The sequence below is a fragment of the Trichoplax adhaerens genome, genomic scaffold (genome assembly GCF_000150275.1).
Source record: "Trichoplax adhaerens TRIADscaffold_4 genomic scaffold, whole genome shotgun sequence".
NCBI lineage: Eukaryota > Metazoa > Placozoa > Uniplacotomia > Trichoplacea > Trichoplacidae > Trichoplax > Trichoplax adhaerens.
In genome coordinates this window covers 7,778,596-7,842,440 of record NW_002060946.1, presented here as the reverse complement: position 1 = coordinate 7,842,440, position 63,845 = coordinate 7,778,596, and the positions used below count along the sequence as shown (strand labels likewise).

At 31.3% G+C, this 63,845-nt stretch overlaps 3 protein-coding genes across 3 annotated transcripts; 1 reads left to right on the top strand and 2 right to left on the bottom strand.

The window, feature by feature from the left end:
* Positions 1–6,927: 6,927 nt before the first annotated feature.
* Positions 6,928–8,001, bottom strand: TRIADDRAFT_23455 (uncharacterized protein; the record flags this gene model as incomplete). Its single annotated transcript, XM_002111688.1, has 2 exons — positions 6,928–7,541; positions 7,626–8,001. 2 exons carry the CDS (start codon positions 7,999–8,001, stop codon positions 6,928–6,930), a joined length of 990 nt encoding a protein of 329 aa, XP_002111724.1.
* Positions 8,002–19,233: 11,232 nt separating this feature from the next.
* Positions 19,234–20,719, top strand: TRIADDRAFT_23790 (uncharacterized protein; the record flags this gene model as incomplete). Its single annotated transcript, XM_002112201.1, has 7 exons — positions 19,234–19,392; positions 19,496–19,585; positions 19,654–19,794; positions 19,931–20,024; positions 20,135–20,281; positions 20,390–20,496; positions 20,621–20,719. Coding segments are annotated over 7 exons (837 nt in total), but the record flags the coding sequence as incomplete, so codon positions are not given.
* A 1,877-nt stretch (positions 20,720–22,596) lies between these two features.
* Positions 22,597–25,626, bottom strand: TRIADDRAFT_23787 (uncharacterized protein; the record flags this gene model as incomplete). The annotated part of the gene is made up of 12 exons (XM_002111687.1): positions 22,597–22,737; positions 22,873–23,003; positions 23,115–23,167; positions 23,309–23,363; positions 23,457–23,520; positions 23,686–23,727; positions 24,038–24,065; positions 24,158–24,268; positions 24,471–24,565; positions 24,697–24,777; positions 24,865–24,924; positions 25,333–25,626. 12 exons carry the CDS (start codon positions 25,624–25,626, stop codon positions 22,597–22,599), a joined length of 1,155 nt encoding a protein of 384 aa, XP_002111723.1.
* Between the last annotated feature and the right edge of the window lie 38,219 nt (positions 25,627–63,845).

Here is a 63,845-nt window from a genome sequence, read left to right as displayed (position 1 = left end):
AGTATTATTTTACTATACAAAATACCTAGAAAGTGATAGTGTCTTTAAGTTTTACCCTGCCAAATCATCATGTCGCCATCTTTTCTTCTTCATTATTTTACAAGGTATTATATAGATTACTATAGAAGTAGCCCTATAGAGCAAATGCCTAATCTAAAGAAAGGGCGTTTGATCGTCTATTCAAATTGTAAAGAAATTTGACTTAGTAGCAAAACCCTATCCTTAGAGAAAGGGGATTTATAACATGACGATAAAGTACTGTAATGTAGTCTATACTCGTACAGTTACAGTACAATCTGACGCTAAAACATCAACTGTCAATACTCGCGAATACTAAGCGATACTAATGTCAGAAAAGTAGTCGTAGTAGTCATATAAATTTTTTTGATAAGCGATTACTGTGATCTTCATAAAAAGCGAATTTTTCCGGATTTGTGTCCGATATAGTTTTCGGATTCTGGGACCGGTCGGGTTTGTGTCCGATATAATTTTCCTGTTTTGGAACCGGTCGGGTTTATTTTATGTCTGAATTATAATTTTTCTGTTTTAATTTTTGGATTTTTGTTCATGTAAAATATCGTAAGAGTTGATTTTGAGATTTGGACTTTTTGTTATGAATTTGAAACTTTGGAATTTTATGACGTGACTTGAAGTCACATTAGGAGATTTAGTGAGGAAAATAGAAAATAAGATGGAAATTGGTAGAGGTTGTGTTGATTGTTAGGTAGTTAGAATGTTGTTTTTATGACTAAATCTTGATGTTTAAAGGTTGATTTTTAGACTTTTATAGTGTATTAATGATAGAAATTATGTTAGAAATGAAGTAAGTTTGATGTATTTTTATAGTTAGCTTGTTACTTTTATAGTGTTTTGTAAGGGAATCGTAGGGTAAATTGTGTCTGAACTTTGAATGATTTTTGTTTTCTTAAATGGTGCAAAGTAGTTTTCTAAAACGGATCTTAAGAGCGATTGGTTAGCAAATGTTTAGTTTTAAATACCTCTGACGGCTCTACGAAGCCTATAAATGATGGTGCAATTAGAAAATTTAGGGAGAGAGTAGAAGAAGATTTTATTTGAAGAACTTGTTGAATTTAAAAGGCCTTCGGGGTCGAATTGTCGTAAGTTAAAACGTTCTTCTTTTTGAAAGGTTGTTTGGTCGTTGACAGTTTTTAAGTCTGTCATTTATTTTAATAATACTTAAAGTTAAGTATTTGTAAGGTTATTCGGTTTATACTTCTCTCCATTTTTGTTTTGAAATAAATTGTTGTTCGGTTATTTCCCCAAATTTTATTTGGTGTCAAAGTATTAGCGTTAAGTCGACCGGAGTGCAACGAAAGTAGAATCAAAGTTTGTTAAAGTTTCGTAGCTTGATCTCTACATATTTCATTTCATTACACCAACATTAAAAAAATATACTTTATAAGGAACTTTCATCAGATCGTATAACAATACCATAAAATTCAATATCAATATGAGAAATTTCAAGTGTTATTGAGTTAACTATCATTCTAAGCTTAGCATGCTAGAATATAAACGATACTTGTTCAATTTTCTAAACGGCTTATTCATATCTTATTAAAGAAGTTCATATAATGTTTGAGCATATTATGAGCCACTGAGTGAAAGTAAATAAGAAATTATGATTATTTTCAACACGAATAGAATATTAAGTTTTCTATTCTAATTTCTAGATTTAATTCGCTCATACTCTATGATGCGAGTAGAAATTAAGGTCAAAATCACCAATATTGTCACGTAATTGGTAAACGCAAATTTAGTCTGGCTCCTATGTGTTTACAATGCCAGCGTTATGTAAATATAATAGGTCCATACTGATTTTCATAAATTCTTAGAAATTACTCTGCTGGTCTGTTCGATTCACATGTTGGCCATAGAGAGATATACTTTACGTTACGATTACTTACTAATTACATAATTATGTATTAATTTCATTCCTAAAGCTTCAAAAGCTGTATATCGAAGGGCAGCATGATTGTCACAAAACAGCTTTGCAACAAGATAACGCAATATACGATCAATAAGTCAATTCCTTGAACCACGTATTAAGGAACGATATCTGCTCTATCAAAAACATTTTTGCTCTACTAGCAGACTACACTAAGACTTAGGCGCCTCGTATTTTACGTTAAACACCAAGTTTGAGAATTCTCTTTATTACACGATTTACTACATTTATATACTATTCCTCAAGAGTTCATGAGTCATAGTTAGTACGATTAACTTTGGAATCATTTACTGAATTAGATATTAATTATAGGTACTGCTCCCTTAATGCAGACAACAGTATTTACGAACATAGACATCTGGTGGCTAATACAGAATAGTCAGATTACGATATGTCCTATTACGGGACATTTCCACAATAATTTACAATCTACCATAAGTAAATTACAATCACAATGATTCGAAGTGTAAGTAGATGATTTGCATTCCCTATTATAACTATTAATTTCAGTATGTGTATAAGTGTTACTGTCATAAAAAGTCAGTGCTATATTAAAACACAGTATATCCAAATTAGAAGTTAGCTAAATAAGGATAGGCTAACAGAATTATCCTAACATAGCTATTTCTACTCTTATACAGTATATAACACTGCCACAATGATGTATTTTATTAAAATAATTACTATATAAGCAAATCTGCTGATTTATTCATGTTGTAAATCGGCAGCATTCGTTTTCGTATTTATTAAAAAGGCTAGCAGAGTTAATACTATGGGGCAGAGCAAGCTCAAAATAGTTTAAGTGAAATTATACAACCGTGTGAGAAAGGTCAATTTGTACGATAAATTTAACGATTATGATAATGTATTTTACTTGACATTAAAACTAAACTATGAAATGATGTCACTAAAAGTAAATCTGGGCCAACTTTTTATGTATCACAGATTTTTTTTAGGCCATTAGTCTGTTAGATTGAAGGTAGTTTACAATAAAATAAGGCCCCAATTAAAAATTCTAAATTATTTTTCGCAAACAGTTACAAATTAATTAGAGTGTGATCGTGTAAATTATATAGTAATTTATTGTCTAAAATGCTTTCATGGCTCTAGTGTATGGTTTTTACAGTAAATAGCATCATGAAAATTAAGCTTTAGTCAATTAGATTCACCGTGGAAATATCTAACACAATTAATTATCAGCAAAAGACAGTTAGGTTTGCTGCATTGTCTACCTAAATGGTTAAAATTATGGCTCGTTATTTATGAATTATCATTTTATTCATACGCTATCTGATGCCAGGTGTAAAGAATATTTAATAAACGATTAGATTGCCACGAAGACCGAGTGATTTTAATTTTGAATTTTATAGAATTAAGTATCGGACAAAGTCTGTAATAACCGTATGCAATGATATATTTGCCAATTAGAAATTACACAGAACAAGCGATAAATAGAAACGGTAGCTATTCAATACTAAAATTACTGCGGAAAAAAAGAGCTATTAATCGCCGTATATGACAGATAAATAATGTAAACATATAGAATAAAGAAAGGATCAGAAATAAAATCTTGTAGAGCATTATATATGATAAAGTCAATCAAGAATCAAATTTTACTTTATTTGATAAATTTAAGCACAGCTTATATAGATTGTCATTTATGTTATAAATAACGTAAATCGCTGTAATTTATATAACGTGCAGAACAGTTGTATTTACCAAAGCTAAATCCTAAAGTACAAATTAGATGGTATTTTGGCAACATAGACTAAAAGACTATGCTATTCCAACAATGTAGAGCAGATAATCTACAAGGTATCGGTTAAGCTATCATATTTATTATGAAACCATAAGGGACAATTATATTAATGTAAGGTACCTGATCTATTGGTCTTCTTTAGGTAGCATTAATTATAACTATCACTATGTCGCAGAAATTTATTCTGTAATGTAACAGGCATTAAATTTACTAAATTATGTCGTAATCTTGAAACTACGTGATAAATATAGTATTAGAGTCTGAAAAGATTAAATTCCATGGTGCAAGTAGAAGAAATTATTTCAGATAATGATTGCTACTCATTTATTGGTAGTACAGTTTAATAGATCTTTATGAAGATTCGTTTGTTGATCAAACTAATTAATTATTATATTAGTACTGAGGTGATACATAGTACTTATTTAGTTTTTTGTCCATATTTGCTATTTGTGTAGTTTAGTCTAATCTAAAACTACGGCAATTGACCATGTTGTGCGCGCAGCTACTTTCATCTCACCTAAAATTGATTCCGCCAGGCAAAAACGTACACTTTAAGGTTCACTAACTTTGGCAACTTTAGATTTTACTGTCCACTTATCCTGTTAGCTCAGCATATGAGCATTTACGCGTATAATTCATAAATATTAGAGATGTCAGAAATTTTCATTCATTGTGATGCTATTAGCAGGAAATAAAGGTACAATAAGATTTAATTTCGAGGAAGCTGTCCATCGCTAGGGTTATTATACTTAAATTAATTATCTGACCAATTCGATGTTTTTGACTTTACTAAATACTATTGTTAATACCGGTAATAGATATTATTATCTTGATTATGTCGGTTCAAAGATTTGATTTTATTTGCAGCAGAAGGTAATTGTAATTATGCGTAAATTTCATTTGCCTTATTCTCATCGGCTTTTGAATAACAAATTTTCAAATGTCAATAACAGTTTCCGACTATTATACTTCCTAAGAATTGCTTTTAGATATTAATTACTTACTAGTCTGTGAAATTAAGGCCTCATTGCTCTAAAACTTGGCATGTATTAGAAAAATAAAACTCTAAATAAGTAAAAATATAAGCTTATTTTTGTGGAAATGACTGAAATGACAGCTATTAAAATAGAGATTTTGTTCCTCTAACTATTTCTCTATATAAGGTTAATAGATTATCGCATCAAAATATTGTGCCTTTGTATATTTTGTTTTTATCGATACTACTGATACTAGCTAAATTTTCTATACTTTCGCCGACAGAGATAATACAGTCACAGGCAGCTACATAATGCAAGATTCAGCAATATCACGCAAAGTTTAGCGAAGCGGTAAATTATGACATCCGGGTATTAGAACTATAATGACGGTATTTGACTTTATTTTTACCAGATAGAATCGTTCTTTACATATATCCATTGATAGTACAATTGTGCGCTTATTTATTAATAGATCATAACATTTCCCATCATGACAGATTAATTAAGTATTGTATAGTATGTAATAGAAATAGAGTTAAAATCTATGTCTTATGTGTTCCGATTTTTAATTAAAAGTCAACTTCAATCTTTTAATTTACTGTACCTTTCTACATTGGGACATACATTTGTGTATCTTAAAAGTGTGAGGATCATTATAGAATATGACTTGCAGATGCAAATTTTAATATTCGGCAAATATTTTGCATTAACAACGATATAAATTTGTTTTTAAGAAAATACGTCGATTTTGGGAATAAAACTCAGCACTTTTATATGCTTTCAGTTTGTTTTTATACTACATTTTATTAAACCATTTTTCTTCTTAATATAATAGAGCAAGGCAGAATAGAAAATGATTAAAATAGTAAATTGAAGACTTAATTTTCGTACATGTGCAAATACCAATAAAAAATTTTTACTTTTGTTGATACGAACTAGACTGTAACATTATAAATCATAGCAATTTAAACTACAGCTCTTAATTATATTTACAGTGAGGAACCTTGTTATCTATCAGAAGATTATTGTAATCCACGGAATAAGCGATAGTTAAAAACTGAATTTATTGGGGAATTAATTGGAAATAATAGTAAAAGTACACAGTAAATTTATGTTTAAAAAATTCATGCCAAATTAAGCTAGAAGCAATAAATTAATAGCAACTCATTTCTGAAAATGTTGTATATATTTCCTAAGTTATGCTTGATCGCCGTTATGGATGGTAATGATCATAATTGAGAATAATTCCTATTAAATTAAAAAGATCGTTGTATTGATATAATAGATAGTAAATTTATTAATAGATAAACTTTGAAATTTCTAGTCCTATCAATTCACTGAAAACATTTTGTAGTTGAAGTTACCTCCTATAGGTAATAAGTGCCATCAGTATCTGTGCATTAATATGTCATTTTCGACTTGCGTAAATTAACTATAGCAAATTTCTTTTAATAAGAAAGAAAATTATAAGCATATATGCAATTGTACATTTTCATTATAGAAACCAAAATAGTTGGATCATATGGCGCATACATATATATATATTTACATATATATTGGCTAGATAAACTATTGAAGGGTTAACGCCTTTTGAGTTAAAGGAGGCCATTAAATAACAGCTAGCATGAATATTGAAAGGCTACCATCTAGTTATTACCAAAATTTATTAGCCTTACATTTAGTCATTCAATACTGGAATTCTAGTGTAGCTAGCATTAATAGAAAGATGCTTTGTCATTTCTATGTAATCCAAACATTCTATTCTACTTTAAATTCCTAGCAATTTTATAACCGAATTCTGTGTAAAGTTATATAAGCACATAACTACATAATCGATTTCTAATCAGAAAAAGTACAAGTTTTTCAACAAAAATAACGGTATAATAGAACTGTAGGATAAATTTATATCACCAATCAGCATTAAATATGCGTACAGCATTTAAAATAGGAGATTGAACTAAATGATAAACAAATTGTTTGCATTATTCCATAAAATAGCATCGAAATAACAGTATTTACATCATACCCAGCCATATAGGTTCCAGTAAATGTTGGAATTCGATTGACGTTGCGTTGATAATGTGGTTAGAGATGTCATATTTCATTGATATGCATCAGTAATAGATGATTTTGTATCAGTAATGTCAAAGTCGGAATTTAACTTTTGCTTGTTACTGAGATAAGGAATAAGAAAAATATAAACTAATAGGTAGGTTATCATCGGCTTAAAGTTGCCGGTGCTCTGATTTTTGTCTTTTACTAACTGATAATCGCATGACCTTCGTTTCTCGTGACTGCAAACCACAGCGGTGCTCTGAGATTTCTTTTACTATCTGAAGTGAGAACACATACCATAAAGATTTTCGAAATCTTGAGGTAAATCCAGCGTATATTAACGGATTAGCTGCACTGTTGCAATAACTTACTAAATGGCTTACAGCATAAATAAAGAAGAAAGTTATACGAGTTTGGTTGGTTACTGCTCCGTACGCAATAATAAAGAAGCAAATAAATAATGGTATCCAACACATTATAAATGTGACCGATACTAGTAACATCATTTTAATGGTTTTGCGATTAGCTTTACCATAGGCTCGATTATAGTGAAGATTAGCTTTATTGTTACGTCGGTGTATCTCATATAAAATTAATGAGTATATGCAGACAACAATAAGTAAGGGAGTGATAAAAAGGATGACAAATATCGCAATCGTATAGATTCGTAAAGACTCCATTTGCTGATTTGGATCAGTTGAAAATTCGATACCACATTGGGGGTAACCTGGCACTGATGTATCATATTGAGTGTAAATAATAGAAGGCAAAGCAAACGAAAATGCTATAATGAAAATGATCAAAGTCACTAAACCTTTCTTGCCTTGCTTTGGGTTAGGATTAGCTGCTTGTAGTACAACAAAATAACGATCGATAGCTATAGCTACCATAGTTGTAATTGAGCCTGCTGCAAATAAAAATGGTAGGCCAAGCGTAATACGGCATAAAACTGGACCAAAAACCCAATAGAATGCCAAATCTTGGACGATAGTCATCGGTAACGAAATAATCATGACTAATATGTCGTAGACTGCTAAATTACAGATCAAGTAGTACATTAAGGTGTTCATACCTTTTCTTTTATTTTTAATAATGGTGACGAGAATGGTTAGATTACCAAAAAATCCAAGTATAAAAACTATACATGCAGCAGTACCGATGCCAACGCGAAGACCAAGCCATGGGTCTACTTGCGGAGCAACTGCAGCAGGTGTAGATGTTACGTTACCAGAAACATTGGCCATGTCGAAAAAATTTGTTGCCGGCCACTAAATTCACATTAAAGTCTAATTTAATAACGATAGCAAAAATTGTTTAAGTGTACAAATTGGATTAGTAACAAAATAGTGGTTAAAGGTCTTCGTATCAATAGGTATATACCAATCTTTCTTTCTACTAAGACCAATAAGAAAGAATTCTTATGAATGAATTATATATCGTTTAAGATTCTTTTATAGACGCTTTCACGATGCTTTACGAGCCTAACCGCAAACAAAGACTAGTGACTTTCTATTATAGAGTCAAGTGAACCAAGGTATAGAATTGGCTTTAGTAAAAATATTTTAAATTATATTTTATGAGAACAAATCACGCTAGTCCACTTTTGATAGATGACCTTTAAGCTGTTAGCAGAAAATGTAATTGTCGGGTTTTTATAGTTGTTAGCACGTTGAAAATGAAGATTTTACTTCCGTTGAACGTTACTATTCGATAGGTAATCAAAGTTTCCTGTATATTTTTTCGCTAATTTCAGTCTTGCATTAATCTTTCTATTTTTTCTTCATTAAGCTTTTATTTCTTACTTTAACACTACAACTTCCTCTACCGTATTGACAGGCCAACGATAGTCTCTTTCCCCTTCAATGAAACAAAAGATGTCGTACTATTTCAGGATTGATCGACTTAAAGTTAATCTTGATTCGGATTTGATTAAATAATATCAAATGATTAACAATCTCTATTAGCTGACTTGTTATTCACTGCCTTTGGTCAATGCAATAATGTGCGCTATCATGGCTTGCTTTTAACAATGCTTTTATACCATCATAACATAATTTACTTGACTACCAATTCGACAATCACTTGTTACTGTAAGTAATCATATTAGATAGACACTAGAAATAGCTGGATGACATAAGTATCAGTGACCTCATTAATTTATTAAAAGAAAGAAGAAGAAATTTGATTGATGGAGAAGGTTTAATTATTTATTAACTAGCCCAAGCCTAGTATTGTCATGTAAATGAAGTCGGAAATCAAAATATAAAGTGATCATTCAATAGAGACGCTATATAATTAAAGAATAGCTTTGTAAAATATTAGAGAAAAACAACCTGTTTGTTTAAGATGATATATTATCGTAAGTACAATATTAAATGATGATTGGCGAAAGGCCACCCACCTATTTAAATGAGGAAAGCTTAAACTATCCTCTTGATATTTAGATCGTGTAGAAATCCAACTGTGATACAACTTTGTACTAGTAAATAAAAGCACTAAGTTACATTTCATTAGGTAAAAATATTCTGTTTTGTGAGTGGTTTTGTAAAGATTTATAATTTCTCTATTTAAAATCTATTGCTAGTGGATTAAATTCAAGAAAACCTATAAATATCTATGAAAGATACTTATCTAATTATGCGGTATTATGACGACGTCTGGTCGTTACAAGTAAATAAATACTTAGTTTGAGGCTATGATTGATAAGCAAAAATGGAAAATATTAAAGTGAACTCGATAAGTTTTAATTGATGTTATAAACGTCACAGCTTAAGGTGTGAGTTAAAAAATAGTGACAGTAAAATTAGTAGCATTTCATAGTATATTATCTGATATTTGATTCGATGGCCTAGTTCATGATAGCGTTTATAAGTTCCTTCAACGAATCTAGTTTTGCACTATTTTGATTTATTCGAGGAAGGTTACAACATTGCTACGCAACCCTATGAAAATAAGTGAGCAAGATGTAAATATTTTTGGTTATTGCTAACAAACAATTTCTTAAAATAAATGCTACTGTTTGAATTTGTTTGCAATAAAGTGTTGCATAATCAAAAAGGATTCGTTTTTTTGGCATTAATATTCAAGTTTATATAATTGCTGAATCGACTTATGGCCAACCCATGATATATTACTGGGCGACGCTTATAAGATATAATGCTGGATAATGAAATGATTTGTAAATAAAAAATAAAGTCACATTGTTTTCGAATGATGCCTGCGGGTAAGTGATGTTTATCAAGCGTCGAATTGAAGTAAATGCCATGGGAGTATTGGTATTATTTAAATAGCATAAATTAATAATCAGTAATCTATTGCATTAGATTCACTATAGAAAGCTTGAATAGTATCCACAAGTAATAGTGTGCTATGTTAATAGTAATATATAGAGTAATCACCTGACTTGCATTATGGAGCGATTACTGGTAAGTAACGCCAATGTGTACGGTATATTTAGTTGACGTAAGGTATAATTACATTAATTATTAATTAATAGAATATGGGTTGTCAATAATGGTATTAGATAGGCTAAGTAGAACGTAGTATGTACTTTGTAATAAGTTTGAAATATTTTTATAGAAATGAATTGTAATGCAAATGCCACATATTTATGGTCTGCTTAGTATGCATAGATAAATTGCTCTAAAGTACTACTGTCACAAACTTATGTTGCAAACTACTACACTAAACTAATAGATTACTTATGCCTTGCTCCACCACACCTGGAGATCTACTGTATGGTAGTTCTTTACTACTTTCGGTCACACAAATATGATCCATTAGCTAAATACTAACAAAATCTATTTAATTAGCAAGTACGGTGCTTTGCTCCGTAGCAACTACCTATACAAATAGTCCTAACTGCGCAAGAAATTTAGACACTAAATGGATAATGATACATGCTTAGATGATAGAACAATCTGTGAGTTTGATCGATAAAGAAATTGTAAATAATAATGTGAGCGATCATTTAAAAAAGATAGACCATTGAATAAGTATCTAGAATAAAAAAATTAAATTGGCTAAATTTGCTAGATTATTACTGTCTAGTAAGTTAAAGCCAGTAATGTAGCAACTATAATTCTTAGGGATTCTAAAAGCTCAACGTAACAAAATTAATTATTAATCAACCAGTCCATAGATCGCTAATTTTCTTTCTCTCCTATTTAGCTTCTTTAACAGTTGCAGCGATTCATGCGATATCTTAAACATCAAGTTCAATTAAATTAGAGATATATTAAGAAAGCAATTATTACACGAAATGAATTCAACTTTAATGTGATAAACTTAAAGCGATTTATCCTAGCAGACAATATGCGATATTATTACATTACGCAGATGATAGTGCTACCGTTCAGTATTTTTAACATATTTGTGATATATACCGATCACGAAATTCCAAATTTTAGAAAAATAAGGGCTTTATTGAATCTTATATAAAGATTAACTACACACAGCTCTACTCTAGCCGAATATTACTAATAAAGATTTCTAGAACGAACTAACAGAATAATCTAAAGTTGCATGGTTTTATACTTATTGTAGCATTCGCAGCTACAATCCGCATGACAACCTTTTACCTTATTTTACACATAGTTAAATTATTCTTAGTAACACTATTCTACTGCGGACCATCATTAATCCAATATGGATACGACTACAGTATTTACGTCGACATTATTCACACCGGTCAAAGTACAATAAATTGACCATATCCCAATATACGATTTACAGTTCTATTTTTACCTATAGCCTTATTAGTAACTCAAGACCTTACTGTATATAGTCATCTGTACTCTAGTATAGAGTCTATACCACTGCAATCTATAGTTATGGCTACCAAATATCTCTTAGGATAAATATTTACCGTACGTTATACTAAACATGGCTAACAGTCTACAATCACAATACTAAGTTACATTACAGTATAGTATGAGAACTATTTCATCCGCAGATGCGGGAAATTCTCGAGGTACTCCGACTAATGTACTAATTGGACAACTTCTACACAAACAATCAATACTTGACCGATATCTGCTAGTCCTAGGTTGCTCTTTATTTGAGACCAACCAGGGAAATGGCAACTACTAACAGCAACCCAGATGAGTTTGACTGACTAGAATCGAGTGTATATTAGGTTTGATAGTTAATCATTTCGACATATGTCATAGCAATGGTAGTGGCTGATATTACAATCAGTATAAGCAATTTTAGTTTATTGGTACGGTAAATTAGTCTCTGAATAATTCTTGTGTATAATAAATGTCCAAAAAATAATTATAATTATCTTAATTAAATTTGTTTAAATTCATTTCTAAACTCTAAACCGTTACTAAACCATGGTTATATTTCATACTTAATTGCCATTTCATGAATTTAAACGAAAATTATTTATAGTTTAACGATATTAAGACTATTCTTTATTGTATTTGTAAGCTTCCAAATGGTATAAAGTTTCGATATCTCTTTAAGGAAATATGTAGGAGTGACAGTTTATTGAAGTGCTTTCCAAGTAAGTTTGACTTTCGAAATTTAAAGTGAACAAAACTCCAACGCAATTTACCAAAGTGTTCCAAGTCATACAGAAAATTTAATATAATATCAGGATTGCAACCGTTGCATTTTATATCTTTTATAAGATTTTCATTACGGTTTACTTTATTATACTTGTTGGCAAATTCGTTTCGTAGCTGGAAATTAAAATTAAAATTAATACGTTATTAATTCACGGTAACTTTGGCAATTTTGGTCGTATTGAATTTACTATGTGTCATAAACATTTGATCATTATTCTCATTTGTCTTGTAGCTAAAAAAGCTTCAAAAGCTATACCATATTGTAATGTAGACTTAAATGCTTTAGTAACTAAGCTTCACCTTCTATTATAATAGAAAAGTGAAATGTCCATTAGTATTTTAGTAACAGTGAATACTACTGGTATTCACGCTATCATTTATTTTATTTTAGTATAAAAACTATATAGATTATTGCTGAAACTGTATCGTATTTTGATAGTTGTAGTTTTTTATTATTATTGTACGTGGGTTGATGACTAATACTTGCATTTTATAGTTACATTGTTAAAAAATAGAATAAACAAGAGTCATAATGTTAATTCGAAATATTATAATCTGTTATAATAAATAAAGTAATTTAGTTGGGGCTTATGGTATAATTGCTTGGCATGCTACATAAAAAGTAGATTGCATAACGCTATGAATATTTATTGCCATGTAATGAGGTATATCATTAAATTTCAGAAGTAAATAAGAAAAACTATAGAGAAAGTCGTTGATTGATGTAATGAGTACTACTATATCTAAAGCGATGCGATATGCTGTTTCTTAAATACTTTACGAGCATATTTATAAGCATGATGATAGCATACGATCTGATTTGTGAAATTATTAGTAGAAAAAGACTCTGTGTAACAATCTATAACAAACTAAGACCAATAATGTCTACTTTATATCTGATCTTTCATGGAGCAAAAGAATGAATTAACTTTAACATTTAGTTGCTAATTGTCAATTTTATTTTATGTAAAGGATAGTTAGAGTAAAAATGTCAATAAGAAACGATAACTTTAAATATGGTATGTATAAATCTGACAGTGTTTCATTTCGGAATATGGGACATCCAAATCTGAATTAATATTCTTCCACTAGCCGCGCCAGCGAAGATTTGCAGCCGACTCTATCTTTATTATGAATTTAAATTTAAATTCAAAATATCCAATTACAGAGAATTACTTGGTATCTGGCTAATACTTGAAAGTGATATACGTGTATTCAGTTAATATAAATGCGGAATGGATTTGAAACAAGTATAATTTGAATTGTGCTTATTGATAATTCTATGCTTATAAACATCAAAATCAATCTATGATTTCTAATCAACGAAGTTACGATTATGAGTTTATAAGAAGGTCATTGAAGTGAAGTTATAATATTAAGTAATTAAATTTTAAAGCTACTCATCAAAACAAACCTTCATGTAATAAACTTCACGTCAGAGTTAAGAACTGGATTCAATATATATTATCTTAGTTATGAATAGTCGTAGCTTCTGTAATGTACACTATGTATGCTCATGGAGCGTATATATTAACTCTTTATAATTGAAATCATATATTATAAATTATGTTAGTGCACTTGATTTCTTATAGCTTGACTGTTGAAATGAGAGATAACCTCAATGAAAATTTTAGGACGCTTGTTTTTGTTGCTATATCATCGTGTTGTTAGCCAATTTTCATGAAATAAGGTTTATGATAAATTTAAATATAACATTGTATCCGATTTTATTTTAAAGCAGTATAATACTGGATAAATGCATATTAAGATAAACATCTGAGAAATATACCGTGAGAGTATATTTATAATTTAAAGATAATATTAGTAGGTATATAGTGGAATATTGAAAGAATGAGCCACAAATGGTGAATAAAAATAATAATTAAGTAGACTGTATCATACGTTATTATTTTAGTATCATAATATTCCTTTATGCCAAATACCGTAATTTGTATAATGATCGCAGATAGACCGTTGTATTAGCCACGTTAATTATTAGTTATTTTGACGATATTACTATCAGCTAACAATAGTAGAATTACAATAAATGATTTAGATGCATATCATTATTGATTTTGTTAATTGATGACATTACTAGCCGTTCAATAATTATCGTTTGTTATTCAATGTCTAATGGATTAACTGCATTATTACTTGATTTTATGTTCAATCTGATCATGAAGTAACGCCTTAAGTGAATCATTAATAAGTAGAGATGTAGCAATGGTTGCCGAAAGTCATGCATAAAGCCAGCATATATTATAGGATTTATAGCACTATGGCAGAAAGTGATGGTGTTTGCAGCTGTCAGTATGATATAATAGTTTAAATAAAGAGTTAATGGCAAATTTTTGTAGTAAAGTGAAGTGAGGAGGCACGTATACCATGGTATCCAGCACATTATAAACATCATATTGACCAGTATAGCCATTTTGATGGTTTTTCTTGTAGCCTTAATGTAGGTTTGAGATATTCTTTCATCGCTATTCCTAGATCGTCGCCGCAGAATAATGAGTAAGCGATAATATATCACACTGACTATAAATAGAGGGGCTACAAAAAGCATTCCAAAAGTAATTGCAGAGAAAACCTGTAATTTCTTGACGTCAGATGCCAAATTGGATGAAAAGGTTAAAGTACATTGCGGTAATGCCGGTAGAGAGGTATCGTAAGCGGTATATATCATAAATGGAATAGTACCTACGAAGGAAATGGCAAAAATGATTACCGTTACAACCTTTTTCGGTATTTGTCGACGAACTGGACTTGCAGCGTATAGTACAACCCAGTAGCGATCCATGGCGATAGCTACCATCGTTGCAATTGAGCCGATCGTTAATAAAACGGCTAAGTTATTTAGTAAATAGCATAAAAGTGAGCCGAAGGGCCAAAAAAATTTTAAATTTCGAACCGTAAATGTTGGCAATATAATTAAAATGACTAAAATGTCATATATGCCTAAATTTAGAATTAAGTAGTACATCAATGAATTATATTTATTTCTTCTAATCCTTGTTAGTGTTGCTATGACACATAAGTTTCCTAGCAAACCAACTGTAAAAATTACTGCAGTCGCTAGACTAAGGCCAATACGAAATATTTTTACTTGATAGAAAAATCCTTGACTGATAATGGAGCCGCTTATATTACTTGTCATGATTTTAATTTGCTATTGCCCACGCATGAAAAAAAAAAATATATTCTAGTAAATACGGGTATCGCATACGCGTATGTAGGCCAGTTGTTGTAGTTCTGCTATCGTTATAATAACTTTAATGGATCATTTCTAACATCGTATGGCAATTGTTGGCACATTTGTAACTGTAGCTGAAGATAGATTCCATTGCACACTAACAATATTTCCTAGATGAGCATCAATTTTGCTTGTTCACTGACTGAATAGGTAGCACTCTTTGTTGGCCTTATGCATATACCTAGAAAATGGAGATAAGCTATTGCTTCTATTATGACAAACTATTAAATCGATGAGCAAAATCGCTCTCCATCAGTAATACGCATACTCGCTAATAGGGTTCGAGAAAATACCTAAAAGTTTTTGTGTCTACGAACACTTAACTTAAGTGTCGTAATAGTAAAGGCATACTTGTACGCCTAATATTAACGGCTGCTTTAGAACAGATATGGATTGCTTTCACTTGATGCCCTGTTTACAGTCGATAGTAATAATTATTAATAAGTAATATTAAATTATTTATTTGAGTGATGATGATGTCGTTTAGGTATTTTATTGTGAAATAACTGTTTCTCTCCTTATATCAAATATCCCTTAACACCTTCACGGGGGTCATGAGTTGAACAAATTAATAATTCCTAGTCCTGACCATGGACATGAAGGATTCGTTTCGCGGTTTCTTTTATTATTCTTATGGTGAAAGACGATAGCGAAACTGCTAACCGTTAGTATGTTTGGTGATCCACGTCCTAATTGAAACTAACAACTATATTCTTTGTGATGCTATGCTCTAGTATCATTCTACGAATACTCCATCATGATGAGCCCCTATTTCCTGTTATGGCCTTGATCAAGAATTCAAGGTTATTCTCTTGGGTGTTGCTGTTATTGGCTAACGCCGGAAATTAGGTCAAATTTGGACGGACAGACATTAAGCTAAATTTGATCACCAAATTGTGCCCAACACTTCATTATGACAGTACTTTAGTGTGTAGACAGTCGATTCTGAATTGATTGATTTTTCTAAATAAAGTCATATTAAATTGTATTGTATTTGGTGTTAGTAAGCTCTGCTTTGAAGTAGTCACTTTAGATCATCAATGTTGGTCCAATTAATGAGAATGATTTGGAAAACGGACACGGAAGAGCCATACTGAGTAATTATTTTTCGATATTTTCGCCTGGCTCTGGTATGCAAAGTCCGTCCATCCGAGGAAAGGGTGCAGTACTGTACTTCTAGCAGTTCCTAACAGCACAGGATACAGGATACTGTATACAGTATAAAGTATATTTTCTCTTCCAGTTTGTACTGTACACTGTACACTGTACAGTACAGTGTGTACAGTACAGTCACGCACTCTTTCAGTCCAAGGAAAGTCAGTCCAGGGTCAGTCCATGTATTGCTAGCAGTTCCTAACAGTACAGGATACAGTATACTGTACAGTACCATACAAAGCGTACTGTACTTTACCATTCAAAGCGTTGTTTCTCTTCTCTTCTAGTTTGTACTGTAATTATAGACGACAGTACTGTAGAATACTGTACTGTACACTGTACTGTACAGTACAGTACAGTACAGTACTGTAGATTCAGTGATTCACTGTACTGTACTGTACAGTACACTGTACAGTACACTGAGTACAGTACAGTCAGGCACTCTTTCAGTCCAAGGAACAGTAATTCATGACCGGGAAGACAGACAGACTTTTCTGATCAAATAAATATCGAAAAAGACGATGCTACTTAGGATACAGTATGTCGATCTTTCGTGTCTCTTTTCTAAAGTGCTGGTACTCACTGAAATACCATTTACGACTAATTTGCACTAATTTAAATACCATTTATGATCGTATACAACTGTTCCCAAGAAGAACTCAGTACCTGTTTTAGGGGAAAATCAGTCAATTTAAAATTGACTTTTTGGATACGTAAGTACTATCATAACCAAGGGTTTGACACCTCGAATATCTTGACGAAAGGATGGAGAATATGTCTGTCCAGCAGTCCATACCACAGTAATCGTGGTACAGTACTGTGTACTGTAGTCCAGAGTCTACAGATTCCAACATTGCCAGAAGTACTGTAGTCATTCGGTAATACAGAATTAGCAAATTGTTTTCTTGCAAAACATTCAAATTTTACTCTTGCTCATTGCAATTTTGAACACATTTTCGACGTACAGTCCATGCTAAATACCTCATATTGGAGCCATGACGAAACGCAAGGTGAATACGGTAATGCTACAGCTAATAGAAATTGAACGTTGTATTTTTTCTGGATGTTGAACTTCTTTCGCGCCAATATTAGTTCCAATCGTGTTGAATGAAAACAGGCAGCGGAGTTGAAGTAGGCTCTAGTCTGTCTGCATATCTGTCTTTTTGCAGATGATAATCTGAGAGATACAGGATTGCAATACTGCCTGTATTGATTATGAAATGCCGAAGATCGATTAAATTGAATGTTGTCCTGTATTTTTCAATTCCTATTTACTCATTAAAAGTGAAATTTTAACTTGGCTAAGTGATCCCATTTTGACTTTGTTAATGTTAATAATCTTTTTTTCGTTATATTGATCTACAGAAACCTTGTACTAGAAGTACCAAGAGAAGAGCCAGTAATATTCGTGAAAAGATTGCTACGAGATCAGGTGAGTATTTGCATAATCATGCTTTATATGTCAAGTTCTGATACGTAAAGTATTTATCTAAATCTTATACCATCGTATTGGTACACTACTTTTTGGTATCTTTCTCGTAGGCTGATACAATTCTGTTATTGATACTTCCATGACATACTGTATTCGTAGTATAGGACCATGAAATTATTATTTAATCATGAATATCTTGTATAATAATAATAATAATAATAATAGTAGTAATAGTATATCGTAATCTATTTACCATAGACTTTGCTGGTATGATTTTAAGTTACAAACCAATTCACTTGAATCTACTGATGATAAATAAATCGTTACGTTTGATTAGCTGACACAAAATGTTCGATCGAAAGCGACAGGACAAGCTGTAATCCGGACCTTGAAATACCTTCTCATTCTCAAGAATATGAAGGCAATCATTCTAAAGCAGTTAATTCCTTTAAAATATCTTCAAATAAGAGGCAAAAACTGAAAAAAACAAATGATATTCCTGCAAACAATGAAGAGGTGATTGCTTTATCTATAGCTCTATCGTTTAGGGCCGTAATTCAATCCATAGCATGTTTCTCGTATTAGTAATTTACACAGGAAATGCTAGTTGTCTTTCGCTACATGACCTATAGGATATAGTAATTTTTACACTATCACTGTTGTTGCTGACAAACGCGTATGGACACATGTCTACTTGTAGATTTCTATTCTTTCGCTACATGACCTATAGGATATAGTAATTTTTACACTATCACTGTTGTTGCTGACAAACGCGTATGGACACATGTCTACTTGTAGATTTCTATTAGTGAAAACGTTAGCCATGAATCATCTCCAAAGACAAAGCTAAAGTCCGATATGAAACTCGCATCGATACCCACTTTAGATGGATTACCTCCAAGCTTTGACGTCGAATTATTTACTAAAGCTATTGCTAATAGCCAGCTCATGATTGTAAATATTATTATATATTTCTTTTTTTGGAATTAATCAGATTTATACTTTCAAAAATTGATTTAAATATCAACAATATTTCTAGGAAAGGAGCTCAGATAATTTTGGAACATCTAGAATTAAGTGTATCCAATTTGGAAGCCACGAGATCGAGACCTGGCATGTTTCTCCATATCCGGAGGACATTACTGAGTTAAACAAAATTTTTATCTGTGAATTTTGCCTTCGTTACATGAAAAGTGCTACTACATTACAATATCATATGGTATTTTACTTTCATTATATTATTTGACTTTAATATTAAAATTCTATTACTCAATTTTTCATACTACACTACATACGAATGTTTTGCTGCAATTGTATTTCAGGGTAAATGCAATGTCTATCACCCACCTGGAATTGAAATTTATAGAAAAGATAACTTATCAGTCTTTGAAGTTGATGGAAATAAGCAGAAGGTAAGTTATCACTCCTGTATAAGATTTAGTGCTTTTGTATCAGTAACATTCTACTTTATAAATGTTAGGAATACTGTAGGAACTTATGCTTGCTGGCGAAATTATTTCTTGACCATAAGACTTTGTTTCACGATGTTGAACCATTCTTGTTTTATGTCATGGCTCATTATGATACCTTTGGCTATCATATGATCGGCTATTTCTCGAAGGTGTGAAATCATTTTCGTGGCATTAATAATGTCATTAAAAGCATCTGAATTTTACGAGTATATACTGCATACATTATGTCCAGATATGCGTATTGCTAATGTCGCGTCTCTACCTTTAATAATTTGCCTCTAACAGGAAAAGCGATCAGAATGTAATTACAACTTGTCATGCATCATGATTTTACCCCAATATATGAAGCAAGGCTACGGAAAAATGCTAATCGATTTCAGTAAGAAATAAGATTGCGTTACCGGGCTAGAATTTCTCTTTACTTTGTTAATCTCACTTTTGAAACTTATATAGTTAATTTAAATTGTCTATCTATTAATCTTTTGCTAGGTTACTTGCTATCAAGGCTGAAGGACAGATGTGGGTCGCCTGAGAGACCGCTTTCTGACTTGGGCCTTTTAAGCTATCGTAGTTACTGGAAAAGTATTATTTTACAACATCTACAACGATATAATAAAGAAGAAATTTCGTTAAAAGGTTAATTAGTAATAGCAATAAATTTAGCAAGGTGCAAAGTCTTTTATAAAAATTTACGAGATTTACTTCTAACTGTAATTGCTGACGTAAGGAAATATTAATTTATAGAAATTAGCCAGGATACTGCTGTCCATACCTCTGATCTGATTAGTACGCTGCAATCGCTTGATATGCTTAAGTATTGGAAAGGAATGCATTTAATTCATATTAAGGAGGTGACTTGCTGTACTTTCATGTGTAATATTTCGATAAGATAAAAAACGAATGGAAATTGTTAATTGTACTGTATTTGATCGTATCATGTAAAAGATTGACAGCGATTTGATAAATTTTCGATAGGACCTTATGAAAGAATTTTCAAAGAAGAATAGGTGTCGACCTGGAATTGCTATTGATCCTACGGCTTTAAAGTGGTCTACGACAAATAGCAGAGAATGATTTTTAATACCCTATATTTCGCTATGTGCATACCGTATTTCTTATCATATAGTTGATCCATTGTTAACTCTTTAAACCATTTCTGTTTATGTCTTGACTTGGACCCTGATATTTCCTCTTTGATAATTCGTACCGAGTAATCATTGCAATTAATGTACGGTAGTAGGTGACAGTGTATAACACTTCTTGTAAAAAAAACTTTGGTTTATAATTCGTATATTTAACAACTTAAAAATATGTCGTAAAAGTATTTAATAACTGGATTTTCTATTCTGAGATAGTTGAATTTGTATTAAATTGATTAATGAATAAGTGGTGCTGTGAATGCTATTATATTCTTTCCAGTTTAAGATGCCATGTAATTTTGAGGAAATATAATGTAATTGTACGACTGATATATATATATATGTAGATTTATTTCATTTAGATGTTAACATAACTGCTTAATGATACTGAAATCAAAGTATATCCTTAAGGTTATGTCTGTCCAATTTTCATGATCATGAAGGAATTAATATTAAATAGTAGCCATTTGGGATAGTAGAAAGGATTAAATATTGTGTTATTGTTGCAATTACTAATGGGTCGTGGCAATGATATTTAACTTTGCGGCACTGCTGTCATGCTACGAATACTGTAACAAATGTTCCTTGGCTTACTTATTTAAAGGCCATTAAGAATAGTAGCTACACGGAAAAAAACTATAATATCTGAGAGTGTAATCAATTTGATGATTTCATGGGTGATGCGCATACTTCCAGACAAATTACGATCATAAACACTTTCTTAGCAATTTCTACATGATCCTTGCAGCATCCAAGCGAAAGTTAATTGTGCCAAGTTCTTTTGCATCCCAAGAATAAAAGACATGGAAATATTATAAATTATCAATGATTGTTACGTACTTGTATGTATACAAGATTAGCAACGTAACCCTTTATTGATTTAAAGTATAATAATTGCAATTTAGAATTACTCAAGCCGATTTTAATTGTGATTAAGAATCGATCCGTACCAATATAGTATTCATTAACTTGATATCACAGAATATAGTCTAAGACTACGCCAAACTGCGACGTGAAATGTAATATTTATACAATACGATAGAAACTGCAGCTGGCATTTCACTAGACAATATATAAATCGCCTAGAGATGGTTAGACTGTTAGAGCTACATTTTGGTATGGTATGCATACAATTGTAATTGGACATTATATGAAGACATAATGGCAATTATTTGAAGTAAATGATGGGATCATTAAATACCGGCAGCAACACTTATATAAGTTAAATACACTTTAGTTTGGATAGTATAATTGGTAATAATTGAAAGTTCTACTACGAAGTACAGGTCAACGACAGCAGATTACCTGACCATGTAATAACTATAAATGTGCGGAGAAGATTATCAAATTCATCTATGTACAAATGAGTATGCTGAGGCACCTTGAATTTAATAGAGATTTATGATGTTGCACAAGCAAAATGAACGCCTTCGCCATCGATATCGGAAGCGCTCGAATCTGTTGAATCATTCGAATCATCGCTGTCATCAGAGCTGTCATCACCTTGCTGCATAGCCTACGATTATTTCGGTTTTAGTAGCAAAATATTACAATGATGTTAAATTAATAATTCGCAACTCGAACAAAGTTTAACAAGAAATATCATCTTATACGTGTACCTGATAATATCGCATTCGACGAAGAAATCGAGTTATCAGCTCTTCACTAATCGGGTCTATCGGACCATCAACTAAATATTCTTCTCGTCGTTGTTTATTTGCTTCAGTAACCTAGTGAACAGCATTAATATCCATTACGATGTTAAATGAATATGAATTTAATATGCTGTATTATAAATAAAAAATTATAAACTTATATAAAATATATATTTACCGAATCTAGAGATGCTAAATCATTTCGTTTGTTGGACGTTGGCGTCCACAATTTAACGTCGCTGTCTATTCCACTGGTGGCTAACATACAAATGCTCGGATGAGGCTCCAATACATTTACCTAATATATATATTAAATAAGGCACAAGAATTCTAGATTGATAACGAGTAAGCTTGATGAACAATGGTTAATGATAAAGTCCTTAATAAGTACTTATAAAATTCAAGAAAATATATTAGCACATGGAAAGCCTACCGCTCCTGTCTTATCTCCAACTACACATTGAACTATTTCTTCAGATTCCTTATGCCAAAAAAAGATATGACCACAGTCGCTACCACTAACAACGTACTCGCTCTTTAAACCAAAAAAGTTAACTCCTTTGACTAGATCAAAAGCAATATTGATTAACAAAGTGTCTTGGATAGGTAATCATTAAAATAGCGAAATGAGTTCGCATTCAGGGAACATTAAACAAAAGACTAGATTTTCATTACCGGTAGCGTTATTTTGGTGTCCTGTGTATCGCTTGATATATTCGGCACCGTCGCTAGTAACACAATTATTTCATGATGATGAGTAAATTATCAATCAGAAAAATTCTCTAATTCAGCGTTTAGCTGATATTGCGCGCCTCAACAATATCGAAAGTAAAAATGAGGCAATGCCAAATGGAGGCATACTTCCTTACCTATGACTACTATCAAATAGGTAGATGTCATCATCGTTATAGCTTAGAAGTAGTTCTAAACGTAGAAATTTAACTTAATTATTCAGTTGTAAATAAATGACAATACAATCACATTAACTACTGATTTGAATATAATTTAAACTTGTACCTGAACCATCATAACTGTACACAAGACAGGTGATATTCGGTCGATGTGCATATGATCGATTCATCTTTAAAAAATCACAATATATGCCGCATTAGAATATTGCTAAAATTACGATGGAACAGCAAGTAATCGGTGTTAGGGTAGGAGCGACAATAAATCTAAATGTAATATCTCAACAGTATTAAGAGATATTACTAACTATAGATTCAGAATTAAAAATAATACTTACGAAAAAATGAGGAGAAAATTTTTTAACAGGGTCAATTTCATTCTAAAGAAATAAGTAATACTTATATATATCGTATAAGATATATACATTACGCGCTCGTAATATATAATTAATCGATCAGTAAATTACGTATGATCTGAATGTAGGATATCCAAATACAACGTCATGACGTAACTATCACAACAATTGTAGCAGTTTCAAAACATCAGTTTAATATAGATAATAAAATTAGGAGCTTATACATTATATGAATGGATTGATAACTGTCGTCCTTTCATAGCCTCACTAGCTAATTCTAGCATTACAGTCTATTCTTAAAATGCTGGCGTCACATCGGTCAGGAGTTACATACCGAGTCGATTTTACGCCTATCATAAATTCTACAACAAATAAATTAGTAATTCCGTTATAATGACAGTTTGAAATTGTTGAACGCTTTATGCAATAAACCAATTCTGCTTTATCAACTCACCTTGCATACTGATCACGGCCAGCAACAGCAAACTCAAATTCATTGGTTGGATTAATGTCAATCGTATACAAGCCAACTTTGTTGTTTCTTTCATTTCGGCAAGTGAGTAATCTGAATAAAATGTCATAGAATCATTCTTTATTCTACCTGCCCAAAGCTTATCTTGGTACAATTGTGTTAAGTTTGAAATTACAGCAGATTCGTTGATGCTGAAAGTCATAAAACTCCTCTAACGCTAACTGGGGCAATGCGCTGCCTTATACTACATTTAAGAAGTGTACATTGCTTTAAGTCAGAGTATACAGCTACAAACTTGATCGGCTTTTCCTGTCTGACGTCCACAAGCTGAACTAAAGAATCTTCACCGCAGCTGAGAAATACATAGCTGGAATTGGGTGCAATAGCTAACTATATAGTAAATTACAAAATGAGAAATCATTAGCGGGTATTGTCATGTAAACAGTATCAAAAGATAATAAATATTCGCTAAACACCTTAAAATAAATGATTTATAGAGATAGAGTATAGCTAATTATAACCTTATGAGCAGCTCCTCGATGATTTGCAATTTTTCGACTAGGTTGTCCACTGCCTGAGTTACTAATTTGCGATAATCTTACCTATTATTATATAACAATGTAATTGAGATTATCATCTCGCAATAAAAGTGAGAATTAAAGGTAGATAAATTGGTGCTACAATATCACCTGACCATCACGCGCACATGAGACGATGTTGATACCAGAAGAGAGCGGTAAGAACTTGGACTAATGTTAATTAATATTAAATATTAGGAATCAAACCACAATATAAAATCGATTAGTTTGCATAGTATTATTTCTGAAATAAAAAGTCTGTAATGATATTTCTAAACTAGATCTAGTTAAATTTAACTTTAATTGTCTATAATTATTTGGTTATCATTATTGAGAAAGCAAGAAGCATTTTTAGACAATCTGCTGAGACATACAGTAGTTCGTGGTAGATAATTAGTTATACGCGTATAATGCGATTGCATACAGTAGATTGAAGTACGATGGTTTTCTCTACTTTACTAGATATCTTAGCCAAAGAGATCAGCAGCTGATTGTGGCTTAACTGTTATTTAATGTAATTCAATTTATTAACTTTTAATCGCTGTTACCCTATAGCATCAAATTAGTTTTACGATGTACCTGAAATACATTACTCCGATGGCCAGTCTCAATAACATGATGTTCTTTTCCTTTTGCCCAATCCCAAAGAACAATGTTTAAGTCATCACTACCAGAAGCTAGAAATGTTCCACAAGGGCTAAAATTTAAGGCATTTACACAACCATCATGATGCTCTAATTTCTTATCCAGTTGCAATCTTTGAATAAACTGTAGTCCACTATATGCTAGACATTGAAAATTGTAATTATTCTGATTGCCAAATTGCCGACTGATCAAATTTCTTGCGGCTGTCCATTTTGAAGATCGGTTCATCATTTTCTGGTAATTTACTGTAAAATAATCAATTAGACTATAATCAATTTGGAATACAATTCTAATTGACTCTATGGAGTAATACGGCGAGATTTAAGATATAATGGCTAAAAGTCAAGCAATACAGAGGATAGCATAGACGATATATCAGAAGATGCCTATCCAGGAACTACCTACAATACAGTACACTGTATAAAGTACAATATTACTGCATCGTGCCATTAATTTTATTTTACGATCGACCGAAGAGTTTCGTAAAGTGCTCGCAGAAAATCACGATGGGTTGGGTAAAGTAAAATCTGCGCCAATTAAATGGATGAATCTCTCTTATAAAGTAGCTTGATTTCATTGATAATTATGCTTCACAATTTTCCGTGATTGCATTTAATTCCCCATGGTCAATCGACCAGTCACCTCAAGGGAATGGCCGATTCCCGATTTGTCGAATGAAACTCCATCGAGAGTCGATTTAATGTTCAATGTTCTCAACTCGCACACTCATTATGTGGCATATCGCGGCTAGAAAGAAATAAATAAGCATGTTTCCATCTACGTCTAGATGATATTTAATGGGTGGGATAGCGCAGCTCTCGACGAGCAATTGCCCTGAATGTGTACCACCCGGAAGGGGGGAATATAGTAAACATCATCAAAGCAAATATGCTGTACAGCAGATGCAACGTCCTATACATGCAACTTTCCATAATAAATGGACTTTCCATGCTGTAGTGTTACAACTTGTGCATACCTGATCGTCTCTTTCCATTGGATCGACTATGTTTTAACTGGAATGATAAGATTATCGGTTTAACAACTACTACCGTTTCCTATTCTTCCTTTCATAATAAGTCTCCATTACAGTATTTTCTATCGTCCAGTCGTCAACACTTACCGGCTTGAAAGCGAATTGCAGGGATAAGGTAATGGCCAACAACGAATGATTTCTCGCTATAACGATTGCCTTTGCAATTGGGAACACAACCTATCAGTGTTGTTTGTAACTCGGATGTACTGAAAGCTTGAATAAACCACAAATAGTCAACAATTATCAACGATAAGGTAGCAAACTTTGTTTCATCTTTCTTGCAAGTAAGCGCCCCATCTCCATAACATTGTTGACATCTTCTATGCTGCCAAGAGCGTCCTTTTCTAACCTCCCTTACTTAACATACTGCACAGTGTACTGTACACTGTACAGTAGTACTATGCTACGGATGTTGTCTGTCCGTGCACCATATGGCAAGGACAACTGGAAGAAGATCTCAGGCATGGGACAAAATCTTAAAATTTGGTCCCCCTTTTCCCCTTAGCGCCTGATCAGAAAGGTGTAGACGTACACTAAAGCTACTAAAGTCTTCCTCTTTAGTTTTATCCCCTACTGTACTACGAGGTAAAAGGAAGGAAACATTGGAAAATCCGAGTACTTTATGGTCAGAATTGACATGACAGTGCTTTACTTACAAGCAGTCTAGTGCGTACTGGACGACTTAGGCATGTTGGAAGACTTTGTCGCCTCTTTCGAAATAGCCGAATGGAATGGGGAACACTATTTGTAGCTCCTCGGCTCGATTTCTTCAGTGATTATTAGTAAAACAATACTCTATTGCTGTGATGCAGGATAGTGTTTTACTAACTTTAGCAAAGAGACCGAATTTAATCGAAGTGTACTGTACATACTGAGTTCTGTCAATTTATGGTATAGAAATCATAGTCTTCACATTCATACTTTGTAGCCATGGAAAGTGTAAATACTCCAATACTGTTCCAGTGTTATACACTGTAGTATCGAAATTGAAGTAGAAATATTTCTTGAATGAGTTTCTAATTTAATACTTGACTTTCAGCTTAGTGTAATCTTGAATAACTACAGCACAGTGGAATACTCACCAGTATCGGCTGGATCTTGCTGTATTTCATATTACTTTTTGCTCGTTCTATCATATAGTCTTAGTCATAGAAATTATTAACGAAACCATAGAGTTAAGGTTAAAGAAAAAGTTTTCCTAACCTCTACGTATGAACAAATGAAAGCTAGTCTACAGTACAGTATGTAAGCTGACATGATATTGCGGTACTGTACACTAGTGTACAGTACTGTGACAGTGTTATACGCTGTAGTATCGGAATTAGAATGGAAAGAGTTATTTAGTGAGTTTCTATTTTAGATATGTGGTGTTTAAATATAGCCCTAACTTTTATGGCAGTAATATATATATATAGGTACTGAAATTAATAGTTGAATTAGGGAATCAAGAATGATCTACTTACAATTCCAATCACTACGATTGTAACGTACTTATGATAGATCGTAGATTATCGTGGGAATATTCCGTAATAGAACGTACAAGTGATGTAATCTGACTATTATATATTAGTCATTAGATGTCTATGTTCGTTAATGCTGTTGTTTTCATTAGGTAGCTGCAGGTAAAATTAGCTTTTGATTCATTGGAAAGTTTCAACGTTCATATTACTATCTAGGATGTCGAAACTATTGTAAAAGAGTATATAAATGCGGTATACCGTAGAAAAAAGTTACTTCTTAAGATTAGTATTTAACGTAAAATACCAGGCGTCTAAATAGTCTTTGTGTAGTCTACCAGTATAGTATAGGAAAAGTGTTCCGATAAATAGTTATTGCTCCCTGATACCTACTTCAGAGAATCAACTTATTGATCATACATTAGGTTATTTTGTTGCAATGCTGTTTTGTAACATGTACACTTCTGTTCTAGCTGTACGACACAGTTAAAAAGTCTCCATCCTACCCTTGAATGCGTAGAACACTAGTAACATACGCGTTTACATACTCTCAAGCCGCAACCCACGGCTAACCATCTTACGGTTCCCTTCAAAATAGAAAACCTCGCAAGTTTAGTCATTGTGCTGTACACTTGTGCGGCATCTGAAATAGCCTCCAAATCTTCACACGGGTTCTATTTTTCGATCATTTTTCCAACTATCGTAATGTAGCTATCTAGGTGATTGCTGTTGTGGATAGATTGCTTTTGCGAACAACTGCTAGTTATACCGCACTGATTATTTCCTACACTCTGTCGTTAGCAAGTTATTCGGGCTTTGACCATATCATTGAATTTCCATTTCAGATGTTTCGTGCTCCATATACTATAAAACGTCGACAGCTGTCATTTAATGCCCGTTCGTTTGAGGCAGAGGAGGTTTCCTATGGTGATGTATGCTGCCAGTATATGTCAGTTGCTACTATACTAGAGATAATTGATTAGCTTACATTGGAGATAATTTTATTAAAGTAATGAGAGCATATTTGTGATTATATAAAGCTTTGTAACGTACATTTTCGGTCCGTCTAACTATTTTATACTCTATTCAGGTGCATAAGCTAATGTCTCGCATCGAATCATTCCCATCATGTCTATACTGCACTTGTATTTGTACTGTACTTCTATTTAATGCTAGTATTTGTAAATCCGACATTATAACGTTAAAGTGCTTATATCTTCATTCGTATAATCGCAGCTGTTACTATCCATCCGTAATTAATTATCTGTAGTAATGCAGAGTCCATACAGGATTAGGAACCGCATTGCACGTGTTACTGTCATTAATTGCTGGATAGGAAAAATACGAAATGTAAAATAGTTTTAGGTGTATCTTGCTTAACGTACATTCCCAATATGCCGGCAGTTTAAAAAAGTAATTAAAAGCTATCGGTAATTTATGCATTTTTATAGCATAACAATACACTGATATGCGTTATTGAAAACAACTGTAACATGAATAAATATAATAATTAGTTATTATTACTCATCCTGGCCTCCAAACTATCGGCCTGACCTTTATTCTCAGGAGCACTATTTCTTGTTGTTATGCGATTGATATCCAAATTGTAACAGAAATCAGCGATGACAAGTCGAAAATGGCGACATACAAAATATTTTAAGATGTACCTCCTTATATTTTTTTAGCAAAAAATTTACGTGTAATGAATGATTTATACACAAATTATTTTCATCGCTTCCGACGCGTAAAATAATTCTTTTTCATCAAGATAATCATAGGAGAAAATTTATAGGCATATATTGAATTGCGTCACATTCTGAGTATGATTATATGCTCAATATTGGATTGTTCCACTACACATAAAATAAAGTTTAGCAGAACTTGAGTAAGCGTGTAGAATTAAAAGTGCCATTGGTATCATACTTTTTTAAAAGTCACCATCAGGATTATCCCTCTAGTCATGATTATCTCGTAGACTTTTAAGAATACCTAGTAAAAAAATTTCGTAAAAGCATGGTATGGCCTTGCCACGAGGTGACTTATCCTACGAAATATTTATCTTATTTTCGTCAGATAATATATCGCTATCTATGAGGCTGGACATACTTTTCATAGACAACTACATAGTTTTATAATATTATCTATAAACTGATAATTAACGTTCATGTCTATTTCCTATAAACTGAATAAATTTACAATAAACTTTAGGTTCCTTTACGTCTAAGATAGACTAGTGTTATGTTATTGGTCCTTGTCACAAACCAGCTTCGTGACAAGGATAACGTAAAATAAATCTCTAACATTCATGAGTCATCTTATAAAAATACTTAGGTGAGAACATCTACTAACTAATTTTTCACATTCGGACTACAACATGTCCATTCACAGAATCATTTCAGTGCACATTACAGCACAGCATTAAATTTACTGCAACACATTTATAATTAGAGTAATTCCTATTGTAATATATTATCACTATATTATATTCACCAAATTTAGATAGCTATTTCTTCACGGTAGTTCGTACCGTGACAGTCCTCTTGGCGATAGGAGAGTATTTAGGGTCGTACTGTAGATTAGTGTCAGGGAGAACAAACCTGATATTAGACTTATAGTGTAATTTCTGTAATAGTTTAAAATTTTTTTGGATACAAATTGAAATTTGTAACAGGTCTACAAGTACTAGTAATATTAAAGCTATCGAGTTTTATTACAATAACAGGGATGCGGCATTGATAAACATCATAGTTATCGTGTGGGTTACAGTATGTCTCATAAAGAAAAGTACGGCGGTAATTTAGAATTTTCTACTTTTGGTGACGAATTACATTTGAACTAATCAACCGAATAATTCAATTACGTAACAGTGCAAAGTCAATCAACAATCAGATTTTAGGACATTAAAAAATGAATAGAAAAACAGCTTTATTATTGTCAATCTCACCTAACAATGAAGCTCAACAGAAACTGAATAACTCTTCTATTCTAGAAATACGCGTATTTTTTTACTTTTCTGCTACAATAGCAATAAAAATTGAATGTTCTATTTACAGTAAGTGACCTAGTAAAGATGTGATATTGCTATATCAGTATACATCTTTTAAAACTATAAACGACTTTATGAAAATAGTATTAGAATATATCAGTAGTTAAATTAGGCATATCTAAATTCGATATTACTCATTCAATATCAATAAAAGTCGATAATTCAATTACGTCCTACATTCAAATTCAAATTGACGTGAAATAGAAAAAATTTTTATTCAGTTTTCGTTCTTGTCGCTAAATTATTGAAATCTAGATATTAAAATTTGATCTATGGTGTAGCTTATTACCTACAAATAAGATCTTTCTGCTAAAGGCAAATACCAAAACTTTCTAATAGGTTAGAATTGGACGGAAAATCTTGTCCGTAATTAAGGTGCTAAGTAATTTGAGGATTAATTCGGCAACTATATGAATTAAAACTATATTTACTTGAAGTATTATTAAATTATCAATGGCTTCAAAATTTATACTCACTATCTCAAAAATAAAAGGACTGCAAAATGAAATTAAGACTTCAGAAATAAACTGACGTTGTCAAGTTTCTATTCGCTAGGCCAACCCAGAACAAAAGTTATGAGCCTAAATAATACAACAATATTTTTTTAAGTCGATCCACCAGCTATCGTCTTAATATCAGTAGGCTTAATTGGCTTCATTTTTAATGTTGCTATACTCTATGTCATCGTTTTTTCCAAGCGATTGAAAGATCCTACATATATAATGATAAGAAGTATTGTGATAAATGATTGTCTAAGTTCGTTACAATTATCAGCACTAGGTTCAGCGCCGTTTTATATGTCCAAGCAAACCTTACAATTTGGTAATATATTGTATTCTGCAAGATATTGGTATACACACTGTACTGTTCTTATAATATATCTGTATATAGTTTAACCGTGATTAGTATCCATCGTTTTAAAGTTGCTTCCCAAATATCAATGGTGCGAACAGATGCAATCCGTTTACGATTTGTTATTCAATCAATAACAACGATTTGGATGCTTGGTTGTATTTTTCCTATTCCAGTCCTAATGTTAGTTATAGTAACAGCTATACCATCGGAAGTTATGACATAGTTTATTTCCCTAACTTGGAATATCTCACTCCGGCCTATTTCCTTACAGCAACGATCGTTACGTACGTCTTGCCTTTACTTGTCATGATCATTAATTATGGGCGCATTATTAAGCGGCTACTGTATAATATTTCTACTACTTCTTTAGTATGATTTAAGCAAGAGATACAACTATTACCTTATTTTGCCTGCTTATCTCTCCTCTAAATATGCTCGTAAAGAAGGGTACATAGTAAGCATAAACTGTTTTGTTGAATGTAAAGTGACCCCTAGCAGAGGTATAGTTTTGTGGCATTAGAAATTGCCAATACAAGATCCATCTTTTAGAGATTCTATTCATGATACAGTCTCTTACACTTAACCTACTCCATTAAACGGCTAAAATAAAATTGAATATGGCATGTATACTATAATACACGAGTGAGCACTACAGTACTTTATTCGAACTATGTGAAATATTTCGGTATCCATTCTTGGGAGAGGGAAGCTATTACTGGTCCTAAAATGCTAAAGTTAGTTTAGATCTGTAAAATAAAGCGGCTGGTCCAGCGACATTATACATCTCTGCCAAATAGAAACTTCCTTCGTATCTATTTACTGTGTCCACGAGTTGATTTTCTTGACACACTGGCAAATATAGTGGAGTATCGCAGTGATCATAGCATGATAATCAAATAGTCCGTTCTACTTCAGTTATTGTAAAACATTACATATAGTACATGTTCCTAAAATTATTTATCTGATAGTTAGGATATTTTTAATTATCATGGGATTACCGGCTTTTAAAGTAAATGAGAATGTTATAGTACTAGCTATTATTAAGCATTTAACGATACTGGCTGGCTGAGCTTATTGATAGAAGAAGATTGCATCTGCTATTCTCTATTATAGTCATAGACTATTATGTATCAAAAGCTACTTCTAGCAAATTTATTTATTTTAAAACGCCAAGGCTATTAAAGGCCTAAAGCATTTTCTATAAGCTATTGTAAAGTATAGCTGTGGAATGCAGTACCAGAACCTAATAATGCGATAATTTATTTAATTACCAAAATTGTAGCAAATAATAACTAGCTTAGTAATACACGCTGCGAAACGGATCTAGTCGGAGCTTCCAATCTACTCAGATCTAGTTGACGAATTTAATTTATGATCTTAGCTATACGGGAAAAATTTATTTAAGTAAATCTATTTAAATCTCTTTTTAATAGTAAAAACTCTTGTAATTCCTCAAAAGTCTTTATTGGAAACTATTCGATAATCGATCATAGTCTAGTTTGCAATAACTTTTAAGAAGATTTAGAATACAAATGGTATCATGTGGCTACTAGTACTGGATGCAACCTGCAACGATTTTTAGTGCAGTAACTCCATATAGTGGCAAAGTACAAATCGCAAGATGAAATAATACGATTCCATATCAAAGCACTTGTGTGATATATACCGATCACGAAATTCCAAATGTTAGAAAAATAAGGGCTTTATTGAATCTTATACAAAGATTAACTACGCACAGCTCTACTCTAGCCGAATACTACTACTAAAGACTTCTACAACGAACTAACACATTAATCTAAAGTTGGATGCTTTTATCCTTTCCGTAGCATTCGCAGCTACAATCCGTATGGCAACCTTTTAACTTATTTTACACATAGTTAAATTATTCTTAGTAACACCATTCTACTGCGGACCATCATTAATCCAATATGGATACAACAACAGTAATTACGTAGACATTATTCACACCAGCCAAACTACAATGAATTAACCATATCCTAATATATGATTTACAGTTCTATTATTACCTATAGCCTTATTAGTAACTCAACACCTTACTGTATATAGTCATCTGTACTCTAGCATAGAGTCTATACCACTACAGTCTATAGTTATGACTACCAAATATCTCTTAAGATAAATATAGAAGTTGCGCTACCGTACATTATACTAAACATGGATAACAGTCTACAATCGCAATACTAAGTTACATTACAACTTGCAATTCCGATAACAATTTTACTATTACCATAAAATCCCCAATGTGATATTCCGCTGTTTTAAAGCTCTTAACAACCAGTTTTGAAATACCTCATTTCTGACGAATATGGCACTACTACAATCTTAGTTACGCAGCGCCCAAAAAATCAAATAAGGCTGCTATTGTCTAGCTTACCCACTTGCTCTCAATACGCTATGATAATTACTTCAATAACATAGAAACGAAATAAAAACTAAATGATTTGAAAAACATAATTGAATAAATTTTTGCTAAATAATAATGATTATTGACAGTGCAAACCACAGCTTTTAAAGTTTAGGGTTTATAAATAATTTTGTCGAATAAAAGAAAAGACCTGAAAGAACTTCCGATGTTTATTTTTCCTGCATTCATTTAATCCTATGTTTTCTTTGGCTGCCCAGGTTTAATTATTATCAAAATTTCGTCTTATATTACTTATCATGCAAAACAAATTCATTTTACGCTTAATTAATGTCATAATGAGTCTCCAGAAACAAAACAATTATGCATAGCAACCGATGATCGGATTTTAATTAAATATAGGGATATAGTTACAAGAATGAGCTTCTCATTATATTGCTTTACATCAGACAAACAACTCCAAAATTAAGTTAGTACCATTCTATCTCATTTAAACTGATACTTATTTTTAAATCAGCTGTCGAAATATTATACTTTCGATTAAAAATCAGGTTGACTAGGATTTTATCTGTGAAAGACATCGCTACTTCACGTTCTAAATTTTTGATATTGGTGATTACTGACGATGAATTTAAGAATTGCAAGTAGCGTCGAATATTTATATGCTGCTACGGTATACTGAAAGTAACGATGGATTCAACTCTGAAAATATTTTGAAGGTCTTTAACATCGCAAGATACAAGAATCTAGAATCTAGAACTGAAGCACTTACTCTCGCAATTATTATTTTACAATAGTAAACATTATCGGCGTCCTCTTAGAATGTATGGTTGATTATGTAATTTAAAATGCCACGATCATCTCCCACAATTCTTAAATATTGGCCAGTGGTTGTAAATTAGTTCTAAATTTTGGGCATTAAAATGCTTTTCATTAGATCAAAATATACTTAACTGACGTCTACAAAATAAGCTTGGAAGGTCCTTTCAGCTTGATATGGCAACTGCCGAGTAACATTGCTTCACTTCTCAAGAACTTTTTCAAAGTTAAAATAATTGTGCATTATTTATCTTTGATGACAGTAGATAGTTTAGTTCTTTGATACGCACCTATCCGATATCCTCACTACGGCCGAAATACGTATCAGTTATTTTAAATTTGACAATATTTGAATGTAAGATTATCCTGAACTTGGTGTTCACGATAAAATGAATGATAGCAATAGTATAAATAGAAGTAATCCTTTTTTCAGTTATCCGGCAACCTTTTCTATACCGGTCGGGTTATTTGGATTAATGTTGAACTTGCTGTTACTCTTTGTTGTAGTGGTATCGAAACGATTGAAAGAGCCTACCTATATTTTAATAGGGAGTGTCATCATCAACGATTGTCTAAGTACATTGCAACTAGTAATAGTAAGCCTAACTCCGCTTATCTTACAAAATTTTAATTTTCAAGAAGCGGAAATCTTTTGTAAAATATTATTCTATACATTTTATAGCACTTATAATACTTCTGTTCTTAGCTTAACCGCCATTAGCGTTTATCGTCGTAAAATATTGATTCAGACGGCTAGTATTCTTACCAAGAAGCAACAATACCAATATGTGACGAAAATAACGGTTGCAATTTGGATATTTGGTTCACTTGTTTCTATACCTAGTCTTTTCATTGTTAGTAATGCAAGGCCTATAATGGCTTCTTGTGATATCACTTACCCTAGTAATTTTCCGCATTTCACACCGATCTACTATTTAAGCATGACATTTATTACCTATATTATACCTATAATTATTATTACCGTTAATTATACACGAATCGTTAGGCAAATTTTATCCAAAGTTAAACCTCGTATAAGCATAGAGACAAGAAAAGAAATAGAAGAGCAGCGGCGAAATGAAGTTATTAAAATGTTAATTATAGTTACTGGGATTTTTATGTTCTTTGCTTGGCCGTTCTTGATCTGCTTGGATGTTTTAGCTTTACATGGGAAAACCTTTTATATTCTAAGTCGAGAAAATTATAGCCTATACCTAATCTGCTTTTTCACTTTACCGATAAATGTACTAGTTAGTATTTTCAATCCTGTAATATACATCTTATTCGACAAAAGTATTAGAACAGAAGTAAAAAAGAAGTTTATGCAGATAGTTTTTCCTTCTTCGTAAATTGCTCATTTTAATTATGGAAGCTATTTTAGCATGATGTTTAGCTTACACAAAACTTATATTACTGGAAAGTTTTAGATCTATCCGACAAATTATTACATTTATAAGTAATATTTGCCTACTTGTGTTATTTCAGAGGGTAGATTTCATAATAATTTATTAGCATTTTATTAATTAATTAGAACCGCAAATAGTATTATCAATAGCGTATTGATTACATTTTAAAATATATAATTACCTTTTCTACGTTTATCAGCTGACTTTCATAGAGTCTGTTCTTATGACAGGTATTATTTTATAAACTAGCATACGGTACTGATTACCTAAGGTTCACTTCACATCGCTTGTGATAACATTAATAAAAATTCTTTTCGGTGCTATTTTAATCATGTTGGCATTCTAAATGTATCATCTGTAACTTAGACAATTTTACAATAGACATAGTCATTATCATAGGGATTTAATGCATTTGAATCTAAGCGGACAACGTTGGCAAAGTTAATTTAATAAAACAGATAAGCCAATCAGAAATTTTTTGACATTTTTTGTTCCATAAGGATGATTTTTCCAAATCACCCATCTATTAAAGACCTAAGTCTTTTAAAAGCCTACCAGTGGGTACTGTAATCTACTAAGTTTTACCCTAATTTTTTATATTTGTAACAATGTCTTAGGCACGATTTCCAATTGTCAATATAATATCATAAGCTTATTTGTTTAAATGCTGTGTTTGCGATAAAGATAAGCACTGTAAATTGTAAGATTTACGATTGAGTTTCTACATGTGCTGCTCGTTTATATATTTTAATGTATCTGATTAATTTACCAAATTTTTCTTGATTTATACCAATCAAGTTATGTCATATTAGTTCTATAATATTGCGCAGATATAAGCCATTTTTAATATTCTTCTACAAGAAATATAAATCTTCAGTTAAATATTTGTAGTTTACGTCTTTATAGATTAATATATATCATTACCGCTTCGGGTACAAGAAGTCACGACCTAAGTGTGGGCTCAGCCACGATGATTTTATAGACTTATAGCCTACCATCAATAATAAAAACGGTCTGTATAATTTGGTATATTGCAATAGAAAGCCGGTAAACCATTAATTTCTCATCGTAATCTTGGTATAATTTAGTCTATAAATGCTTTTTTATAGGAAATACACTGTCAATAAGTTAAATAAGTAAGTATTCGATATTATTAACTGACAAAAGGAGCTTTTTCATACTGCTGAATTTCGGAGAATTTAAATAGACATTTCCGCGAGAATTAGATAGGAAACACAGTCTATTAGTTTCATTAATAGTCTAATATCCGTACATGATTGTAAAAAGTCAGGATCATCGAGGGAGAGCACTTAAATAATTACATGATACCAAGTTGGCCTCATGTAGGGTTAGATTTTACCATTTATCTATAATTCTATAATATGCCACAGCGGTAACTCATATGCGATGAAACTTAATTTTGAATTTTTAATCTACGGCTCTTATGGTCGAAATAATTATTAATATGAAGCACATGAATTAATGATTAGACTGATCCATGATTGTAACGATGAGGTAAATAATAAAAGATTTTGTTTGCTAATTAAAATAGAAACAATGCTGCTTTATTACAGAATTGCTATAATCGCATGATATAAAGCTTATCTCTTTGTTTGGTTTTTGGCTTATGGAAGTCGGTCTGTTTAATTTATCATATACTCGGTAAAATATAGTAAATAATTATGATAGGGAAACTTACTTGCCCGTATATTATTAGTTATGTAATATCAAAATTTAGTGAATAATCTTTCTGAGCTAAGGTAATGAACTGCAAGCTCAATTTGGAGGGTTAAGAATCATAATTTCTTTAACTTGGCAACATCAACAGTTCTATGATGCGTATATATAAAGGTATTGTAGCTGATATTTCAGTTGAAGAAAAAGTGACAAGATAAACTTAGAGAGTTACTAGAAGTTAGTAAGCTAATCATAAAATTACTGAAATTTTACGTCATTATTGATTTCGGTTGGAAATTAAACCTTCTCTACTTTGATAAGTTTAGTTTTAGCTTTAAATTTTACCATATAATTTTGATTTCTTCATTTTAGCTATACAAGTAGATATTTTTGCTTATATTACACGAATATAGACACATATTTTTTTGGTCTGTTTACCTCTGTTTAAATGAATAATTTATCAAAGTACTAAAAATTTCAGTTTTATTCTTATTCGCCATGATAGCTATATATGTATGATAAATGTGTCATTAATGTATGTTATACGCAACAAAGGAAAGAATTTGATGCAGTTAAGGATATTACTATTACTATACAGGAGTAAAATGTACATAATACAGACTTTTATAAAAACAGTGTACTATAAGTAAGGATAATTGACGATTTACTAGTTTGATATAGCAATAAACCTGATTTTAATTTTTTCTTCGGTTTAGTTACTCTTCAATTATAGTCGCGGCAACGACCGACGAATTAATATCTCAGCTCCAATTCCTGATCCTGATCTGTAAATCTTTAAACCGCGACGATGCGAATACATGCATCTGTATACTATACTTAAATATTACTTACATTTGGAATATAGTGTTAACTTTTCGTTATTAACTACTTGTGATCACAAATTATATAAGCTATAACTACTTGGCTGATGTATTAATCTTTGTACGATTTGCAGATTACTAATAGTGAGATTTATTATGACATAAGGAATTTACATTTATAGGGCTAATTTTATAATTTTGATAATAAAATGTAGCTAAATAGAAAAATACTATACTTTAATAACCGTATAGTGTACGTAGATTAACATTTGCCTTAAAATTTAAGAAGCAAAAGATATTTCAAATACTGAATAGCGATAATTTCGATGTCAAACGAATCTAAGAAAATATTTGATATATTGCAATTGCGTATTCAAATATTCGATACATACAGAATACGTGATGTAAAATATTTCTTTCGCTATCTCGAAAGTAGTTTATTATAGCTCGTTCTGCCTTACGAAGTTCCATATTTTTAAATTAAGATACGATAATCAGCTATTTACTAAGTGACTAACTATATGACGTCAATATAATAGAAAGACAGTGTGAGGAAAATTGTCGTATAAATTTTTGTATGTTTAACTTGATTTTATATCAACAGCCCTGCCCTATTGTAAACAGTTTCAAATATTCAACGAAATATATTTTAAAAGATCTAATTCCACCTGTGAGACAGAACAAAAACCGATGAAGACTATTAAAAGGATCAAAATATTGCATTATTTCTCGATGCCATGCCATGTGCTTATCGAAGTCTTACAGCAAATTCTCTTCTATTTTCATAAATTATTTACAATCATTCTATTCGCCAATCTTATTTACTAGAAAACAATATATTTATACTGTATTAGGTAAAAAAGAAGTAGATGTAGTTATTTAACAGTGATGGAGTTATTTTTAATATATCGCAATCAAGTCTCGTTTTCTCGAAAGCTTTCACTTTTATCTATTAAAACCTTAACTTGGTTAAAAGAATATTAATAAGAGTAGGTAATTGATCATCATCCTATTGGACATCAAATTAGCTAGAAGAGAAGTGCCACGTACATCGCTGAAGAACAAACAATAGTTCACTGAAATGGTAATAGTTAGCCCGCAATTTCGGTTTTAGTAACTTTGTTAGCTATTCATTTGTTAAAGGTTAACTTTATCATGTGTAATCGCTAAAATTTTCATTAAATATGAATAACATCTAAGGATGATATGATAGTATTAAAAAATGGCAAAGAATACAAATAAAGATATCGTCGAAAACAAGAAATTTTAAATCTATACTATGGGATGAAACCGAAATATTTTCCTTTTTCATTATCGAAATTTTATTGTCTTTGTTATGTATTTACGTACTTGATTGTTTCACTCGCTAGGAGTAACTTTTTTATTACATTAATAAACAATGACATCACATCAAATGATAAGGGATTTAAAAAATAAATCCGGATTATTTATTACCAGTCGTTAATGAATACTTTTACCCTACTTAGAATAATACAAAGTTTCGGTATAAAGCTGGAAAGAAATGAGTAAAACAATTATATTTTAGCCAATTGTGCTAAAATTTATGCAAGTCCTCATAATGTTCATGGCGTATTTTAACTAGATGGTCAATGTATTCGTTGATGGGAGATTGAAGTCTAAAATTTTTTACCAGGCTTGAATTTTAAAACGGAAAAAATCTACTTCTGGTAAGTAAACCTTGAAACCGCCTCTACTCGATATTATTCTTTGATTATTGATGTAAAGAATGGCGATCTCAAGTTTTGATGGTAAAAATTAAATTATATTCTCATTTTACCTTATGCAAGGGTAATAAGCCTACGTAGTTTTGGACCTAATTATTTAGTACTAATAATGCGATATAGTATTACATCTAAATAGCTGGGTAAGAATACGGTATTATTTACTGGCATCATCTTGAAGTTGAGAAATCATCAGTAGTAGGAATATATTTTTCTACTTTTTCTACGTAGGTCATTATTGATGTTAACGTGAAAAATATGGTCTTTAAGTATACTACATTATCGATTTCTTATGGTTTAGATGGCATTAATTAGAACTAAAATCCGTAATATTGAAGTAAAATGAATCAATTTTAAACTTTACGTTTTTAATTTTAGATTGTTCACATTGAAGAACTATTCTAGAGCATTGGTGTGATTACATCTACATCATCGTCTTTGGTGAACACTCTCCGTTACTGTTGAGGAGTTGTTACTTACTTGCTATAAAACAAAAGAATAGTAAACCAGTTAAAAAGGCAGCCATAAAATTAAAGAACTATCCTACAAAAGATACCAAGTGTTTAATTCCGAAGCTAATCATGAGCAATAATTCTTCTGGTACAAGTTACCCTGCAATGATGTCCATTCCAGTGGGTTTGATGGGATTTATGGGGAATTCGATCTTATTATATATCGTGATAATATCGAAACGGTTAAAAGATCCAGTTTACACACTAATAGCAAATGTAATCATTTGTGATTGTTTAAGTTCGCTACAGTTTCTCTTGTTGTTTATTGCTCCGTTTTATTTCGATAACATTTCATACCATGAAGGCGATCTATTCTGTAAGTTATCAGTGTACAGTCTGTACAGTACTTACAATGCTTCAGTATTTAGCTTAACTACTATCAGTATATATCGTTATAAGGCCGTATTGCATACTACGCAAATCCGTTCCAGAACGCAAATACGACGAAATGTGCTAAGAATTGCTATTATCATATGGATATTAAGCTGGATATTATCCATTCCTGCACTATTCGTAGTTACAAATCATAAAGCAGCTATGGGCTACTGTGATATTAGATATATATCAAGTTATAAGTATTTGACTTTGATCCTTTTTGCTAGTATGACGGTAATTACTTACATAGTACCTTTAATAATCATGGTAGTTTATTATGTTCGAATCGTTAAGCAACTTGCTCATGTTGTTCCTTGTGATCCTTTGGATAGAAAAAAGGATGGTGATGATCAACGAAAATGGAGTTTAATTAAAATGTTAATTATTGTTACTACGCTTTTTATGTTATTTACGTGGCCGGCATTTATTGTAATGGATATTCTAGCTATTAAGCAAAAAACATTTTATGATATTAGTATCCAGAATTATACTTCATTTATCTTCTGTTTTATGGCATTTCCAGTTAGTACACTAATTAGTGTTTTTAATCCTATCCTTTATATCGTATTTGATAAAAATATTCGTATCGAAGTTAAGAAGAAATTGAGACATCTTCGTTGCTTAGCTCATCGTCACGAATCTCTAAATCTAGAAACTGCTGATGCAATATCGGCTGTAGCTAGCATCAGACCGACTCCCAATAAAACAATCGATGATTAATAATTCGTATAGGCTATTAAGTGATCATGTCTAAATAAAATAAAAATTGATTAAGTTTGTAAACTCCACATAGAGGATGATGACTGTTTGCTAAGACACTGCTATCCTAAATAAATTTATTATAATCCCGTTTCTTTAAAAGATAATAGTTATAGAATTAAAATAGCTGTTTAATTGGAAATATCTTGACCTGTTTGTAAATCGTATGTATTCTAAACGTTCAAAAATAGACTCTTCCACATTTTCCAGTGGTATAATGTACTCTAAGCATATCCTAGGAAATTTGAAGAATAGTGGCCATATGAACGGTCAAACGGCCGTTGCAATTGTACGCATATACTTACTTGGGAGTTTATGTAGGAATAGCCAGCTAGTACCGAATTCAGATTTAAACAAAGATTTTACAGTCACCTAATGCCATAAGTAGAATCCGTTGATAAGCTTGATTTATTGTATATTTTTATAAATACAAACGAGATAATCATAATTCCCCCTTGTAATTAAGATTTAGCACAGTTCATAATCTCTATGGTAGATAATGTAGGATTTATGACTGTCAATTTACGATATGGTATTTTGGTATCGGTTTTGACGAAAATATTAGCATATCTCAGATTTTTTTCTTAATTTTATTTACGCTCAAATATCATTCTTTAAGTATCGAAGCATTTATACTAAACTAATATGCCTTTTTGAAATAGTTTTAACGGTGAAAAAGAATATCATAATTCTCTATCGCTTCCATAAAGACAAATAATAAGCTAAAATGGTAATTTAGAATTCAGCCATCTTTCGTATTTATTCACTGTCAGTCGTTGTTATAGCAGTGTATTTATTGTTATCAATCAGTTTAGTTATTAATCGCTAAAATTATAACTGTATCAGTAATGTTTATTATGCCGAACTATTAGCCCGCCATACCGCTCTATTTATAACTGCAAGGAACTATTGTTCATAAGGTTAAAGGATACATCGATATAGTAACAATTGTTAATAAATTAATCAATGATTATATATTGCAAGTCTGCAACTGATATTGTACATAGGTATATTAATAAATTAATTCAAGATAAGGATTCATATATATATAAATTTATCAACTGAAAATTTTATACCCGAAAAAAGCTGAAAATATTCTACTTAATGTATGAATAATTTACAACCGTTTTTTAATATGTACCGTTTCTATCACTTCTATAAAAAGGTCATTCAATAAAATTATTTTCAAGACTTAGCCGAAAAAATTAGTTTATTATTTAATTTTATTGTTTAATATTAAAGTAGCAAACTCAGTCTATAGCTAAATTGTAGTATCTTTGATACTACTAGTTCGATGTGAATTAGTTGCACCATGTTACTATTTATCATCGCGTTAGTAGTATAGAACCATAGCTTTTAATATTTATAACGCAAGAATCGGTAATGAGCTAAGGTACATTAAAGGAAATCACCCATAGTTACCACGGCAACACTTCGAAATGCTAAATTATTAAAAAAGGAACAGTAGTAAATCGTTACGCTGTGGATTTTAATTAATTAATCTAACATTGCTTTGTTTACGCCTTAATAATGCAGGTCGTGTTTGAATATTGAATAAATAAACCAGCCTAAGTGTGAAGATATAAATATTTGTATTAGAAACGTTACTGTTTTTATGAGGAATACTACTTATTATTAATGATCGAAATTTAGTCAGCGTATATAAATCCATTATCATTAATGCATTATACGTGTCTGGCTAGGCCTCCGACAAAATATCTTTCGTTATTTACTAGCTCACACCATGCTAGAAATATATGTACAATTATTTCTACAAGTTACTCATCATCTATCTTCATTCAACAATATTATTACGTGCTATTTTATAATAGGATATTAAGAGAATATGAACTTGTGATAAAACCACGAAAATTCCAAAGTTTTAGAAAATTAGAACTTTATTAGATCTAAAAGAAAGATAGGCTACACGCAGATCTACTCTAGCCTAATACAACTGCTGAAAGACTTCTAGAAAGAACGATTAGATAATCTAATGTCGCCTGCTTTTATACTCTCCTTATGGAAATGACTACAGTATTTTCGTACATATTATTCCTACCAATCAAAGTGCAATGAGCTAAGCATATCCTAATATATGATTTACAATTCTATTTCTACCTCTAACCTTATTAGTAGCTCATGGTCTTACTGTATATAGCCATCTGTACTCTAGTATAGAGACCATCCTTACGGTTTGTAATTATGGGCTTGTCATGGTACGAACCCCCGTGAAAAGTAAATGACTAAATTTAGTGTTTAACAGTTATATATCGAGATAACTAATAATGACTTACGGGAAGAACTACAGTAGTTATTATTTTGTTACAGTAAATTATGCTGTATTGTAGTAAGAGTTCTCATAAGGTAACTAATATTGATTGTTGATAGTGTTATGTCTTGTAACACTTGTGATGAATATCCTGAAGATATTCAACGCTGAAGCAACGGCATCTTAATTCTTGTGACGCAGTTAAGGGATACTGAATTCCCGGAGACTATAGTAATTTAGAGATTTGTTTTACGTTATCTTTGTCACGAAGTTGGTTTGTGATAGGGCTACTAAATATATCATAAAAAAAAAGATAAATATAGAAAGACACTACCGTATGTCATACTAAATGCTTTTTGACAGACTACGATATCAAGACTCACTGTTATCGAACCGTGGCGCATCTGATTTTTACTTGCAATTGAAAATGAAGTGATTTTATATTTATATTTACCTCCAGCTTGAAGGTTTTTAAAAAGTAGCTAAAACTTTGGTATGAAAGAAAATTTAGGATATTAAGGTTTGGTAATTTAAAGTTATGGATCTGAGATTATTTATAATCAAAATAGATTTTAGAAACAATCTCTTGATGACTTATTACGTAGTATATATATATACAGTGCATTTATTCTGTAAATGATCACACTAAAACTCGACTTTAATTTTAATATTTGCCTCATCCAACAATTTTTAGGACATCGAACTATCGACATTAACGATCGAATCTCTAGCAAAGTTATTTTTATTGCGATACGTGTCCTACCTTACATTAGACTTTTTTTTAAGGCAAGATAAATTTTACACTATTTTTATAGCAGTTGTATTTTATCGCATTAAATGATTTAGTCTAAAAGTATCCGAGGAATATAGCATTTCTTTATGAAAAAAAGGTTTACTAATGTGTGTAGAGTATTGAACTCCGTCCACTAGATATCGATAAATAATAGTTGCTCGCTGCGTTAGCCTATTAAATTGATGATGGTAATAATTGTAAGACTTGTGACTAAATTGTGTTAATGGCCTAGACCATGAACTAAACAGTGGAGACGATAAATCAGGATAGATCAAACGCGACCGTTGGCGGGTAAATCAACCGATTGTTTCGGAGCACGTAATTAGGCTATAACGTGGCATAACAAGCGCACGAAGCAGGGTGAGAAGATTTGTTTTCTCATACTATTTAAGTGAAATTGCTACGTACAGTATAGATCTGAATGTTATATCGTTTAATAGATTTAGACTTATTTAATTGATTAAAATACGTTTATTGTAGCATGGCCTGATCAGCTGGTATATGAGCGGTCTCATTTTAGGAATTTATTGAGGTTGAACTAAGAGTTAGCTAAAGTGTTTTTTATGGTGCTGTTACCGTCCAAGTACGAAATCCAGTCAATTTGCGAAATGTCTAGTCAATTCGCGAAATGCCTAGTCAATTCGCGAAATGCCTAGTCGATTTGCGGAAAACCCAAAAATATTTCTTTGCTGACTATATCAATTCGCTTGCAAAATTTGTAGCTATTGAAGAAATTTACGACATTCTAAGCAGTATCTAGCTCATAACAATAGCAAATGTGCTATTACCCATTTTTTTATAATAAAGTTGTTTTTAGACGTTCTTTCGAGCCCCTATTTACTATAAGTCAGGTTGGTTAGATCGTTTGATTACTACACCTAGTGTAATGAAAAATATCTGACTCGATTCCAAATTATTATCCTTTAAATTTTCGCCTAACCCGCCTTCCAGATCATAATTTGGTCAATTATAATCGTAATTTAGCTAATAAATCGTAAAATTATTGCTAATGTGCTCACACATAATTAAAAGAAATTAATAATTAGCTCGATTTAATTAAAGTAATTAAATCTGATCTTTACTCGGAAATGAAGTCAAATTGAATAACAGAGCGATCAATTTATAAATGAAGGAATGCATTTGATCAGCTGAATACATGCTACTGCGATATTGTCTCTACTATTAAAGGAATTAGTATTATTGTGTAATAATATAGGAATGATTATATTTATTACGATATATATGAACGTGACCGACTTTGCATACGGTCACGCTCATATATATATCTTATGTGTTTTGTTCAAATAGAATGCAATTAAGAATCGTATGTGGATACCTAATTCCTAAGTTTACATAGAAATTTTTAGAATGTTTGGTAATCTCAATTTTAAATCAAGTATTAAGATGAACTTATCGAAGTATCTGTCAAAAGATCAGGTCAAAAACTTCCTTAAGGTTACAAGATTTTCAGATACTGTTATTTAATCCGTTGCTGATGCTGGTTAAAACCTAAACGAAAACTGCTGAAGATTATTTATATAATTAGACTAAATATTTTATACCCACTAAAATTACAATCAGCGGTTCAACTTTAAAGTAAGGTCAGAGTTATGTATCAGACAATAAATCGCGCATCGCAAATAAAAAGGCCTTACATAGTCTTAATGTGATCTAATTATAGCAAAAATTTTAAAAAATTTGCTTGAAAAATAATTTACTAAGTTTACCTCGTAAAGTCCTTTAAAATTATCGGGATCTTCTTGGTCTAAAAGAAGCAGTTTTACCCCAGATTTTATCTTTAAAGAAGTTCTATTGGCAGCAATCTTATTTCTATTGACCATATTATCTTTAAATTTTTATCTTATTTCTGAAATGAACAAATATGTATATTAGCTTTATTACAGCTTAAAGCACAGTACTGATTGATGACTACTGTTGTGTGATTGTTTATATAGACTGAATTTTACTCACTAAACGATATTGCTTAGCCAATACATGAATAAAACTTATTGATAATTAATAAGGTCATTCTTAGCCGGAAATATTGATCATTAAGGATTTCTAAAGCTGTTGTGATATATACCGATTACGAAATTCCAAATTTTAGAAAAATAAGGGCTTTATTGAATCTTATGCAAAGATTAACTACACACAGCTCTACTCTAGCCGAATACTACTACTTAAGACTGCTACAACGAACTAGCACAATAATATAAAGTTGGATGCTTTTATACTTTCCGTAGCATTCGCAGCTACAATCCGTATGGCAACCTTTTACCTTATTTTACACATAGTTAAATTATTCTTAGTAACACTATTCTACTGCGGACCATAATTAATCCAATACGGATGCGACTACAGTAATTACGTAGACATTATTCACACCAGCCAAAGTACAATGAACTAACCATATCCTAATATATGATTTATAGTTCTATTTTTACCTATAGCCTTATTAGTAACTCAACACCTTACTGTATATAGTCATCTGTACTCTTGTATAGAGTCTATACCACTACAGTCTATAGTTATGACTACCAAATACCTCTTAGGATAAACATCTACCGTATATTATACTAAATGTGGCTAACAGTCTACAATCACAATACTAGTTACATTACAGCTGTATAGAATTGATATAAGTTGAGTTGAATCTTTATAATACATTCAAAATTATTTCAGAAGTACAAGTTCGATTTCTTAGAAACTGAGACATCTAATATTAATTCTTAATCAAATATCCACATTACCACTGTAAATCTACAAATATTTTGATAGTAAACAGGCTATTATCAATTACCGAAATTCTACTTGTGTTTTTAAGGTTTACTATTACTGATAGCGGTGTAAGAAGCTTCGTCTGCTAAACTGTAACAGCTTAAAATAAAATTCAAGAGATAGCCATAGCATAAATCTCGATCGGGAAATAATTGTAATCGGTCGTGTAAACATAAACTATTTCAACGATCCACTCATCTGTCATTGACTGTCGATTTGAAAAGTTGATTGCAGATTCATATACGATTGTCTTGGATTAGCCGTTTAACAAAAAAAATAAATCGTGGCACATAGGGCTGCAATAAAACCGAGGAGATTTCATATCAATTGCTTATCACTACACCTATAGGACTAATTGGTTTTTTAACTAATCTATTCTTATTCTACGCCATTTTTTGCTTCCAAGCGATTAAAGGTTCCTACTTATATCATTATTTCTGATATTATAGCCCGTGATTGCTTAAGTTCGTCGCAATTATCATTTTTATTTCTTGGCCCTTCAATTTTAGCATGTTCATAAATATTCATGGCCCGTATATTTTGGAATATATTGATATTTATTTTGTATATTACATATAATATATTTATATTTTGTTTAATGGCACTTAGTATCACCCGCTACAAAACAAACGCAGAGCTTCTTAGGTTAGAGCTAAAAATAAGCTAAATCTTCAATTAACAAAAATAATTCCCATGATCTGGATACTAAGTTGTGTCTTTGATTTACCAGCTCTTTTATTTTACTGAAAATCATATACATTTTCTTGGGTACTGTGATGTATGAATATTTCACTGCAGGATATAAATACCGAAATATAATTTATTCTCCATGAATGACAATAATAACTTATATTCTTCCCTTAATTATCATGGTTTTATATTATACTTGGGCCATTCGTAGATTATCCTTTTACATTACACCCGGCGGTAATCTAATCAAAAAAAAAATAAATGATAAAAAGCGCAGAAAAGCTTTCATTAAATTACAAACTATCATTACTTTCGTACTTATGCTTTTCATATGGCCAATTTTTATAGTATATAATTTCCTGGCTATAAGATCTGAAACTATATTCCAGTTACAGCAAGAAAGTAAGGTGCTGTTCATGATTTATTTTCTTTCTTTACCGACAAGTTTACTAGCTAGTTTGATCAATCCAATTCTTTATCTTAAATATGATAAAAATATTCGTTGCGCAATATTAGAAAAATTAAAGTTCATGTACTATTGTACTGCCAGTAAATTTCGATCAAGAGCGACTATTTCAGTCATCTCTTTAGCCCAAGTCCTAGCAAAATATTGAAAAACATATAAATTAAAAACAAGTTAATAAAATTGAAAATCGTCTGTAATATTTAATAATGTATGACAGACTAAGATGATACTATCGCGCTACTGATCAATAAAGAAAGGCGCTTCGTCTGCAATTGCTTGATAAATTGTTCTACAAAATTTTTAGTTAAGCATATTACTCACAATTGTTAATTAATTACTGGCTGCTTTTGTTTGATTTTTTAAATACTGAGATGATTATACCTAATTGCATTACTTGGTGTAAAATTTTTTATCATCATGGTGATGATTACTGTAATTTTCTTTGTTATAAGTGTTGCATAACTTTGCCGTAACTTAAATTAAAGTTGCTAATATTTGCGGTACTGATAGAAATTTTGCACACAACGTTATAGGATCACTGAAATAAGCTTGATATCACATAATTTTACAAGTAACGTTTCCTAATTTTTATTATTTGAATATAATGCATGAATTATGTCAAATTTCTACAATATATTATTCCATACAATAATAAGGACGATACTATCCTGGTATTGCTTATAATATTACATACGTATACTATGAATATTAACATTATTTAAAATTTTGTAATTGAAGATAGCATTAGGTAGGTATTGTAACTATATGTTAGCAACGCCTTAACTTCAGGTTTCTTTATTCTGTTGAATTATCCGCATTAAAGATTATGAAAATATCTAATAAAGTAAAACTGATGCGTAAAATATTGTATTTTGAAATATAATACTTAAGTATTATTATGGATAAGAATGACTTATAAGTAAAGAAAGGAAAGAAATTTAAGAAATATAAATGAAAATGATAGAGACGATCTATGATTAAAAAAATATGCGGGCACATACTAATATTAACGCCGACCATATGTACTAGAAATACAAACTGCAGAATAATTCGGAATCAGGATAACATTTAATTCAATGCTCTGTCCTTGACAACATCGTCTTAGATTTTTCCCTGTTCTTTATTGTTATAAGTTATAAAGTTTTGAATATATCATACGAGGGTATGCTGTACTTCCAAGACACTCGTAATATTTTGATCCTAGTTACATGATTAAATTACTTTCAGAAGAATTTTTTAAATTACATTTATGTAAAACTGTATTTAATATAAGAAAGCGCATTAAAAAGTTACATATAGGATGAAAACTTTAGAAGAGAACATCATCTGAAGCTGATTACTGTAATTTACTGTTTGTGTTTATTGATTAAGTAATTGTTTCCCTTATAAATTTTTGTAAACAGCATTGAATTTGCTACATAAATCTTATCGTTTATTCTAGATTTAACTATGAAGAGGTTGAATATGAACTCAAACGTTTATTGTTTGTGAACCATTTTTTAAATTTCCAAATGTAACTAAGTAGGATCGATTCGTACATGTAATAGTATAACAAAAGCAATCGATGTCAGCATATACACATACTATGATTTTGATAGAATCCACGCTAGACTATCAGTATATGAGGCGTATTCGCTTAATTAGTTAGCTAGTAATAGTGTTTTAACTTATCATATAAGACAATAGAAAGATAGTTTAAAAAAAACATTTAGCAGATTACAAATGCTACGTATGCCAACTTTGAAATTTAATGAAGTATACATATCCTAGTGACACTAGCATTTAGGGACAGTATAATAATAATTGTTTTAGGTTGTAGTCTGATAAAGCTATCTAAAAGCTTTGCTACATTATAATATTGATGATATCTGCTCAATCGTCCTAATTAATGCTTCATCTTCGATACTCAATAAATGAGTGTATATCCTGTTGGGTAAGATATCTTTGCTAGTTATTAATCTTATATTTATCCGTAGTTTGGGGTATTGATATAACAAAATTCCGGATTGAGTACATAGAGTTTGTCACAGTATCATCACTTACTTTGCATGGTTTAAATTTTTTCAAGTCATATCAAATATTGTTCCTAAATGATCACATTGATGGATTTGATTGAGCTTTTACCTAATTTGCTGCCAAATATATTTATCATCCGCGTTCTCAAGTCGTATTAAAGTTGCGGAAAATCATTTTTCTTGCTACAAGAGAGAAATATGGGCCTTGTTTAGACGAGAAGAAAATTATATTTATCGTTAGTATCTCTTTAAACGTATAAAAAGAGTGATGAAGGTTTAGTCTTATCATTGACATTCTTATCAATATGAATAACACTGGTCCTAGTAGGAGTAGTGACTTACAGATTCTGGGGCTGCAGCTGTATCGTGAATTTGTATGCCAAGAGGTTTAGTTGGAGTTACAGTCAATTCTCTTTTATTTCTTTTTATAAGTAAAGTCAAGTATTTGAAAGATCCAACATATTTACTAATTGCTAGTGTCTCAGCTTGTGATTGCTTAAGTAGCATCCAACTTTTTCTATCTCTTAGGCCGTATCTAATTATGTATTCTAACTTTCATACCAGCCATATATTTTGCAGAATGATATTTTATTCCCTGTATATCATATATAATGTTTCTGCCTTTACTTTAACCGTAGCTATTCATTATCGTTAGAAAGTGGTAATAGTTACAAAAGTAGATCAAAAATCAAGAGTCCCGTAGAATGATTAAATATCGAAAATTGATATGGCTATTAAGCGCCATCTTTGCATTTCCTATGGAATACCTTATTAAGTATCGTCCAAATGTCTCTAGATATTGCGATATTGTATTTAATGATGGCTATGGATATCTAGCGATTGCTTATTTTGCTTCAAAGGCATTTTTAACTTGTGTAATACCTTAAATTATTATAATAGCAAATTATAGCCGATTATTTAAGCAATTCACTAACTATATAAGTCCATGAGATAATAGTAGCAGAATTTGATCAATCAGGTAGCGTACTCATGACATTGTTAAAGTGCTGATAATTATTACTAGCATATTCAAGATATTCTCTCATCTATTTTACATAGCTATCCATTTATCTGCGACTAATCTTAAAATAATTGGTGAGCTAAGTGAAGACAATTGCATACTATTTCTGATTGCCTTTTTTATCTCTACCACTATGCATATTTGTTAGCATAAGTAACCCAATCTTAAATATTTCTTCCGATAATAATAAACGTTATAGTGTAGAAGCTGAATATTCTTGTCGCCGTAATTATTTTAGAAGCAATTATCAGCGCTCGTTCAGATCACGGACGACATTGGTTCGTCAAAATTCATTCTAATTAATAGCATTCTTAAACTTGCAACTGCTAGGGTTCAGTACTAATACACCGTGCTCTTATATGGTGAACATATCGTTAAGCTTTGATAATTTTGAGGAATAAAAATAATACTAATTGGTAGGATTAATTATGTTTCATTTCTATACTGATCATATCTGAATTAATCGCGTAGTTATCCCTCTCATTATTGAAATCTGCTTACAGCAAGGTACTGGTCGAAAATAATTACCGATAACCTATATAATATATTGACTTGCTTGATTCCGTGAATGATCATATTGTAATTTAAATACAAATAGGTGCTTACAGCGATATTGCTATTAAGGTTATTTAATAAAATACACCTATAGTTAGATGCAGTACGACAATAGTGACGGGAAGGTACGGTCGCACATTTTCTACAAATTTTTACAGTTTTCTAAAAGTGCTAGTTGCTCATTTCTTCAAGTAACATGGTTAACATCAACCGGCTTCGATGAAAAGCTGGATTGATAAATAATCATATATTAAGCTATTACGGACTTCTATATGATGTAACATTAATTTATCATATGTATTGATAAGTATGAAATACAATACATTAATCGAAGTAATTCTAGAATTTCCTAGTCTCAACATGCATTACGATTATTGAGCTTATTTGGGTTTTAGAAGGTATTATGTTATTGTTCTTGCTGTATGCTAGTCAATGAATTAATTAGTCACAAATTAATAATAATCACTTTTAGTTTGGGACAGGTTCTTTAATCATTTGAAATCCAGTTAATCCTATGAAATGTTGCAGCTGACAATTTATTTTCTCTGATATTTGTCTCTTATCTAAGGCTGCTGCAAGTCGTACTTCTATTTAAATGCTAGTGAATATGATGAACCAATCTATCTTTAATTTCGTTATAATCATGGAGTGCATTACTATTTCTAGTCATCCACAGATAGCTTTAAACTAGAACTAGTCGCGATTTTAGCTGATAGTCATTATATAAAAGAACTGTACAGTGCTCTCTGATCTTCTATAGGTTACTTCCAATAAGCATACTAACTTATAAGGAGTAGCTAGTAAATTATAGGTACTTATCATTCTGCTAGCAACAGTCAGGAAGACCGATATATGATACTTTACACTACTATAGTTTAAAATAAAGCTTTCTAAAATTTTCGACAGTTTTAATTTACGTAAGTTCTAACAACGCAAGGTATCAATAAACCTAAAACTAGTCTTAGTAAAGATCACATCGAGAATCATGAAAAATATCTTCGATGATATAAAAATACTTGTACTCAAATTACCTCACATCCAATAGTCTATCTCCCTTTTACTAATGCTAAAAATCATGTTACTATAATATTCATACAGATTCATATCTGTTTAAGCGTACCGTATATAAAGTATGTATTTAACATATGCAGATCTGAGTTGGGTAGGGCTTGGGACTTGCGAGCTTAACTAGGTTAATAAAGCTCTGCGTATGTATAGTATTGTAATGATATTGCATTATTGAATAGGTTGTAGTACTATTATTATCAACATTAAGGTGCTAGCAATAACAAATACAAGTATATTTATGTTGTTAGTGCGGAGGATGTTCTAGTTCCATTAGAAAACGTAATGTTTAATCATTAATATGTTTTTTATTTATCTTTTGTACATCATTAGTAATTTTAAATGAGAACCTTATAATTGAGATTGTAGTTACTATACAGAATACAACAGTTGCGTTGGTTCAAATAGTCGTGTTTACAGCCCAAAGTAATTTAACTACTTTTGATGTGTTCATATAAATAAGCAACGATCATTACGTGTATCTAAGTCGTTATGCATAGTCGCCGAAATAAGGTTTACTATTTCTAATTAAAAATGAGGTAATTTTTAACTAGAATCATTTGAAATGAATTAGTCATATTAGACGGGCTACGATCTATATCCTACGTTAGTATTATGGAACGATCTTGAATTGGTATGACTATTTATACTTGTTGCCCCTTCTACATGTATTGGAGTATCAATAGAACGCTTACGTGTTATAAAATAGTGTATTTCTTTTCGAACTAATTCTGCCGTAACTCTATCATAAGCGACTATAAATACTGGCTGGGTAATAACAGACGTTAAACATAATAAGTAGAATATAAGCGATATGGTTGAAAGATGTAAATTGGACAAACTAAAATGTGGCGATGCCTTAAAGGAAAGTGTTAGCATTACGGTAAATATTGGTGATATTGCTAAAAAGAACATTGCAGCGGAGTAACCAAAAGCTTTAATTGTAGTAGTACTTAGCATATCCTTTTGTAGCAAGGTATAACGGTCTAGGCGATATTTGTTACGATCGCCAATACTACTTGTATTATTTGAATAGCTACTGCTAAGTGGGTGTGAATAAGGATGACAGGATTGCTGATGAATTTCATTATTATTTTGAACACCATTTTTAGCGATATAAATAATAATTCGTAGATACATCAAACAGTTAGTTAATACAGGAATCAGATAAACTAGCGCCATTACAAATGTGAAATAATACGGGCTACTGTAATGATAACGAATATTGCAAACAAAGTTTAGTTTGCTAGTAGTTCCAGAGTAGTACATGAGTGGAATATTAAGACTTAAACTAGTCAACCATATTAATAAGATTATGTTAATCAGAACGGTTTTTCTGTGGATTCCAGGATAAAAAGGCTGCTTAAAAATCGTTACTAAACAGCTGTTCATGCTGATGAGGCTATAAGTAATCGATATTGTAGCGATCCAAACACCTAGCGAATAAGTTAAGAGCTTGCAAATCCATTCTGACACAATCCACCGATGTTGAATAACGCTAATAAGGGCACATGAGCCAGTTACAGTAGATAAGATAACATTTGATATTAATAAATTAGTAGCAGTACCATAAGTTGTATTTTTCAGTTCTTTCCTTAGCCTGGTAACGTGAATGAGCAAAAGATTGAAGATAATTCCCAGAATACTAATAACCAAGATTAAAAAGATAAAGGCTACATTGAACATGGAAATTGAAGCAGATTCTGTAGAATTATTGGTATGGTTTGTTATTGCCATATTGAGTAATGGATGCCTTTGCTTGAATTTAAAAAATCCAAGTCCAATATTTAGAGGTGTTACAATACCAAACTGGAGTTACCAGGCTTTCACATGGAATAAGTAAAGTGATAGCGAGCGCTATGCAGCTGACAATACTGAATTATCACAATAATTTCTTAAAATTGAAAATTAATAGTAATACTAGGATATTATATTAACTTCATCGTTTTGAATTACAGACCTCTAAAAACATTTAATCACCGAACATTTATTCCTATATAAATTTGATCGTCAGTGAAATATAACCAGTCGCATATACGAACATATGTGCTTTTCAGTTTAATTGCTATGTATAATATACTATATTATTGTTTTGCAATCTTATTTTTTATCGATAAAAAAAATAAAACCTTTTCTTATTTACCATTGTTAATTGATCAATTAAGCATTAAAATAGAAGAATTGGATTGTTTCTCAAGTTGGAACAATTATGATCTAGGCAATTAAAGTAGGGATTTACATTTTATGACAAAACTTGAATCACTATTTTTCAAATATTAAATAATTTATAAATTAACTGTTCGATCCAAAATATCTGCAATCGTAATAAGTAATGTACAGAGATGTTTGTAAGGTATCTAAATCACGTTCTATTAATTCTAATGGCTAATAAATTAAAGTAATGTTTTGCTTGTTGATATGGGGGACATACTAAGTGACAGGCTATTGATGATTAATCAAGCGGAAGATTCGCTGTATTTCAATGAAACAATAAGCAAGTCAAATTATTAATTACACACCTGGTATTTGAAAGACGGAGAAACTAAGTGATCTTTATAAGAAGAAAAATAACAATACCTACAGCATATTATCACGATATCTTAAACTCCAAATTAAACTTTTTAGAATTTTTTGATATTAGTCGTTGACGTCCAAACTTTTTTAATCACCATATAGAAGTTTTCTAAAATATTCAAAGGATAGCTTACTGGCCTGCAATGATAGCGCTAATTAATATCCATGATAGCTTAAGTAAAGTGATCAGCTAGTTACCAGTCTAAGTACGGTACTTTTGATAGAAGTAACATGTAATTTAAGCGATGATAAAATTTTCTTGTTGTTGACTATCGTTATTTAAGCAGTAGTGCTTAGTTAGATGATCAATCATTCTTCAATCATTTCTATTTTATGTTCGTCAAGCTAACGCTGATAAGGCAGCTGTTGATTCGTAGGTTTATATTTATTAATATCAATATTGGCTGTAAACAATGATTGTTAGATAAGTAACATGATCTATATATTGAACTACTAGTAGTTTGAAGTGCATTAGTAAATACTATTGAAACATAGTTTAAATATTGTTGTACACGAACTTATAACAAAGTCTGCCTTAAAAATTTTTTCCTGGTTGCTAAATAACGCTTAAATTAACATGGCATACTTCAATGACGGTATTTGCTAGGCCAATATTTGCTATTGTATAATTATTCCTAGCTATACCTCTGATACATTAATAGTAACCTTAAGTAGAGCGTTGCGAAGATAGATAGGTGGTTTACCATCGTGCTATCGAATTTTAAAATTATATCTGCAATACTATTATCATTACAGCGCTATGAAAATTTTTATGGGTGTTTGCTAATATCCCATCCGTTTATGCAGAACTCACTTCTAACGACTTCAAAATGATGAAGTAAAATCGTCACTTCATACGTATATTTATGACAATTTTGACCTATATTTTTACCTAGATGATTTCCGTTTTTCCTGACAGATAATACATGAGCGAGGTCAAGCAATGGTCTAGGTCTTTTTCTTTTCTACAACCATGTTAACCGCAAGTAGTTATGCTAATTATTAAAGCAATTCTAACTATCTATGCTTATGCTGCAACAGTATTGTCAAGATTTCGCTTAAGGTTTCGCTAGCATGTAATTTAACATCAATTTATAATTCTACTGGACATATAGTAAGACAAAAAATGCGTTAGTACTACCCGAGGCATTAAGATATTAATGTCATGGCTGAAGATATTTATTTCTGTTAGCCTATCCGTATAATGCCATTTTATTAAATTTAGAATGAGATCAGCTGTAATTATCATTGTATTGAAGAAGAAGATTTTCATTAAGTTACGATATCATTAATTTAGCAAAAGATTATGCCTTAACCGAAAGCTTTAGCATACTGCAAGATTTTGATTTAGATCTTATTCCTGCCTTCATTCGATGCATTTTATACAACTTCGATTACTGTACTGACTTGCCTAACTTAAAGTGGTCAGAAATCCTCTATTTATTACCAGATTTTAATATTACCCATAAAGATAGAATTCATATTGTAGAGCAGGAAACGTTTGATATATTGCATAATTTAAGGTAACTTCTTGTTGCCACTTTATCATCAGTCTAAATAGCTCAATTTTATTTAAATGCGAATATGTGCTCAATCTAGTCCAGAATTATACCATTTCTAACTATTGTTCGAAAAAATAAAGAGAAAAATAAGTAAACTTTTACAAGACTCATACGCTATCAGGGACTACTTAATAAAAACTTTTTCTTAAAACGCTTCAAGTGGATAGAAAATTGTAGCGATATCTTGCTTTATCTTATGCTTAGTAATGTTTTATACAGCAACTTAGTTTGCTTTCAGTTGAACCTTTTATCATTTTGTCACGATATGAACCACCATGAAGAGTAAATGACTAAATTTAGTGGTTAGCATTTATATAGAGAGATAACTAACAATGACTTACAGTAAGAAATACAGTAGTTATTATTTTGTTACAGTAAATTATGCTGTACTGTAGTAAAAGTTCTATTACGGTAACTAATGTTGATAGATTATAGTGTTATGTCTAGTAAAGGTTGCGATGAATATCCCAAAGCTATTCAATTATAGATGATACTATAAATAATTCTTTGTATACACATACTGAAGTCTAATTATCTAGAATCGCTCTGTAAAAGTCTAAGATTATTAATAATATCTTCATTAATTTAGCTATCCAATATGAACTAAATTTCAAGAACTGATATGACTCATACATGATAGCTGCTGCCGAAGGTATTTAATTCCGGCTGATAGCTAAATAAAAGAAGAGTTCTAGAGTTGTTTAACGTAGAATCAAAGGTGTCTAAATTCTTGTAAGGTAGTTAAGGGATACTAAATCCCGGAGACTATAGTAATTTAGAGATTTGTTTTACATTATCTTTGTTACGAAGCTGGTTTGTGACACGTTTCACTAGCTGATCTGATATGTCTACTTGCGCGAGAAAGAGAACACCGCATATATATTAAAATACTTGAGTAATAAGCATTGACATTCTCTTAGCTACTGGGTGTTGAAGTAGTTTCTATTTCAGCAACTCTTAGTGAGGAATTTAGGTTACCAAGAAACATGATCGATGGTACAGCCCATGAAATTGGCGAAATAGCAGAGTACTGCTACGTTTTGTGTTTAGGGCATGAAAGTCTGATAGCGTTTTATACAGTATACTCTGACAGTTATCATTGATAGTTAGTTCTACGATGTAATTAGGTTTTCACTCAGATATTGATGCAATATTACATACAACAGAACGACTGAGCGTTTAGTAATATCAATTGTGAACAGAAGTTGATGCCAATGTTCATACTTCTGTAAATCGGTTCATCTACTAGTTCCAAACTCATAGCTATACAAGATCATAACAATTACAGTTATTTAATTTTCTCTGTTTAGAGTAATAGAAAATAAAGAAATGAGTCGCCATTATTGTATAGTGTTTAGCAGGCCCCCAAAAAGCACAGTAAGGGACTACAAGCATACAGAAAAGTATAATGTCATGGTCTTTTTAGAATTTGCTAATAATGCGTCATTATATGGCCATAGTAAGTCTACAATTCTATTTTATCATGACTGTGTTCATAGACTACTTGAAATCACTACCATGCTAACAATTTTCTAGTAGTCCATAACTGTATGCTTTTATGAGTAGAAATGTGCAAACGGATAAGGAATTCGAAGTATTTCTGAATTAAAGGAAGAGACAGCCGAGAGAGACTTTTCTCCTTTCTTTACTAGTCCCTGATATTCTCCACAATGTAGATGTAGATTGTAGATATTCCTCCTTTTACATACAGTAGATTCTACCGTCGCAGCCTATTTACTACAAGCACAACGAAATTTAACATCGAAGATAGTTGTCACAGTGCTAACTCACCGTACAAAAATAGTACATGCTTTGCGGCTACAATGATATTGTAAGCCGAGGAGATTATGTAACCAGATATAGATTGTAGACGGTACGATTTAAATTGTGATGTGTTAAAGGTCATTTATATCTATAGTTGGATTAGTAGTATTCTAAGAGGTATGTAAAAGCTTGTAGATAAAATCTATTTAAACGATTAGACAAATTAATAAAAGTTATTCTTAGTTCCTAAGGTTAAAAGTATAACGGAAATCGAAGGCGTACGAATTATTGCGATATCGTAGATTCGATCACAACGTCATCTTGTCACACGGGAGTTTGTGACAATAGTATATGAACTTGTTTAGACAATTCAAAAGTATTCTTTATTTCCTAATCAAGAATTACTTATTTTAACAACGAGTAAAAAACCTACTCGTTACATTTTGAGTTTCTAATTCCTTATTACTTTACTTACTATTAAATAAATATTACAGCGAGAACTGTGTAACTCGATGGTACTGCACATAAACCGGAAAAATATCGGTTACAGGTATTCGATTTTCTCTATTTGTGATTATGATTATTAAATGAAGGAATAAGTTGTCATATTGAATAATAACCATATAATGCGTGCTTGCATGAAAATAGCACGTCTAAAAATGCACCACTGTACTACTATACGCTACTACGCAAATGGACAGCGGTAATGCTTAAAGAAAGAAAAATTTCTTACGTAAAATAATTATTAAAGAACAAGGGGGAATGTTATGAATTTAGTAAACTACAGTAATTATCTGTTAGGTAATACAGTGATAGAGTGTAGTACAGAACTGTACATCTTATTAAAGTAAGCTTGATTAGGTTAAGAACCCATACACTAAGTGAACTAAGAGGCTTCTCTTCTTTCTTTTACTAGTCCCTAATATTGCCCGTATATTCGCCATGCTAAGAAATTTTATATAATTCTTATTTAGTATACAGTTGATTAACCATCAAAGCATTAGCTAATGAGTTTAATAAAATTAAACATCAAATACAACAGATGACTTTAACTAGAATTTTTAAAAGTATTCATTTTTCACTAATTAAGAATAACTTAATTGATGACGCAGTACCACTACATCCGCATTACAATACGTAAGATGCGTAGCTTTAGCGTACAGGAAAAGAGCGACAAAGCACATTAGAGACTAATCCAAATGTAAGTTGTCGACTAAATAGGTTAAAAAAATATTGATTACTTAATTATAAAATTTCTGCAAATAACAAAAATAGGGGCATTGTCATTTCCTTGGGCTTTGTTGATAATGTTGCTAATGTTGCTTAAAGTTTTTAGTAACAACAAGAACTTAAAGTATGATGTCGTTCTACATTTTTAGCATAACGATATTGTTTATTAGTTTAATAATGCTTTTATTCCTATGTTTACCCAACGAAATGATATTAGATACCAAATTTTTGCATGATGTATTTCGTCTTAGATACTGTAGCAATAAGGTGACAGAAGTGAAACTTCTTTCCGTCGTACTCTTAAGTCTGAGTAGATAATTATTTTTAGATATCACTTTAGCATAATAAATATAGTTTAAGCTCCACATTTTAAAACATTTGCTTAGAAGTTTTTTTGCAAAATATTCATCTAATAATGGACGCAATATCAGAGACAAGGCACTAGGCCTAAATCAGATATTTCTTAATAAGCGTACCTTACTTTAATTAGAAAACAAGATCTTTCCAATATGTAGATTTTTTTGTCAGCGGTCGCATTTTTGCGACCCTTTGAAAGAGCAATTTTAGAAGTAACATGCATACTTTAATCAATTCACGCCATCATAGTTGCTATCAGTCAGTAAATAAATGCACATTCTTATTTTGCCGTAACTTTTTTTGCTATAACTACATTAATAACTGAAAATAAAATGTAAAAAGCGAAGAACATTGGCTATAAATTTTTTTTCTCCTACGTAGTACCATAAAATAAACATATTTTCCTACGTAAAGGATGATAAAGGAGTCAGCTAAGCAAAATTTCATCAGCGGAATGGGCAACAAATTCACCACAAATATCATAATAGTGGGTATATAAAAGCCTTGAAAGTTACAATATTTTAATAGCCTTACTTTAATTTTATCTACTGATACCGGTTATTTATTTATAATCCTTTTATCTAGCATGATGTGATTTACCATCATTTCTGATGTAATATTGAAAGCATTTATTGCTTGTTCGCTAGTAAGCACTTATTTTCATTTCCTCTTCCGATTTGCAAGTAACGCTACAGATTCTAAATTTAAATATTTATTGCATAGTGGATAATAAATTTCAAAATTCCCCGAAGTAAATAATTATAAACCTAGTTAATGTTGGTTGTAACACTTGGTCGTCAAAAGCATTAATTTATTGCTACTTTTGCCATTTCATTTGTGAAATTCAAAGGTACGAAAGGTAGTCTATGTTTTTTTTCCTTCCGATCTATCCATAGAATAGTTCATGGCGCCAAGCAACCTAGTTAGTCCAGATCACAATATTTAAGAAGCAATTATTCCGTCACTATTTCTATGCTGGAATATCATTCACCTCGATATCTTTTCTACTGAGAATCAATGAAATTGATGCAATTATTTTCGATGCGGGTACTTTATTAGAGAATATATTTATGATTACTTCGAAGTGTTCGTCAGTACTTGATTCATGTTGTAACATTCTACGACGATTACAATACTCTAGGCTGGAGTAATTTTAGAATCATAAAGATTAATAGTTGATATGTTTAGGAGACACTGATTAATAAAAATTGTCATGTAACGACAGATCAAGCGAGCATCAACTTTGTTACTTAAGGTAAAACTATGCCATACCGTCTTTGATGTCTCCATGAAAACACGACACAAGTACACAACGAAAATCTGTTAATTTAAAAATAGGATAAACACAATGTTCATCATAATGCATGCTATGTAGTATTGACATATGTTTACTTTACAAAACGTCGTCTTTTTTTATTACTTACGTCTTAAATAATTTATTTGGATCTTATTCAGTCCTGAAAGATCGTATTGTATGATGGTAAAACAAATTATAAAATTGTTTTTATTTGCACCATAAGCTTATTCATGTTGCTTCTGCGAACAATCTATCTTTCGTGTGTTTTTCATTCGTGAATTTATTATCATCCTCCTACGTGCAATAAAATTGCAACCAGCGGCCTTTATAATCCTAAATTTTCACTGTTATTCGTTATCGCTATGTACAGTATTAATAAATATTTTATTTTTAGATAATTTTTGTAAACGGAATCAAACTAAAAAAAATTTCTTATATCAAATTTATGTCTTGATACATCGTAAGAAAGCATTCCATCACTTCAACTAAAGTATACGTATTCCAAACATAGCGCCGTCTATTGTAATTTTATTTGCTTAATGAAGATTTTGGCTATTGGAATATTAATAAACGTATTAACTAATAATTTTTACCATTAAAGACTCTTGTTACACAATATACTACATCAGAAAATAAACGCTATGGACGATTTTAAAGTGTTATCAATATCCTTGACAGCTTTACTCCTAGGTTTAAGCTACTATGTTAGTATATCCTTATAGTTATTTCTATTATCCTCGAATAAAGTTTTCCACAAATAAATCTTTAATTAAATAATCTGCTACGAAACGAAAAGCAATAAAATACAATTTCAAATTATATGATATTACGTACTGCCATTGAAATCTTATGTTGCTTCTCAATCTGAGTAAATAGTAACTTGCTCTAGCAAAGTTGTTTCTGAGTGTGGATGATAACGAAACGATACGGTGTTGTAAATTTCTATGGTTCGTTATCTAGCTATTCAGCTAAAAGGTACCCAGCTACGCGCCTTTGCCCATTCCCTAATACGGGCACTAGATTTACAGGTCACGACCTTAATCATATATCACATTAAATAAAGAATCATAATATTCGGCCTATCTGTGGGATAACTATTGGTGTTACTAAAAGTTGAATCGCTTTT